This window comes from Dermacentor albipictus, chromosome 2 (assembly GCF_038994185.2).
Source record: "Dermacentor albipictus isolate Rhodes 1998 colony chromosome 2, USDA_Dalb.pri_finalv2, whole genome shotgun sequence".
Classification (NCBI taxonomy): Eukaryota; Metazoa; Arthropoda; class Arachnida; order Ixodida; family Ixodidae; genus Dermacentor; species Dermacentor albipictus.
In genome coordinates this window covers 33,418,774-33,490,862 of record NC_091822.1, presented here as the reverse complement: position 1 = coordinate 33,490,862, position 72,089 = coordinate 33,418,774, and the positions used below count along the sequence as shown (strand labels likewise).

Genomic DNA, 72,089 nt, shown 5'->3' with positions numbered 1-72,089 from the left:
TGCGCCTGAGGCACGAAGAGTGCTGGTAACGTGGCGGCGTCTGGAGGGAGGCTATGGAAGCAGCGAAATGGCTGATGCGATCCTCTAACCTTGAAGCAGCAGAAGCGTCTGGGATCAGAGAGAAACAGTTACAGTTGGACTCATAGTCATTTTTATTCTACGCACCAAGGCGGTCGCGGGCCAATTCGTCTGCAGCAACTAGAATGAGATCGACGGATGCGAACAAGTGGTGATGGAACAACTCCTTGAGCAAGGTGCCCTGCGTGATGACGTCGCTCACGCCCAAAAGCCGCCACATGCTACTGGGCTGTTGTGAAGGCCGCGAGTCGCCGAGCTATTCACAGGTGAAAGGCGCTGCTACAGGCGCAAGTGGTTGAAACGCATTGTTCATTGCCGAGTCGTCTGCTTGTTCCTTTGGTAAGGTGTGTCGCCCAGCGGCTTGACATAAACTGCGGCCACTTCTTGAGCAACACCTAATGGCAGAGATGAGAATAGGTGATAGCATCGTGTAGTGTCTGGGATAATGCCATGAAAATGTAGCTGTGCCTTCAGGTAAGCAAACCACACTTGCCTAGTGTTTCGGCAAAACCACTGCACGTGGAGACGGACCATCACCACGTCCGCCTGGCTTGATCGTGTTGTGGGTAGCAAGTCGCCTGCTTCTGGAAGGTCAGCTAAGTTCGTGTTTGTGTCTGAAGTCACCACTGCGGGAACCACCTGAAAAGACATCTAACTCCGAAACCTAATTGCCAGCCGTGCCGTGTTCATGCGCACGCTACTAACCGTGCGGCGTTTTTCTCTGCTTAATTTTAACGCTTGCTTATGCTGCTGGCCTCGTTAAACCCAAGGAGGATGGTGCTACATGTCCTTACCACAGTAAAAGAAGTTAGCAAACGCTGATCGCTGAAAGCAGCCAACCGAGTAGGAAGGCAAAAGTGCGCTACAGATGGAACATAACATGGAAACAAAGAAGCAAGAGCTCCGATTTCACAATGTAGATTATTAACCAACTCATTAATATGAACAAATGCAGCTTTAATTAAGGATAGCTCTAATCTGTTAGGTTTGCGTTCTGTTGAGCCCTGTGTGTTGAATAGAAACTATTGCAGCCATCATCTTTATTTCAGAAATTCTCACTTCTCCTAAACATATCAAGACACGGAGAAAAGAGGTACTTATATATTCAGCTTTAGTGGCAAAGGGTACACCAGTGCTCATTCTTTTCTAAAATTACTGCTCGATATTACTGATCGCCCGCCACTACGGTGGATTAAAGGCTATGACGTTGCGCTGCTAAGCACTAGGTCGCGGGTTGGACAACTGGCCGTGGTGGCCGCATTCCGATTGGGGCAGAATGCAGAAACACCCGTGCGCTGTGCAAACGTTGCACGCTAAAGAAACACACGTGGCTGAAACTAATCTGGAGTCCCCCTCTACAGCGTGCCTCATCATAAAATTGTGGTTTTGGCATGCGAAACAGCAGAATGTAAGCATTTTTTATCTCCTATAATCGCTACGGGAGCATTTTCAGCAATCCTCCGCAAATGCTTAGACGCATTACGAAGCAACGTTGGATGTCAGACTGCCGTGTTTGTCTTTCTTCTCATTTTCCTTCGGGGCAAATGAGGTGTGCTTGTCCGAGCAATTAGAGGTGCAGCTAGACCTCACTGGTCGTGGTTTCGTTGACAGCCGGAAAAGAGAAATAAACACCGAATAGTACGGCTGCCAACTGGGAACGCACATGCTGCCACAATTTATCGTTTTTCCATATCTCTGGGAACACTTCCGAGAAGCCCTTTGTCTCAATGCCGATTCCGTTTATGTAGCACCTCAATTGGGCGCACGAGATTTGTTTGCGTTCATTTGCCGCATTTCCGGAGGAATGATGGGTGAACGACGGCGGCAGATGGTGGCGCAGCCATGCGGCAGTGTATCCTGGACGGCTTGTGCAGAGGGCAGCGTTACGGTCATAGAAGTCTTCATTGAAGCGATTCGGCAAACCAAAGAACTGGACTGACATACGTTAGCTAAGCAAGCATACAACCACCTGTGGGCACGTTTGAACGATATTGTCCTGATTTGGTACACGTGCAACAGTCACGAACTTATATGGCAGATGCAGCACATTTTTTTTCTTTATTACCGACATGGCAACATAGAACACAAGACATTTTAACAATACACAACAGTCACGGCAAAATCTCTGCCATTGGTTGGGGGTCATAGGGCTAAAAATGCTTCAAATTCGTAGGCTCAGTCATCACACTGAGCCATGATGGTTTTCCTTTTTGCAAATTATACATTTCCTTAATATGACAAATGCTTCCAATGAAGTATTCTCTAACAGGCTGGGCATTTATTTCGGCTTGTCTCACGGCCATTCTAGTTTTCCATAAACTATGTAAGAACACCAGCATGAACATGTCATAGGGTACTTTGTCTTCATTTAGAGTCGGCAAGAAATGAATCCCCTATGGTGTAATCGGCAAGTCCCTCTTTAGCGTTCTCTGTAAGATGTCCCAATGGAACACACCATCCCAGCAGTCAAGAAAAATGTGTTCAACTGTTTCGGGTTTCCGGCATAAACAGTTTACGCTCCAAGGCACGGAAAGCCCTTCTTCATCTAGCCATGGTTTCACATGTAAAGTATTGGTGTGGAGCTGGAAAAAAAGGACTTTACCGACGCGCATACTGGCATTCATTTGACTGTTTTTAGTACGTCCTTTTCAGGTCCAATGCAGAACATCAAGCGATACAATGGCGCCGGCAACATTGTGTCTAGCAGGTCCTTATATAAGCGCTTTCATGGTACCCTACTTAAGTATTCCATGGAAAACCAAACCTTTAACAGCTGAAAAGCCCAGACAGCCTTTTTTTAGGAAACCACGCACTCTGCCTTGACTGCGCCGATGTGACGATACAATGAATTCAGGTGTAGCCTCGCTCAGCCTTGTTTGAAACATAGTTAATAAATATGGGTCATTTTGGTCCCGTAAGTAAACAAACCTCGACACAATCTGCCTATTGAACAAATGTGCCCGACCTAATCCTCCACTTTTCACTCAACGAAATATATTATTGCGACTGGTGCGCTCCCAGCTTCAACCCCATACAAACACTGCGAGTGCTCTGTGTAAGCGTTGTATGTTAGCCCTTGACATGCACAACGCTTGGGGCACGTAAGAAATTTTCTCAACGGCAAACAGGTTGCGCACTGTCGCACGAGCAAACATAGAGTAATAGCCACCTCCCCATTTAATTGTACACTCACGAACCTTTTCAATTTCGGCATTCCAGTAATCAACGGCGTCACGGTAATGCTCAAGCTGCGCCCCCAGGTACTTTGCCAGCGTGACTGTCCAGCGGATATTTGCAAACGTACTCGGATGGTCTTCGCAGTTGCCGATCCATACCCCTAGGGATTGATCAAAGTAAATACCACTGCCTGTCATTGGTCAGTACGATAAAGCCTCTGCAAGCGCGATATCGATGCTTTCTTTATTCCGACAAAACAACGCGATTTCATCCGCGTATGCCAGCACTTTCACTTCCGTGGACTGCTCTCTGAAACCCGATATTCTATTGTCATTCTTGATTTTCCTGCAAAGCGGCTCTAGGTGAATTTCAAATAAAAGAGGCAGCATGTATCACAAGAAGCCAACAAACACTGGCACCAAGGACGACATAGGGGCAATTACTTGTGCTTAATAATTGAAAGAAAGAAATCATAAAATATCGGAAATGAAAGTAGTTGAAAAAAATACAACTTCCCGCAGGTGAGGAATGAACCCACAACCGTCGAATTTCGTGCGCGATGCTCAACCAATTGACATACAGTGGCACCGTTTTCCCATCCACCTTCTTTGGTATTTATGTTTCATAGTAGAATTCTGGGAGAACCCTGGGAACCCTGGGAGTGATGTGGAACAACATTTTTGCCACAGGCATAAAGGATGTTCACATGCAGCACAGGCACATGTGAGTAGCACACGCAGAACATGTAGGGAAAACTACTTCTGCAGCTTAATAGCAGCGCTGCGCATAATTAGTCGCTTTAACATAATGTTTCGCAGCGCGTTCGACGTTATGTTTTCGGTATAGTGAAACCTATCATCGGAAGCTCGTCGAGGAAGCGGACATGGACATTCAGCTCTGAGCGAAGGACATCCGGCAGTAAAATTAGTCAAACAATGAGCGAGAAATTGCGGCAGCACCCACCTCACAATGATTGTCGAGAATGCGATTATCATTGAAGCAATGTGGGGACACGCCCTATTCTTGAAGACATTTATTTAAAATCCAGCATGGTCATTCTTATGTTTCCGACGCGTGGGCTATAAGCGACAAACACGGACTCTTCGATCGGCCCACTTTGCAATGACACTCGCTCGCTAGGTTGGGCTCATGACCTTGATGTCATGATGAATGACGACGACGCTTTAACGGCAATTGAGTGACGAACTCGGAATGACGTTGATGGAAGACGAAAGTGGTAGCGCGAAGACGGCATTAGGAGAGTTGTGTGACGATTCCTTATTTGCGATTTTAGTGCAATGGTGACAGCACAAAGACGACAGCACGAAGACGACAGCATGAAGAGAAAGCCATGAGGACGAGTGTATGACCACAATGGCGTGACGATAACGGTATAGCGAGAATCCGATGAAGAAACTAGAATGACGATGATGGCCTCATGGCGACTGTGAAGGCATCACGACAGCGGCATTACTACGAATGCATGAGGACGACTGTATAACTGCGGTGTGTTGACGACAGTACTACGGCAACGGATGAATGATTATAGTTGATTGACCACACCATTATTACAATAGAATCACCAATAAAGAATTGAGCCGATAGAACGACGAAGGTAGTCTGACAATCATGGCGTAACGACAGGGTGATAGCGATATGGAAATGGTGATGGTGAGACGAGAGTGTGAGAACAAGGGAACGAATACAATGGGGTGGTGATGGTGGCATGACGAGTGTTGGATAACGAATCTCGAATAGTGCCGATGGAAGGACCACGATGACACTACTGCGAATGCATCACGGTAATGCTACGATGTTGATGACATGAAAATGAGGGCATGATCATGACTGAATGAGACAGTATGATTACCGCGGCCTGAAGACCAATCTTTAATTTTTAGGACTGGACAACGTCCTAAAATGTTAGACAGACAGACAGACAGACAGACAGACAGACAGACAGACAGACAGACAGACAGACAGACAGACAGACAGACAGGCAGGCAGACAGGTGGATAGATAGATAGATAGATAGATAGATAGATAGATAGATAGATAGATAGATAGATAGATAGATAGATAGATAGATAGATAGATAGATAGATAGATAGATAGATAGATAGATAGATAGATAGATAGATAGATAGATAGATAGATGAAAAGTGCCTGAAGGATCATAAGAATGCTGAACGCATTACCAGCAAGATTTCGTTCCCTGGTAACGTATTGCTCCTTTCTTTCAAAATTCGACAATTCCTTATTCACGTCTGCGGAGGTTCACAAAAAGGTGTTATCAAAATCTAGAGTATTTACGTGGTGAATATTGTGCGTCCGAAACTCGAATTATTTGTGTGGTTTCTAGTTAACCTTGTTGAAGTCCCGACTCAAAGCTGCTGAGGGAAAAGAGGTGGAGTCATCTTGCGAAAATAATTTAATAGAAGTGTGGCCGCTGCACATGATGTGTGCCTCAAATGCGTTAGGCTATTGTAGGCGTGTTGCGAGAGCAGGTACAGGCAATGTTCAAGCTCACAAACGCGATTTAACGAGTGCTATGCGCGATGACTGTTAAGAAACATCAGCCAATCGATATTCAGATTTTCAGGGAAGGAAGCCGGTGTGAGAGGACAAACTACATAAGTTTACATAACTTGCACATTTCATCTGGCTCTCATGTTTGGTAGCATTATATCTTATCTTGCAAGAACGCTATAGTTTTATTAACTTTAAATGTTTACTTTGGCTCCTCTGCAGGACAATGCTGGAAAGACGCTGGAAAGATGGCAGCCGACCTGAAGAGGTATTGTTCTGTATAGGTAATGCAGTCCCATTGATAGGCAACACAGAATACTACACACAAAAACATGAAATCGTCGCAGCTGTCGTCAAGCCAGAGGAAACTCAGAATTGATATATCCTCTCCATTTTAAACTTGTGACTGATACTACAGCTAGGTTTGCCTCAGGCTGGATTTAAGCCGTCGAGGCCAAGTACCTTGGTGCCTCCACGTAGCTTGCGTAGTAGGAGGTGATTTTAATGAAGCAGACGAGGTCTGGGAATAAAGTCAGGCTACGAAGACAGGGATAAGTTTGCGATGCATGTGCGATTACAGAATTCGGCACCAATTCCTAAACTGTGGCAGTATTAATAAGACGCGTAACTAGATTCCTCTCTTTGTCACTATGACAAAGATCAAGCTCATAGAGAACATGATAGTGGCGAGTTTCTAGCAATGTTTGGGGCCATGAGTTCATTACCATTACAAACACATGAGCTTCTGACCCCAATGCGGCTCAGAGGAGAGCCTTACAGCTATTGCTCAAGATTTTTTTCAGCATCATACAAGCATAACCAATGTCAGGAAGGAAGTATTTTAATGATTGGAAAATGTAGAGAGGTCGGCCGGATAATGGAGCATCTGGCCTGCTACTCTCCGTAAGGGAGGGGGAAGAGGGGAAGAAAAGGGGTCACAATGATGGATGATAATGGGAGGAACGAGGTGAATGACACATTACACAACTGGTATCACAGGCGTGAGTCCAGGCCCGTGTCACCTAGGAAACGTGAAAGTGCACGCATTGTCTCTGTCGTCTGCCAGCTCTGTGGCCACGCGCCTAGCAAGAGGTCCTCCGACAGTGGTCCATTGTGGAAATGTCTCAATGTATCTGCCAATGTCAGTCTTTCTCGCGCATACTCAGGGTACACCACGAGCACATGTTCTATAGACTCTACAGCGCCACACACTGAACAGTCCGGGGAGTCTGTCCGTCCAATAATGTGCAAATATTTGCGCGTGAAGGCGACGCCTAATCGCAGTCTGTGTATCAGGCATGTATGAGGGCGTGGAATTCCACGCAGAGTAGGAAATTTCATATCGGGATCCAGGCTTTTAAGGCGGACGTTACGAGCGTCTGGCTGGGCCCAGTATGTTCTCGTCGCACTCCTCATTAATTCCGACAGGAGGCATGTGATGTCCGGTCTGGAGAATGGCACTACAGTTCGCATGCCATTGCTGAGGGCGCGCCTTGCTGCAGCATCGGCCATCTCATTACCGTTGAGCCCACAGTGTCCCGGGATCCATTGGAACACTATGCGGTGGTGTTTTTCTTGAGCATATGAAAGTAGCTCGGTGATCTGCAGGGCCAGAACCTGATATGCGGTGTGGCGCAGGAAGCATCCCAAAATTTGCAGCGCGGGTTTTGAGTCCGTGAAAATGCACCACTCTTGAGGTCTTTCCCCGCAGATGTGGCGAATCGCTTCTCGAATAGCCACAAGCTCTGCAGCGGTTGATGTTGAATTATGGTCTAGTATGAAACCTCGAGTCATCTGTTGGGCTGGTATCACCACAGCGGCTGTCGATGCCTTAGGTGACACGGAGCCGTCTGTGTACACATGAACATATGTCGGGTATTCTGACCAGATGTACGCGAGAGCAAGTTGTTGTAGTCCACTGACGGGAACCAATGATTTCTTTAGAATGCCGGGGACATGTACACATACGGAAGGTTGAACCATCACCCATGGTGGTTTGACGGGGTGGTATGGAAGGGCATAGCCTGATGTTATGTGGGGTAGATGGCAACGGAGTGCACTTGTGAAACTGCTGTCCGGTCGCTCATGTAGAACAGACGTCAAAGGATGACAATGGTGTCGCGTCAGTAAGCGTAAATACACACGAAGTGGTTCGTGGGACAGGTATATCGGTAGTGGGCATACGTGGGCTTCCTCAATTGCGCCTTTGTTGGAGGCACGCCGTGGCAGCCCGAGGCATATTTTGAGTGCCTGCGCTTGGACGCTCTCTAATGTCCGTAAGCAGGAAATGCTCAAGTTTGAGAGTATCGGAAGGCTGTATCGAATGTAGCCCACGAAAAGAGACTGATAGAGTCTTAGTAATGAGCCTTCCGTGGGGCCCCATTTCATGCCTGTTGCGAAGCGAAGAACATGGCAAAATAGATTAAGTTTTTGCTTCAACATATTAACATGCCTCGTCCATGACAAATCGCGGTCGATGATAATGCCCAAGAATCTGTGGTGGGAGACATAAGGTATTATGACACCGTTAATGGAGATCGGGTAGCGGCAGACGGATTTGCGCGTGAATGCAACCACAGCACATTTTTCGGCAGCTAAGCGCAAACCCTGACGCCGTATGTATCGTGAAGTAGATGACACAGCCCGTTGTAATTTCGCACGTAGTTGTGGACGTGTTGTACCAGAAGCCCAGATGCAGATGTCATCTGCATATGCACTGATGTGGATGTGAGGTGGAAGCTCGCTCACCAGGCCAATCAGTGCCACATTAAATAATGTTGGGCTGAGAACTCCTCCCTGAGGAACTCCACGGCATACCTGATGACGGTTAGTGTCTCCGTCAGGCGTGGACATGTAAACGAAACGGCCGCTGAGGTAGCTCACAATCCACAGGTAGAGCCGGCCGCCAATACCTAAGTCATCTAGGGCATCGAGAATGGCTTCATGAAGGATGTTGTCGTAGGCCCCTTTGATGTCTAAGAAAACAGCGGCGACGAGTCGGCGTTGACGTTTTTCATGTTCTACTGTCGTAACGAGGTCAATGACGCTGTCAATTGAAGAACGACCCCGCCGAAAACCGGTCATCATGTTCGGATAGAGATCATTTTTTTCCAGAAACCATTCGAGCCTCGCCAGGACCATTCGTTCCATAACTTTGCCAACACAGCTGGCTAATGCAACTGGGCGGTATGAGGTAAGCTCATAAGGAGTCTTTCCAGGCTTCAAGAGAGCAACCAGGCGGCTTATCTTCCACTGCTGCGGAACAATACCGGAGACCCATGTGTCGTTGTAATAATTGAGCAGTGCAGTGCGACCAGCCCTGCCAAGGTGAGACAGAGACGAGTACGAGATCCCGTCAGGGCCAGGAGCAGATGAATGCCGACACGACGCAAGAGCAGCCTCTAATTCGGGCATTGTAAAGAGCAAGTCGTAGTGGTCACTTGAGGAAGGTGGCGCAAAAACTTCGAATTGGATAGAGGCTTGTTGAGTTGTGCCCACAATCATTTTGCAGAAGTGTCCGCTACCTCTACATCATTGCGGCGTTGGTAAAGGGCCAGAGCACTGAAAGGGTACCTTTCTTGTGGGGGAAAACGTAGGCTCCTGACTACATGCCAAATACGTGACAGCGGCTTGCGAGGATCCAGTGATGAGCAGAACTTTCTCCAGCGCTTCCTTCCTAATTTCTCGAGATGGCGCTTTATTTGTCGTTGAGCTCGGCGACAAAGGGCGAGATCGTACGTGGATTTCGTCCTTCTATATTTCCTTTCAGCGCGCCGTCGGACTGCGCGCAACCTCTCGAATTCCACGTCGATAGGAGACCCCGATGAAGGTGCACATATGGTCCGCGTGGCCTCACCGAGGGCGGACGTGATCAAGTCTTCTATTTGCGTTGGCGACTCTAGATTCGCACAGGAATTCTCCACGAATGTCTTAAATGTGGGCCAGTCCGTGCACCGCACATGAGACGAAGTGGTAGGTGCGAACCACTTGACGCAGATATACGTTGGTATGTGATCACTGCCATGTGTTTCCACATCACTGAACCAGCTAATAGAAGACTGTAGTCGTGAGGAAACAAACGTCAGGTCCAAGCAGCTACTGTAGGACGTGCCCCGCAGAAACGTAGGAGAGCCATCATTAATATTGACGAAATCATGTGAGTGCATAAAGTCGGACAAGGCTTTGCCTCGGTTATTCATTACTGTACTTCCCCATTGGGGGTGATGAGCATTGAAGTCGCCCACAATAATATGGGGAGCTGTGCAACTCTGGATTGCTGAGGACAGATACGAGAAATCAATGTGATCTCTGGGTGGAATGTAGCCGCCGAGTATCGAGAAGACCCGCCCTTTAAGCGTTAACGTCAAGCAAATGTAGTGGTTCGTGTTATGGTGCTGGAGGACAAGGCGGTAGTGTGGAATATCTCGGCGTATGCACACTAATACCTTGCTGGTTTCATCAGCTTCTCGAGACCACAGCAAGACATATCCAGAAAGGCGGAAAGCAGAAGGCATGTTGGGCTAACATGCCTTCTGAGGCATGTTAGCCCAAGAGGCTAACAGCTTCGCTGTAAAAACAAAAGAACGAATGAAATGCTTAAGATTGGTATAAGCTATTGCTATGCTTAAGACAGAGCACCTACCGCACTCAAGAGCTCTGTGTTACAGTGAAGAACAAAGTGTGGTACGGGAAATTTAGCGTGACAGAGAAGAATGTAATTGATAGTACCGACATTAGCTGCTTCTTCTTTTCACAGTGCAACTGTATGCAAACAAGGGCAAGAACTATGGAACATGTTTCAATGAAGTGTAATAGCCTTCAGCATCAATTGAGTGAAGCAAGGGCCGAGATCCGAAAACACATTTGGATTTAGCAACTATTATGGGTAGATTAATATGCGAATGGTGTAGACAAGAAAAAGGGCATTGTATAATTTGCTGGTTAGGATAGGTTAAACCTGTCAATGAATGAAATTGTGGTATATTTTCTCTTAAGACGAGGCGAAGAATGACACCGTGGACAGTACCACTCACTATATACATATTAAATTTTGTTATTCTTCAACATGCTTGTGGTACATGATGTTATCCGTCCTCCAAGAGTTTCTTTATTTACATGTTTTTCTATGTTGAGGCGGGGAGGATCCAGGTGCGCTAAATACGCCCAGTACATTCGAAACCAATACTGAATAATGCCGATAGTGGTAAATCCTTATAGCGCGTATTTTACTAGAAAGTCGCATGTGTAACGCAGTAAAGATGGTGTCGGCGTTTAATGGTGCAAGAGCCAGCGATGGCCATACAATGCCACGATTAATGGCAAAGAATTCTGTAATATGTATGGAATAGTCAAATCGAGTTGGAAATGTAGATGGGATGGGGCTGTAAAGAAGCCCAAAAATGGTTTGGTGTAAAGTGTGTAAAATAGATAAGCATCAAAATAGTAATAATGACTCATAATAAAAAATGCACAAAAGTTTTAGTATTAGGAAGTGGTATAAAAGGATGCATATGAGCACTACTGCCTCAACAGGACTCTTGACGTAAACGAACAGCTGTGAGGCACATGCTGTAAAAACTTATATCAGTGCAGCTACAGCCTCAATAGCGAGGCTGTGATACACAGGACCCTACCAAATGATTTCTAAGATGCTAACTTCATGTAAAAAGCTAAAAAGTGTTTCCAGGTAAAAAGCGGTTTCTTGCTAAGAAAAAATTGTGCTGAGTGAAGTGGAAGATTATGAAGATACACAAAATGGAAGTACTTTTTCAGCTCAGTTTCTAGTTTCCTGCACTGAACGAGGACGTGGAGAACTGTAAGGCGGTCACCACACCTTGAACATAAGGAAGGGCCACTTCCAGTAAGTAGGTAAGACTGCGTGCCGGTGGTGTCACCTATTCTTAGTCGTCAAAGAATCACTTCCTCGTATTCTGTGATTTTCTCCGATATCCAGTGCGCTAATTTGGGTCAGATCAAGTGCAACTTTTTTTTTATACTTGAGTATCTCTCTGTTTCGGCCAGTGACTCTTAAGCTTGTGGTGAAAGTGTGCTTTAAGGTCCGTGGTTGGAAATGGTATGTATTGTTTCTTGGTGTCGCTAAAAGCTACTCAGGTAACTGGTATGGTATCTCGTCAGCAGCGTCATTGCCTTTTATGCCACTGGGGCCAGGCACCCAGCAAAAGATCACTTGTTTATTCGTACAAGCAGAACATAGCAAAGCATATAGTTCCTTAAAAACATTTCTTCTTCCGTTTTCGTAAACTCATTAGGGCTCTGACTGTTTATAGCGATTGTACTTATGGGGACTGTTCATAGGGGACCATGTTTATGTATTCAATGAGTCCATAAACGCAATAGTCCTAGTGAGAATTGTTTGTTTAATACGCTTACCTGCAGAGAGGATCGCGTTTGCGTCTTCCATAAAAATACTTGTGTATGTTTTCAATGTAGCAGATATCAAATAGGATGGTGCTAGAGCTACGTAAGCAACACCAGGATGAGCCTTCGAAGCATCTCTATAAAATTCCGCACAAGAATACTTTTTCTTAAGCTCAAGAAAATGTGAGTGCATTGTAGCGTTCCTAACTAGAACGGCAACAGAAATGACATAATCTAAGTGAGACGGGTGTCGTCCGCCATTTTATTTCAACTTCTTCCTTCTCACTTCTCCCCTAGCACCTTCCTTCGTCTTCTTTCATGCGTCCAGCGCAGACCGCTTCACTCTTCCGGATTTCTTTTAATTACACCTCCTGGGGTAATACTTGAATACGTTTCCAATAGCGGCGCACTCCGTTTGGCCCGAGGCTCCGGCGTACCAGACATTCTTCAATATTCCATGCTGGCATGCAGTCTTAATAACTTGAAATGGTCCGCAATATTTTGAATTTGAGGGCACAGCTCCTTTCCTTACAAGGACATAGTCTCCAGGCTGTATGTCCAGTATCTCGCTACTGTGCCTTTTATCAAAGTTTCGCTTCATGCGGCGCTTGTAGATCTCCTGTTCTTTGGCAGTTTTCCTTACTTCCGCAAGTTCGAGGTTCTCTAGGAGACCTAGCTCACGATCTGCAGGAATTATGGGCGCTGTACCTGAAGTTACAAAATGAGGGCTGCAGCCTAAACTCGTGGTGTATGATCTGTTGTGATGCTTCACAGCGGCCTCGAGACAGCACTTCCAGCCACCGGCAAAGTCTGGATACATCTTTAGATACTGTTTGATGTCTCGTATGGCACGTTCCGCTAGGCCGTTTGCTGCCGGGTGGTATGGAGAAGAATACTTTATCATGATGCCGTGCTCCTGGGCCCACTTTGATAATTTGGCACTCCGAAAAGCCGGCCCGTTGTCGCAGACGAGCGTCTTTGTGTGTTTAAAGCACTCAGCTTTGAGGAGGTCTATTACGCTGTTTGCGTCTTCTTTGACAGCTTTAGCCGCAATCGTCCGTGTGCACTCATCTATGGAGAGCAAGAAAGCTTGCGTTCGCTTGACTCCTTCCCCCTTCTTTTTGAGCTCCGCGAAGTCCAAATGAATTACTTCGAACGGGATGCTTGAATATTCAGGGTTTGTCATAACGTCTGTCGATTGCTTGAATTTAACTTTGTTCACCTGGCAGAGGTGGCATGTGCGGATGTAATGGCTGATGTCGTTTTTCATGCCCGGCCATGTGAATCTCATGAGCAATTTCTTATAAGTGCGCCAGAAGCCATCATGTCCACCCGATTCAGGGGTGTTGTGGTATAGATGAAGAATCCTTGGAATCATAGTTGGTGGTACGTGATACCTTCCATTGATAAACTGGAGCTCTTCTGTACCTTCCCATAGCTTAATATGATTGATTGTATCTGGATTATTGCTTGATTCCTGTACAAGTAATCTTGATAGTGCGTCAGCGTCAGTGAGGAGTGGGCCAGGACGGTGCGAAATTACGAAATCAAATTGTTGCAGATAGTTCACCCATCTAGCAATGCGGCCTCTTGGCTGGGCCATGCTCAGAAGTTGAGTCAATGCTTGATGGTCCGTGAAAAGTATGAATTTGGCACCTTCCAGGTAAGTACGAAAGTACTGCACAGCTTTTAAGACGGCCAGAGCTTCCTTTTCTGTGGTACAGTAATTGATTTCGGCGGGTTTCAGGGTATAGCTGTAGTACCCCACGACGTAGTGTTTGGTTTGATCAGCTTGTTTGGATGGCTTCTGGTATAGAACTGCACCGGTAGCATAATGTGATGCGTCCGTGTTCAGCACGAAAGGCAAGGAAAAATCCGGTATTCGCAAGATGGGGTCCGACGATATTAGTTTTACAAGCTCACGATAGACAGCTTCGCACTTCTCGTCCCAATGAAAAGGCACGTCTTTCTGAGTTAAACGTGTGAGGCACCTTGTTCTCAGTGCGTAGTCTTTGATAAACGCCCGGAAGTGTCCTGCAAGGCCAAGAAAAACGCGCAGGGAGTGCACATCATAAGGCTTCACCAGCTTGGAGATTCTCTCTACCGATTCTTGCTTGGTGCTTTTAGTCTGTCTATCAAACACCCTGCCAAGAAATACTACGGTATCTTTAAAGAACGCACTTTTCTTGAAGTTGACTTTGAGTTGGGCAAGACTGAGGGCATGAAGAACTTTTGAAAGATGACTACGGTGTTCGTCCTTTGTCTTTGAGTAGATGATGATGTCGTCGATGTACACATTGCAAACTGTGCCCAGGTAAGGTTTCAGAATGTCCGTCATAATCTTCTGAAACCACGCAGGGGAGTTTTTCCAACCAAATGGTAGGCGGTTGTACTCAAACAAGTCAAATGGGGTTATGAACGCGGTGTACTTCTTCGTTTCTTCACTTAGTGGAATCTGCCAAAAGCCCTTGCAGAGATCTATTCGTGAAAACCAATGGCAACCACCGGTTTCGTCAATGATGTCGTCGATTCTCGGCATTGGATAAGGTATCAATTCAGTTTGACGATTGAGAGCCCGGTAGTCTGTGCAGAGGCGGAATGTCCCGTCTTCTTTAGGTGCAATAGTGATAGGAGAAGCAAATGGGGATACAGAAGGCCGGATGATACCTGCGTCTAACATTTCTTGCAACTCCTTTTTCAGCCACACCTTTTTATCTCTGGACATATTATAGGGGGTTCTACGAACCACTGTTTTATCTGCGAGCTCGAAAGGAACGACATGGGATTTCATTGCTGGAGGGTAGCTTCCTATGCATATAAGCTCTGGGTACTTAGTCTTGATGTCTTCGTGGTGAAAAATTAGCCTTGATACACTAGGTTCTTCACCAGGGTCTTCTGTTCTTATCGTGTCTTCGGCCATTACCTTGTCATCCCAATAGAGGTTCATCTTAAGTTTTTTCATGTCTGGACGGGACAAAAGAAAATCGTAGGTGACATTGGGAATGGCCAATACGTCACTGGTAATAGCATTTCCTTGAAATTCAATAGCCAGGGTTACCCATTCGCTATGCATGGTCACTGACCCATCGTAGGCTTGGACACGCAATGTTCTACCAGCGTGCAGACGACTGGCATCCACTCGAGTCTTGTTGATAATAGATACCGAAGCTCCACTGTCAACGAGAGCCTTCACTTCAATGCCATCTACCTTAATGGGGGCGTACAATAAGCTTGACGACACCAAATATACTGTCTCACTGAAGCTCTTTTTCTGGGGCTTGTGATGCACGGTAGACAGATTATGTGGAAGGAGGTTGCCGTGAACTGCGGTAATTGGTTCTTCACCATCCTCACAGTCATGATTTACGCTTCCCAGAGATTTGTTTATGAAGCTGTGTTCACATTCAGTTGGCGGCAACGACTCTAGATTGGAATCAAGTTGCTCTGTTGTACCATCTTGCTGTCTTCTCGATGTAATTCTTGGCACTGAGGTCTGTAGAAAGTTCAGAAGGTCATCAAACGTTCTTGGACCTTTGAGCTGGACATGACTACGGATCTCGATACACAACCCTTGCGTTATCAAAGCTACAACAGCAGAAGACGACAGCTTCGGTTCTGCAGAATACAACAGGCGACGCTTCTCAAGACAGTACTCAAGCAGAGAGCCACCTGTATAACTGAACCGCAGTGCCGCATCCCATCTTTCTACTGCGTTGCCTTCGAAAGCCCCTAAAAAGTTGCTTTTCCACAGTTCCCAACATGTTGTTCTATAATCCATGAGTTGCACGTCATACCATTTTCTGGCTATACCGCCCAAATAGCGGCGCATATGTAAAATCTTTGTGTCGTCGGAGTGCCACAGATTCTTGTCACAGGCGTACTCGAAAAAACACAGCCAGTAGTGTGCATTTTGCGATTTTCCTTCAAAAACATCTGGTTCAACAATACTTCGTGCTGACTGCTCTCGACTAAGCGCTTGGACGAAAGTTCTCATTATTTCGATCTGTTGTATAATGTTCCTTTGCAGTTCCATAACACTCAAGTCTAGGCTCACCTTCCCGGCAGGCGTTTCCTCTTTGAGGGTGCCACGTCGTATGGGTTCCAGAACGAGTTCGCTCAGTGTCTGCAGTTGTAGATTCACTGTCACCGATCCTGTTTGCACGAGGGCTTGGCGGCTGATTGCAGCTTGTTGCAGTACCACGTTGATCAGCGCGGTAGAACTAACTTCAAGAGGAAGGTCCGTCGCTGGCTCACCGTGCACTTGGTATCGGGTGAACGCAACAGACTCTGATGACGCCTGGTCGACGAAAAACGTCACCCGCATCGCTGGTCTTCGAAAACTGTCGGCTGCGCCAAAATGTAGCGTTCCTAACTAGAACGGCAACAGAAATGACATAATCTAAGTGAGACGGGTGTCGTCCGCCATTTTATTTCAACTTCTTCCTTCTCACTTCTCCCCTAGCACCTTCCTTCGTCTTCTTTCATGCGTCCAGCGCAGACCGCTTCATGCATAAGTGCCTCACGTGCTTGTTATGACATTTCTAAGAAAGAGATGTCACACTGGATAGTCTGCCGCTCCCAACGCGGCAGAAGCCGAGTAGGAGCTACTAGGACATTCTCTAAAAGAGGTACGCCTGCTTCTTCATACAGTGCTTCCAACTGGATGGACAAAGGAGACCTAGTGGCGGCGAGGTTACAGAACCGCCTGGCCTTGGAGAAGTCGTAAATAATTGAATGGCACGAATGGTCTACAGCTGATTTTACCTTCAAGGCTTGCGAAAAGCTTAAACCTGTCTATTCGAAGTACAGATGCCATTCCTTATATTCAACGTCTAGTCTTTGCGCAGGACTTGTCCCAAAGGCGCCTGTAGCAATGCGGATGCCTTAGTGGTGGATACAATCTAATGTTTTCAAATCACTGGGCATAGCAGAATTGCAGACTAGGGCTCCGTAGTCAAGATGATATAACACTGTACTTGTACTAGCTTACAAGGCTCTTCCTATAGCTTCCAAAGGATGTGCTTGACAATAGTTTTGGCAGATTCATAGCCTTGATGTACTTTGCCTTTAGATACTTCAGGTGTGGGACAAACGTTAACTTGCTATCTAAAAGGATCCCTAAAATGTTGTATTCATGGCTCACAGATAGCCGTTCTCGATTGAGATCTACTACGGGGTCCGGTAGTACACTTCTCCTGGTAGAGAACAGAACGCATGCACTTTTTGAGTGTTGAGTTAAAACCGTTTTCGTCTGCCCACATAGAAAATTTATTTAAGCAAAACTGTACTTGTCACTCGCAGATACTTTGATTACATGATTTGTACCCTATCCCTATGTCATCCAGATGTACAGAATAAAACAGTACGTGGCATAAATGTGATGTGAGCCATTTTGAAAATAAAAACAGTGCAGCTCAGCACGCCACCTTGTGGAGCACCAGCTCCTTGCGTAAAAAGACGAGGCAGAGCGTTAGCAACTCCAACGCTGAACGTGGGATGGGAGGGGTAACTCTGAATCACATTCAGCAAGTTGCTTCGGAGTCCCATTTGGGAGAGATCACGGAGGATTCTAAAGCGCCAAGTTGTGCCGTATACCTTCTCCACATCTAAAAAAACTGTCATGAAAAACTCTGTGGACAAAGGCACCTCGGATATTTGTCTCGATGCGGACAAGAAGATCTGTTGTGGATATATCTTCCCTAAAACGACACTTTAGGAAGTCAAGTATTTTGTTGCCTGCAAGAAAATGAATGAGACGCCGGTTAGTCATTTGCTTACATAATTTGCATCGATAACTTGTAAGAGTTATAGGCCTATAACTACTGGGTGAGGAAGAATCCTTGCCCTGTTTGAGAAAAAGAGTTACGACTGCTTCTTTCCAGGTGGACGGAATATAGCCGCTAGAGAATATGGAGTTAGTGTGACAGTAGTGTTCTGTGGGTTTCAGGGTGTAAGTGTGTGATCATTTGATACGTTATGTTGTCACTTCTTGGAGCGGACTTATTACAACAATTCACTTTGGCCTGGAACTCCACCATTCTAAATGGACAATTGTATAGTTAATTGGGTGACCCTTTTCGACCCAGATGCAGTCGCTTTACTTGTTGCTAGTATTTTAGAAATGCATCTATGTAATGTGGTGTACTGGAATTGTGCTCGAAATCTCCACCTGGACAATCTGCCTTGACCTCAAGAGTGTCTCCTCATGTGCTTACTTAAGGGTGAGGATCATTTTCGCGGCCTTTAATCTTCTTCACCTTGTTCCTGGCTTTTCGTTCGTCTGTATATGAAGTGATTCTACTTACGTATTTTCTCTAACTTTCCCGCCTAGCGCGGCGTCATGTCTTCTACCTTGTGACTTAATCGCCTTGAGATTAATTAGGTTCTGTGTGGTTGGGGACGTAGGAGAGTCCAAGCCCTGTCTTGCTTCTTTCGCGCTTCCTTACACTCATTCCACCATAGAATACGTCATTTAGAAGGCGACCAATTAGTTTGGGAATGTTTAGTGATGAAGCATCAATTTCAAACGCAAATATGCCACTGCATTGTCTTTACTAAGTGCATGAACATCATCCCAGGGCAGATGTGTTTGTTCACAAAACCGCATCCAGTCGGCTAAATCGACTTTCCACTGAAGAACGTGTGGAGAGCCCTCAGCTTGTTTTTAAGGCTTAGAACAAAGGGGAAGTGATCACTTCCGTAATGGTTCTTAATCGCAACCCACGCCAGATATGAAACAATTGTACTGGACATTATGCTTCGCACTATGGAACAAAATGTTTTGTGTGCAGTGTATCAGGCGCGTGAGTGACAGTGCGCCTGTTGCGGACATGCGCACTGCGATCGGCTCATTATAACATGGTCGGCTATAAAAGCAACACTTCGCCATAAACCTGCGTTCTTCTTCTTCTGGCTATCTTGTGGTTGTCCCGTCCTTCGTGGCACGGATTCATGGGGTCAGAAGTGGCTACGACGCTCTAGCATCGGCAGCGGTGGAATAGGAGCACGGCATGGCTGCAGGCGTCTGGTACGGAATGTCTCGAAATCGTGGCAACGTTTGGAGCAAAATTTTGAGCTGTTCCTGCAAGCATCGGAAGTGGACGACAAGCGAACAAGTGAGGCTTCGAAACCTGCACTCCTGCTGAGTATCGCGGGTGACGAGGCGCCCCATGTATTATACACTTTCAAGTTCGAGACGAACGAGAGCAAGGATGACTACAAGACCTTAATACAAATGTTCGACGCCTACTGCACAGAGCTAACCAACGAAGTGCATGAAACATACCTGGTTAGCGTGAGGACCCAAGCGGAAGAACGACCGTTCGAAAAATTTCTACGTGTCTTAAAGAAACAAGCCTCGCAGTGCAAGTTTGGAGCATCGTACGAGTCACTGGTAAGGGACTAAATTGTCTTTGGTACCAACAACGCTAAGCTACAGGAAAATATGCTTCGTGAGAAAATGGTGACGTTACTGGGGGGGGGGGGGCGAAAAATGTGCAAAATTGCAGAGTCAGTAGCACAACAGAATGAGGTGTGGCGCAAAGCAGGCGGCTGCGTTGATGCCATTTCAAGGCGCACAACTGAGAGCAAGGTCGGCGGGAAGCAATTGCAGTGCAGGCCGTGTAACCGCAAGTACAGACCGAGGCAGTGCCCTACCCGCCGTGGTTGCTCAGTGGCTATGGTGTTAGGCTGCTGAGCACGAGGTCGCGGGATCGAATCCCGGCCACGGCTGCCGCATTTCGATGGGGGCGAAATGCGAAAACACCCGTGTGCTTAGATTTAGGCGCACGTTAAAGAACCCCAGGTGGTCAAAGTTTCCGGAGTCCTCCACTACGGCGTGCCTCATAATGAGAAAGTGGTTTTGGCACGTAAAACCCCAAATATTATTATTATTACCGAAGCAGTGCCCAGCATTTGGGGAAAAATGCTATGTGTGCCAAGGTGTCAATCGCTTTGCTATATGCTGTAGGAAGTGGACTGAACACCATGCTAGAGAGTGGAAGAACGTAACACAATACTTGGCCACAATTCCCGTGCTTGGTATCTCTGATGCTCAAAAGGAAACCAAGATTTCGTGCGACGCTTCACGGGACGGTGTAGGAGCTGCTATTCTGCAACGTCAGAGCGATGAATGGAAACCCGTAGCATGCACATCACGTGTTCTAGCACAGGCAGAGCAGAGATACGCTCACATTCAAAAATAGGCTCTTAGCATTTGCTTCGGATTTGCATTCTCGAACTTTTCAGAGGTCTAGCAACTCTAGGACACTACCTTAAGGAGCACAATTGATGCACTGAGCGCTATCTTTGCAAGATGTGGTATCCCGTTTGAATTTTGCACGAACAATGGACCTCAATTTTCGAGTCATAACTTCGCCATGTTTGCACCAAACTGATTTTACACATGCAACTTCTAGTCCTCATTACCCGCAGTCAAATGGCTTGGTGGAAAGAGGTTTACAGATTGTCAAACACACGTTGACGAAATCACAGGAGTCCGGGGACGACTTCTCTGGAAAGGACGACTGGCTTATCGCTCAGCTCCACTCGAGGACGGCCGACCCCCAGGTGAACTATTGCAAGGGAGGCGCCTTCGAGCTAAGCTTCCCGACTTCCATAAAGTAGCCTGAACCGAGGTGAAGAAGCACTGCAAGCAGGCACAAGCCACACATTTGCCGAGGCTTTCTCTAGGGGACGTAGTAAGACTGCGAGGAACGAGAACGTGGCCACGGATAGCGAGTGTAAGAGGCACGCAAGCTTCAAGGCCCTACCAGCTGGTAACTGAAGATGGGCGAGTTCTGTGGCGCAACCGCAGCCACTTCATACAAACAGACGAGCCGTATGCTGAAACGAGCGGCGAAGACGGTGACGGCACAACCGAAGCGAGCACGCCAGTCGACAACCCTCAGGTAACTCAATGCATTCTTCGGCTGGGTCAACATCGCACGAATGACTTTGGGACACAACAGTAGACAGCCAACACAGAAGTAAAGTCAACACCGGATTCTTTGCAGACCCCAGCTCTTAGAAGATCGTCCTAGAACAGTAGGCCCTCGCAACGTCTTCACTTTGACGAGGCATTTATTCAAATTGCGTACTAATCTGTTAATACAGTGTGTTTTGTTTGTTCACGCGAAAGGATGTATCAGGTGCGTGCATGACAGTGCGCCTGTTCCTGACATGCACGCTGCGGTCGGCGCATTATCATTTGGCCGGCTATAAAAGTAACACTTCCCAATAAGCTTGCGTTCTTGTTCTGGTTATCTTGCTGTGGTCACGTCCTTCGCGTTATGGATTCATGTACGGTTGCAGAAGGTTGGTTCTTTCTTGTTAAGCAAGTAGCTACTTGAACAGAAAAGGATGTTCCTATTCTATTCTTTCTCTCGCATAAAAATGAGAGTTTACCTTCAAACTGATATGTGTGTTTAATCTCCGACAACTATGTATGGTGCCGGAGGTTTATCAATGTAACTGAGCATGTGTTGGTGGGCTAGTTGGTTAAGCATGATTACAAAAACGGCGCCGAATAAAACAACACACGAAGAAGGGAAACACGAGACAGCACGTAGGCGCGCCTACGTGCTGTCTCGTGTTTCCCTTCTTCGTGTGTTGTTTTATTCGGCGCCGTTTTTGTAATCTTGTTATCAATGTAGTTTTAAAAGTCGGTTTTGTTAGGTTGACATTTAGGAGGGATGTAAACACAGCTGATATTGTATAATTTGCCAAACAACACCCCTCGGACAGCAGTTGCCTCTGTGGGTGTACGAAGTTTTAATTCCTGGCAGCCAGCACCACTGTCGACAATGTTAGCCACACCACCGGATGACATGACACTGTGACGGCGGTCTCCCAAAAAATGGCATATGGTCGGAGAAAATGTCTCTGCATAGGCCTTAAACGTGTCTCTGGAACACACAACACCGTAAGGTTATACTTCTATAGAAATTATTTGATGTCATCGAGATTGTGAAGGAGACCTCGGAGATTTCAGTATAATATTCGTTAATCCATGTTGAATGTGGTTTTTGTGATTTGTGTTTAGCAAAAAGGAGTTAGCTCACAGAGCTCTTTCTGAGCGCCGCGATGCGAGCTTTGTCTATTTTTAGAGTTTTTTGTGATATTCGCGCAGCTCTTTTGGCGCTACGGGCGCCGTCTGAATGGGTGTTCTGTACGTCACCTATTCCTAGGCACTTGACAGCCCTTCTTTCGAGCGGTTTTTTAGAGGCCACACTTTGGGAGACGAGACCGGGAAGTCAGCAACCCGGTAGTCGATGACCCTTTCTTTCGGGACGGTAGAGCAGTGCTAGCTGCAGGCAGCAAGGGCGCGGATGGCGTCACATCTGGCTCACTGTGTGCGGACCGGAGAGTCGCCGGAGGCCGCTGTGGCACTGCCCCTGACGCGTCACTTCGGCAAAACTGATTTTATGCAGGTAGGGCACCCGCCTGTATGGTTTTCTGAATGATATATTTTTCTTTTGCTTTATTGATAGAATTTAGCTTTCTTGTTTCAAGGATGAGCACGACCGCGAGTATGCAGCATGCTTCCTCATCACAGTTCATAGAGTGGAAATAGTTTTGACATGATTCAGAGAGGTGCTCATTGGCACCGCATTTCGCACACGTCTGACGGCTTTGGCACTTGTGTGAACTATGGCCAAATCGCGGGCACTTAAAGCATCGCAGAGTGTTTGGGAGAAGCGGCCTGCTCCGGATCTCCACATATCCTGCCTCGATAGTGTCGGGCAGGATGCTTGAGCCAAATGTAAGGATTAGGTGTTTCGTATCAATTTCTTTTACATCACGCCTCATTTTATTTCGCTTAACATTGATCACACACTGATCATTCCAACCTTCTAGCAATTCGTGTTCACAACAGCATCGGAGGCAACGCGGTGGTAGTATTCATGGTACGGTGTGCGGTCACTGGTACTGAAAAACCCCCAAAGGACACAAGATTGGGCAGCTTTTCTTGATTTTTCTGATCGCAGAGCCCCGGAAGTACATCAATGCTTGCCATTTTTGATGCTTTGTAACCGTGGCCGAAAACTTCAGTCAAACTTCTTCAGTCAAAACTCCTCAACGTCGTTTCAGGTTTACCAAAGCAGATTTCATAAAGGCAAGGAAAGTTCGGTGTTCGATTGCCAAAAACAGAAAGGCTTTTTCAATGCGCCCTCGTTTCTGAGGGCATTAAGGAAGTGGGTGCAGGAAGTTGCCATAAACCTACGTAATAAATTCGGCAGTGGCGCCATCCACCCGCTACGGAGCCCAACAAGTGACGCTGCAGGACCTTGAAAAAGTATGTCCTGCATACGCCTATTTTGGTGCGAGAGACTACTAGACTACGGAGATCTGTATGAGACTACTGTAGCCAAATATGGTGTACCTAAGGTTGGCTAGCCACACAAGGTTGGCCCTTGCTGCATAGAAAATTGGAAGTTAAAAAACTAAGGAAAAGACAGAAAAGATCCAAAGTGAAGGAGAACAACGAAGATTGGAGAGAAGGGTAGCAAAAACGAACTAGCAATTTCACCCGGGTGGGTCACTCTGGGGAACCAGTTTAGGTAAAGCGCATGACAAGAAGGTGTGTTGCCACCTCCGACGGGCCGTAGAGGTCCAAACAGCCGGTGCAGGCTCAACCCCCGGGATACCCTTTTTCCCGTAAATGGGTAAGCTGCGCACAGTAAGACACGTGAGCGTGGAATTCTCGCGTGCTCGGGTACGTGGTGTCACAACACAAGAAACGCCTGCCGACGCAGACGCATCTGCGATGGTGAAGCTGTAAAAAAAAGGACGCACACTCAGGTTGCGTTCAGTTCTCGAATGGGGTATACTATTATAGAGTTTGGTTCTCCGCCTACGTTATGTGAGCTTGCGACTTTAGGCAGAGTAGCTGGGTACTTTGTCGCTGAAACATTGAGGCAGAAAGTACGCGCCTGTACCTTAACTCTGAACATAAGCAAGCACAAAATTAATAAGCTGCACACTATCACGGTACAGGAGGCCGTCACTGGTGTATGCTGACCAACCTAATGCTTGGGAGAAGTTCTCGCATGGGCTAGCTGGCAAAATATCACTGATGGCCGATATGCCCGAAGGAGCCGATCGCATTCCCTATTCTTCTTTCTTTATGCGCCTCGCAGTGACTCCATGACTTGTGGTAGAATACTACCCATGCATTCCAAGGAAGGGAGCTGTGAGGGGGGGGGGGGGGTAGCAATATTGAGGTAAGCTGATGTGATTTCCAGTTTTCCTGTGGCGAGGTGGGGTGTTGACGAATTGAAACTGGAATGAAGTCCGTGTGAAACATCCTGCTCATTAAACGTCACGCACACTTGGCGCGATCAGCCGGTATATGTACGTCGTCAACCTCTCGGTGGATAGCACGCCAGAACTCTAGAAAAAGAAGGAATACCTTGGAGAGAAACGTGATGTTTACTAGTACTATCTAATACTCTGCAACTTTCTCAGTAGCACCTAAGTCGAAGGACACAGTAGTAAGCAAGTCAATAGTCATAAAACAAATGTTCCCTAGAACATATGGGGAGTGAAATAACCAGAATCGAGCAATTATATATGTGCGAATCTCTAAATGATAAGCGGTTTTGAATCACAATTTAACAACAGCAAGATAGGCTACAGCTTCACATTTTTAAGTGTTTACTCTTTGAACATAAGTACGCACAAAATTAATATTCCTCAACGTTGCACACTGGGAAGAAAGTTTCTAATATTTTTCTTTTATTTCTTTTTCTTCTATTAAGGCGCTATAGTGTGTATACAGGTTGCTCTCCCGCGGACTCAAGTTAACCCAATCGAGCGCCGTTTTCCGATCACTGGAGCATTTTGTCCGTACTTTTATTTGACTGCATCCCGTACGCCGCGGTATGCGTGTGCTCTCTGCTCCGCTTACACACGAGAGGTGACAGGTATTCAACCGAACGCGCATTGTGCGGCATCAATGGGCAGCGCCGACCACCGCTTCTTTGTTGTCCCTCCCGGACGACATCAGGAGAGGCGCGTCGTTGGCGTGCCATCGCTGCCAATAAGCAGTTCGATTCAAGAACGCGTGAAAGCAACATGTGCCCTTTGTGCTCCTTACTCAGTAGCCCAAACGAGCCACTTCTTGTGAGTCCACTGAGCTGCCTCCCGCGATACTAAGACGTGCGAGTCCACAGGCTTGCCGAATTCGCTGCCCCTTGCCAGCCACGGGCCCCTTCTCCTCCTTCGGCTAAGCCCCCGTCGTGTTCTCCTTGCTGATTGTCGCCGAGACGTCACGGAGCCTAATGAAGGCACGATTGAAGGGTTCTGCCGAATCGGGGAACAAACAACGGAGCTTTGAACCGGCCAGGCATGACAGATGGCGACCCACGTTCGCGACACCACTCTGTCGGTGACTTGTCCGAGCCGAGTGCCGTAAGCGCGGGTGTAGGCCGTGGCACCACGTGACCGCTTATAAAGAGTGTGAATAAGAGCGGAAGGCTCAATCAGTGTGGGTGGTGGTGTGGCCAGCGCGGGCAGTGGAGTTCCGTCGAGAATAGAGGTAAGTATAAGGGCGTGCATTATTAACAAGGAGACGTCGCTTGTGGGACTTTCCTTTTTTGACAGGTATACATTTAAGAAAATACTTCATGCACAAAATGATATCAAAATTACGTTTTCGCCAAAACATTTTTTGGTTTGCGAACGACACACTTTAACGTGTGGTAATCAGAATCACCTCAATGCCGATGCAAGTGGCAAGTAACGCTGGCGAACTAAGTCACCTTTTCATCTATGACAGGTGGAGGTTAAGAAAGTCGGTTAGGGTAATTTTCGAATTGTAGTTTTGTAAACGCCAATTTCAACACTTGTACCTAGTGATTCTGAAGTGTCTGATGCAATGTCAAATGCTGATGTGTGGCACTCAGCATAATTCTGCTACGTGAATCATGCTGCACAAACCGAACGTCATTCATATGATAACTCGCAATGATGTTCAAGAACATTGCTTATTACAATCCTGTATGACGCATTTGTATTCTTAATTCCATGTCTTTCACGCAGACGAACACCCGGTGAACGGCCGTTTGGCACAGGCAACGAAATGCGTCGCCCCCTGCCATTAGTCGTGATTGCCATTCTCTTCACGATGACATTAAGCATTAGAGTAAGTTCTATGATTTTGTTACATGCATGAGGTATTTGTTTTTGTTTGTTGAAACCATTGACCGGGTATATATATATATATATATATATATATATATATATATATATATTAGGACACAAGGAACGAACACGGGCGGCTGGACGGTAGCACCCGCAGACCGAGACCGAAAGTGTGAACAGTGAATGAATGCACTATAAGAGGCAACACTTGGAGCTTCACCTTAAAGAAACGATCCAAGATGAACGTGAAGGAACGAATGGCAAATCATCGGCTTCCGCACAGCAACATTGCACGGATTACTGCCGACAGTTCTCCAACCACATTTCTGCACTGTGCATATATGAATTGTTAAATAGGCCAGGCATAGTGAGTATGCAGGGATTACTACTGATGCCATTACGCACGAGTGACGTGCTCGTAAAGTTCATTTAATGCAACCACGATTCCGTCACATGCCCGTTGAGTACCAGTGGAGCCACGTTTGCTTGGATACGGTAGAATCACTTCGTCATGATTTACCATATCGCATTTACCCACACGCCACCGCCTGCATGAATGTGCACGTTTCTTTCCTGCAAGCTCGCGCCACCTAGTGTCATATTTGAAAGTTAGCATTCCCCCTTCCGATAAGTCTGCGCTGCAAGACGTGTTGTGAAATGTACCGAAACCATCCAAGAGTTGGCTACCTTCCATCAGATACTCATTCCCTTGTCCACGTGGACAAATTGACGTGGCCTACATTTTGCGGAGCCCTACAGTAGCATATTCAGGATAACCAAATTCTAAGCGTGTCCGCAATGTATCTATGTCAAAAGGCCGCCGAGCGCGGTAGTCTCGGCTTCTATCTGATAAGATATCGACGTCAGTGAAGTAACTCGCTGATGGTTATGTAAATAATCATTTGTGTGATCTACTTGTCTATACGCACGTAATCTAATAACAAGTCAAGCGAATCAAACTTCCACAATTATTCATATCTAGAGATTCTTTTACATGCGCTGTTGAAGTGCGCATTTTCCATCTCAAACTTCGCCTGTTTGACGCATTTGATGCGATACGTTTGAAAGTTGATACGACAAGCTTCTGTTGCATTCATGTAAATGTAGCAAGTGTGCGAAGGCTGCAGATTTGCTGTTGCTGCATCTTCAGTGGATGCTTTCTTTAGACCTCGCTCGCATCTTCGTGAAGGAAATGTTGCTCAATTCAGCCGCTAGCCGTTCAGGCGTTGTGCCTTTCTGTCCATAAGTGCCGTGTAATTTCGTGTGAGTCCCGAAATTTTCCTTTCCTGATTTTTGAAAACGTGAGCCAGCACGAAGTATCGCAGCTTGGAAACGTCAAATGCTTAAGATATCGCAGCGAGAAATATCACCGTAACGAACCAGCAGCTTCGCTCGGCTCCACTGCTGCAAAGCAGAACTGTTGAAATGGTGAACCGACCGACCTTATCCCATTTAATGCTTTTTCATCGACATCAACAAGCAGGTTGAAGTGCAAAGTGAAAAAAACGAACCCACTTAGACACGCCCTGAAAAAATAGTGCGAAAATTTGGATAACGAAATCGGTCAGCACGGTAAAATTTAGGTGTAGTCTGGAACATATGGCGGTGTGTGTTCTTGAATAGACTGTGGAAGGCTCATCTCAAGCGACTGAAAATATTTGATGCGTTTGTCCGTGTTTTAATAGAACTTCAGCTTCTCTGTAACCGGGTTCAATACTCTTTGCAAAATACCGGTTTAACGGAAGCGCTTACGTTACCAACCCCGCCAGTGGCGCCTAATTCTAGCAGATGTATCACCCAGGAAGGACACACAGATGTCATTGCAGTGATCTGTTATATATAGCTTAGCTGGTGGTCTAAATTGTCAATATCAACATCATGATGAAAATTTACTCCTGTTTAAAAAATATTATTGAGCCAGTGCCCTCTTCAACACAAAGTCTGTTCCGACTCTTTGTTGCGGGACAAATTGTCACAGGACGTCACTACGGGCTTTTCTACTGCGATTTACCACTGCGCTAATCAGGTAATCCGCAAACAATGGGAAGTTTAGGGACGAGCTCAAACTACAGTACAAGTGATTACAAGGCTGTTTACAATTACATAAAAATTGATCCTATATTACTATGGCATAATTTATCAGCTCCGTGAAGCCAGTTTTCCTTGTCAACTCAGGAAGAATCGCGGGAAAATCAACTGATGCCGAGTGCATGACAGGTTGCTCTCTTGAAGCTCTCAATTGCGGCAGTGCAAAGCCAAACGCGCTCTGCCTTTACAAACAAAAATGCACTTTCTTCTGTGGAAATGTGCGATATTAAAGAGCTATATATATTACATTCCATAGAAGACAGCATTCTCATGAATATAGAATGACTTTAGTAATATAAAATCCCACTTATTCCACTTTCCATCACCCATCTGCAATGCTAGTCAAGGCTATATGTGGAATACATACGCTTCACCGCACTATCTAAAAGCTTCGTTCACTATTTATAATCTCGAATCTCCAGTGACCTGCCTCCAAGCAACTGCTCAAGAAAAAGCACCATTATTTTTGGTTACTGATGTCTATAACAGACGCTCCGAAAGCAAGCACATCATTAACCTTACGTAGCGTTTGTTTCATGTTTGTTATGCCATTTTTTATTGTTAGTTAAATACATTGCATCATTCGCATGCACGCCGCTCTAATCAACAAGGGGTGCTCGGCGAGGTTGGCTTAAAATACAGACTGAAACAACAACAGCAAAATATACTCGTGGAGATGGAGGGCTTGAGCGCTTTCTCATACATGCTGTGGAGCTTCGACAAGAGTCCATCGTGGAAGTCCTTGGTTAAGTGTTTTGTCGGCGTACTCATAGCTGTTCCTGCCGAACAACCTTCCCTGTATTCGGAGACCTAAGGAAGGCACACGTTATCACTTTTCGGGTTGGTTCTTAAGCGCTGCGCCAGCCTACTGGCGCATGAATAATATTGTGCTGCTTAGCTCGAGGTCACGGGTTCAATTGCAGCTACGGCAGCCATTTTCCAATGAAAGCGGAATGCAAAAACGCTCGTGTGCTTTGATTTGTATACGCGGTAAAGAATCCCCGGTGGTCAGAATTATTCCGGACGAGCAAATGCCCATATAAAGTTAGCGTCAATTCCAACACAGGCCGTCGGGATGAATGCACTTATAATACTTTATTACGGTTTCGCATTCGCCTGACTTTGTATCCGCGGGAAATATTGAAATAAGTGTGTCCAACAAGGCATGCGATGTATAGAGGGTAATTTTTATTTATTTATTTATTTACTTACTTATTACATAGCTGCATGGCCTATGCGGGCATTACAACAGAGGGGGATGGTTACATTTTGCAAGAAGAAACAAGTGATCACATATATAAAGCGCAATAAAAAGCAACACTGTTTTCAATTAACAACATCAGGCGAAAGATCATTCCATACTCTTATAGATCGAACAAAAAAACAATACCTAAAGACGTCAAGCCTAAAAGGAAACTCTAGAACTTCCAGTGCATGGTCGCGTCTCAACGAGGTATAAGTAGGCGACTTAATATGTCATTCTCTCTCAATGCCGGTTCTTTAATAATACACAGCGTGAAAAACTTTAAGCTGAGATTTTTTTGCTGGTCTTTTAATGCTTGCCATGATAACTTAATTTTACTTTCTGTCGTACCTTATTTTGACTATATTTAATAAAACAAGCCTAGCTGCTCTATACTGCACTCTTTCACGTTCTTCCTTGAGATCAGCCGTGTACACATCCCAGCAGATATAACCGGAATCAAATAAACTACGAACATATGTGAAATACAATTGCTCTTTTAGTTTATCCTGTAACTGACTGGAGTTACGGCGCTGCAATCCTAATTAACCTATTGCTTTATTATTCCTTTATTTTCCTTATTCTTTCATTTTTTTCTTTATTTTCTTTTTAGGTTTTATTCCATCTCGAGTCAGACGTCATTAACATTCCTAAATGTTTGTATGCGTGAAGCTTCTTTATTGCCATGTTACTCAAGGTATAAGTGTATGACTAAAATGTGCGCTTACTTGAAAAGCTGGCGTGAAAACATTTTTGAACATTTAGTGACATTTCCCACGTAATACACCATGTTCCTATAATGTCTAAATCAGTTGGCAATGATGAAATGTCAGTTGCGTTACCTGTGACTCTATAAATGACACAGTCATGCGCAAACATTCTAAATGAAGACATAAGGTCCCTTTCAATATTATTATTGAAGAGTAAAACTAAAGGGGACACAGAACTCATCCCTGAGGAGCACCCGAGGTCACTGAAACATATGCAGAAGAAAAACCATTGAGCACCACAGACTGCTGTCTTGCAAGAAGATATTCGGCCATACTCGACTCCTGAAACTACTTTGGCAGTGCGGCTTTTCGTAGAGCTAAATAAAGCAAACTCGGAGCGAGCATTTTTCAAATTAGGTGTTCCGTTTGCGACTCAGTAAATATTTAAAATGGTGACTATGAGCGTTGTGACGTACCCACGGCAAAATGTGTGTGCAAGCCCCCTTGTCCTCTGTATTATACTACGCAGTAACGCGCAGTAATATATTTCGCAAAGAGAGACCCTAGTTAGTGTGCGACCTGGACTCGTCTTTAAACCACAAAGCGCTGAAATGACAATTGTATGCTACCTTGTATGTGTGCCGCATGAATGACATCTTGAAATTTTTTTGCAAGCCCTTGTTTCATAAATGCGCCGATATTGGAAACTCAAGAGAAATAAAAAGTTTTCGAGAGTGTTACAACAAGGCCTCCACAGTGACATTGCAGGACGCGGCCATTGGCCAATATTTGTGAGTTAGTATATAGATTTAGCTTTCCTTATATAACTTTGGCGGCTATATATATTCTTCAGAAGCCTTTGCATGAACCGTGGGACAATATGGTAGAAGAGGCCACAGAAAGGAAGAAGGAGAATGGGCAGGGTATACACAAACTGGCTCCCCTGAGAAAAGTGCTACAAGCGAGTTCCTGGAGCAATAGTACGCACCACTATAACAAGGAACTACGTACATTGAAGAGTTATTCATCCCCAACCGCCACACCCCACATCACAATATTAACCATTACTAATGAACGCAATGGCTCAACTAGTTGCACACTCACGGTGTACAGCAGACAATTCAGCTGAGTTAAGTCACGAAGGAAAAGCCAATGCGATTGGTGGTTGAACTGAAATATGAAGCTCACTTTAAACAATTATAATCTACAGTCGTCAAAACAGCTTGGCATGACCAGAACGAAGGTCCTGAATTCTGAGCAGACATGCTTACCTCCTGGGCTTTGTTGTTTGGCTCGGGGACAGCTATAACGGAAGGAATTTTCGTCACTTTGGTCTGGGCTGTTCAAACTAACTGAAATCGCATTGTCTGAAGCCGGCTGTCGTCTGGGCTTTTCAAAGAACATGAAGCATTTCAATCAAGAACCTTCCTTTATTTTTTGTGTCAATTAGCTTTACGTTACGTAATTACCTCAATCTTGAAGTGCGTAAGCTGTGTGTAGGCAAAAATAAACTGTCCGTATGCCCCCCATGCTTCAAACTTAGCATACTACGTCAAACACGTTTGAGGCACTGGAAAAAAAAAGAAAGAGAGAGATGTCCACTGGTGTGAGCAAAAAAAAAAGAATGTAATGCAGCACCATTCACACCTCATACGGAGCTAGATTTATTCGTCACTCTACTTCCTTTAGATTTTACCTTGTGCCTTGTGTGCGTGCTTACTAATGCCAAAGCCAAAGAAAAATAAAAGAAAACGCTTTTTCATAAATACCAGGCGAGCCGTGTGAATGGGGCGCAGCGGACGTTCAGGGCCCATGGCTTCTTGAACTGACGCCAGCTTCCGCCTTGGGTCAAGACGTCGCATGCTCTTTTGATAAATGAAGTTTATGACAGCTACTACATGCAAACTGCGTTTGTTTCAGCTAGCCGCCACTAGCTGCCGAAATCACTGATGTCGCTAGTGTGCTAGGCTTGCATAGATATGCGAACACAATTATGGGTGTATTTATAAAAAACATCTTTTTGATTGTGTGATAATAATGTGCGTTAGAACTACAAGTCATAGGGAAAAAGAGTGCTTTCTGATGAAAGTATATTGGTGACTGCAGGACATACTCTTGACTTGCACCAGACGAAAGAAACAAGCCTAAGGCCTGCCGAAATTTTAAATCATCGCAAAGAAAGTGCCAATAAATTGTGCATTTTCCTGAGGATATAAACGTCACATGCGGTCAGTGCGATTCTAAGATGGGAAAAGGTGCCCAAACGTTGAAAAAAAGCTTATTTTCAATCAAGGGGGCGTCAAAGAAGCCGCGTTTCACGAGTTTTAGATTTATTTACTGTCCAAGAACGTCCTAAGGAGGTTTTTCATAAGAAAAGCCGATTTACCTGAAAAATTGGAAGGCCTGTCAACTATTGTTGACGTTGCAAGAAAAACAGCGGCATAATGCGTCGAACTTCTCTCAACGATGACTGATATGCTTCGTAACATATTCGTTTGCAGTTGTCGGTTGCCGACGACATGATGAGCGGCCGCAGCGGGCCGCTTGAGAGGGTAAGAAACTGAACCTTCAACTCCTCTAATCACCAACAGTTCGCGCATGTGTCGGGGAGCACGTTTTATGCCTGGAACAGCAGTGCTTTCACAGATTGGTGGACGATTCAGCGGCCCATATTTGTTGAACAAGCCTTACACGAGGCAACTCCAAAGCATACATCATATTCTGCGGCGCACTCGTCGTACAAACAGATTTTCCCCCTCCCAGATTTATCTTGCTGATTTGCTTGCATAAAGTGAGTGAAAGAAGCAAGCGGGACAAATGAATATTTCGCGCTGAAAAGTGGCTTACCTTCATCGCATGCATATGCATCCCCACCACCTCCCCTCAACAAGCACACAGGCAGACATCCATTTTGAAGCGTGCATAAACGTTCATTCTCTACGTAACAAAGACGTGGGTTCTCTTCTGCTGTCAATTTCCTTCACTGGCAATGTAGGTACATCAATTTTTTGGCTAATTAAAATGTGCAGCCTTTTGAAAGCGGACATTTTCACACATTTTAGCTTCATATCCAGCAAATCTGCTTGATATGTAAAATGAGAGAAGCAGTACCTTCGCAAAGGGGAAAAAAGAAAATTAAAGAAATGAATTCTCATATTCTCAGGTATCTGTGCTTGTGTGAACGGTGCCTCAACTCAGCCTGCTTGGTGACTGCATTATTCAGCCTAATGAAAAATGACTGCGGAAATCAACGGGGAACTTTTAGAATGCCGAGCTCAATCCATTAAAAGACCGTCACCTGTTGCTCCTCAAGTTCTAGCGTTACTTGCTGAAAATATGCTAATCCAATATTCCTCTTTTTATGCATCATTTAATATGTCTTCATAACTACACGATTTCATTAGAGCACAGCGTTTGAAGTGAACGAAGCGCCTTAAATCAAGCAATTAGTTTTTCTTATCTTTGAGATTTTCTATAGACACGAAACAGTTGCTAAAGAAAAAGAAGTTTTAATACTGAAATCTTGTTTTTCATACTTCGGAACAATTTTCATTGTAGCAGAAAGAGCAAAGGGGTTCCAAAGGACAAATACATGTAAAATAATAAACTCATTTGCGCATTCTACTTTAATTACGGAATTTACGTTCACTAAATTCTTGTTGACCAACTTAAGCTGCATATAAACATAAGCCGTTCACACTAATTCGTTGGCACGATAGTAGTGCCAGGCAGAAGTTCCTCACCAGCTTTTGTGTTAAAATTTATTAAATCTTTGTCGGTGGCACTCAATACTTTATATGCCAATTTCCCCCCCTGCAGTCTGGACCGGAAGGACGTGGTCAGCCAGAGCCATTAGTAAGCAAGTATTTCATATGGTGTACTGTGCGTACTTCATGCCATTTAATCAGGCCCAATGATTGCAGCTCCTCCATCAGAAGGCTTAGTAGTAGAAACTACTCGCAGTTTACTTTGCGCGCCCAGTGTTAAGCCAGCAATCAAATGCTATTTATCGCAATGCCGACGTAGTAAGCTTAACACAAAGCTTTGGACATGGGTTTACGGCTCCCGTGATTTGGTCTCTAAAGTGATCTCCATTTGTGGACGGTGGCTCTACGCTGTCACGAGAAAGCGAGGCGACGCATGAAGGAGCACTGTACGCAACATGATCACTGAATATACCAGAAGATTTTTTTAAATTATGAGGTTTTACGTGCACATCCACGACCTGATTACGAGGCGCGCCGTAGTGGGGGACTCCGGAAATGTGGTTCATCTGGGGTTCTTTTACGTGCACCTAAACCTAAATACACGGGTGTTTTCTTATTTCGGCCCCATCGAAATGCGGCCGCCGTGGCCAGGATTCGATCCAGCAACTGCCTGCTTAGCAGCTTAACGCCATAGACACTAATCAACCACGGCGGGTATTAGAGTTGCAGGTTCAGTTGCAGGCAGCGGCAGCTACGTTCTGATGGAGGTGGTATGCAAGAACGCTCCCCTGTTATTATAGATACGTCGGACGCATGTTAATCCGACGCATGTGGTCAAGGTTAATCCGGAATCGTCCACCGCGGACACAAGTCCACGGGCACAAGTACAAACGCATACAGAGGATGCGTTTTTAACACTTTTTACAAAACGAAGCTAAATATTTGCTTTGATTAGAAATATATACTGCAGTGCAGGAGGGAGGGGACAAATATAGCTACATTTAATTTTGATTTTTTTTTCCTTTTTCTTAGGGCAGAGTTCATGTCTCGGGACGGATGAAACAGCGCAGTGGGAAGGTAGGTATATTCTTTCATACAAAATGCGTAACAAAGAAAGGGTCCGAACAGATGGGCATTAGAAGGTACTCGTACCTTATTAAGTGCGGCGGTCTTATGGATGACGTTTTAATGTTTGCTGCTAATTCCTAATACTAATCGCTGTTAATTTTTTTTGTAATATTTATTGGCTCGAGTCGGTTTTTAATGTATGCGGCGTCAAATGCAGAATATTTTCATCAATTTACGTTCGGAAATTGTAGCAGCTGCTAATCAGAGGAGTAGCCATACAGTGTTCGAGGAAATGAATGCTCCTGTTGGTTGTTTAGTGCCCAGCAAAACGGTATGTAGTGCCGCTTATTGCAGCAGGATTCCAGACTCTGGAACGAGATTCGAACTCGCGCGTGCACCTCACAGTCTGAGTCGGTCTACTTACACGTTTCTGATTTCGAATGGTAAGACCAGTTGTCTGACAGATCCCTGGGAAAGGGTGACATTCCTTTAACTTTTCTTCCTATTTTTATAGTAGAGGCTTGGCACCGCAGAATGAACGCCAATTCCTTCAAGCCACCAATGCACAACAATGTTTATTCCAATACACACATACACGATCATATGCATAGGATGGCACTGTCGTCAATGTCAGCGGTGATAAAACGAAACCAAAATATACCGTATTGACTCGTGTGCTCGTTTATCTTTAATGGGCGACCCCGTTTCACCACCTAACAAATGTTATCGCACAGCGCAGGACACGCCTGCATGTATCGGAAATTTCTGAAATGTTATCGATGGTTCCATCCACTGTCTGTCACCAAACCTTGTGTAATCTGATTGCATGTATGCGCGACGCGAATAGTGTAGAACATTGCGGAAGACACGCGGGTCCCCGTGACTACTCTGGAACATTCGACGACTGATCTATAAAAGTCGACGCGCTTGACCCGCTGATCAGATTTTCGATGATCGCCGAGTGTGTTCACCGCTATTGTTGTTCTTTGAGTGTAGCCTGCTTTTGAGGGCACCAATTCGCCGAATAAAACGCTAGTTTCGTTAATCACAGTTTTGCTGCCTTCTTCACCGTCACTGCTACGTGACAGTATATTCCATTTTTTACACAGACAGACTTAGTCAGAGCAGTAGATTATTAGGTTAGTACATTTAAATCGAGTTGTAGGTGCAGTTGGTTGCAACCACTAAAAACAACGTCCATCAAAGTGGTGTTTTTATTATGCGAATTTCAAACAAATGATAACGCTTGTTAGAAATCTTTGGTAAGCTGTTTTCGCTGTAGTCCGATGTCGCCAACTACCCGTGGTAGAAATAACAGTCTGGAGGCGGTCGCTTTCTTTGTGACTGGACCCTACGCGTTGGTTACGCTGCCGCACGAGAGCGACTTGCGGCTGGAATCACTACGGGCGCAGTGCCTTGTGAAGAGCGAGTGCTCTGCAGCCGGTGCAGATACAGTAACCTCTGGTGCATTGCAAGTGCGTGGTGGCACGGTCGACTACTTTTCAGCTGCCAGAGACGAATTACTGCTTGCCACTTCTGAGATCGGGCCTTATTCGGTAGGAGGGGACCTGTACTACCTAGCGCTACCGTTTATTCCAACCCATGTGTAAAGGGCAGCAGAGGTCGATGCCATCTTCGATAACTTCGAATCGTTTCACGTTTCAGCAGGCAGACAGTGGTCATGGTTTGCTGATCTCTTTTCCCTGCAGACTAAGTGCAAGGTCACCTTTAAATGTAATTGCAGGCCTCTTCAATTCGACAAGTTCACGAACAACCACTGTCGTTTTTCTTGCTGCCCCGCCATTGTCGGTGTAACCTTTAGCGTGTTGTTGCTTTGGTTAGCACGCTCGCGTATGGCGCACCTCCGAAGCAGGGTCAGCAAATAAAACAGCTGACAGGTGCGTGACCACACCAAGTCCAGTTCTTGGCAAATATCCATGCAGCAGAAACAGCCGGCACTTCCAATTGCTCCATGTGGGGCACAGCTGCTGCTGCTCGAGTGCAGCTGCTTGAACAAAACACCTAAAGAACTCGGTTGAACCCTACTACTTGACTGTTTACGCGCGCGCAGTATAGGTACAACTGTCGCAAGCCGATGCCGCGATCTTGCAGAATAACGTAAAGCCCGAGAGAAAGACAATTGTACTACGTTATCGCAATTAATAATTCCGGGTACACTTCCAGTGCTAACACTAACAGCAACATGCTTAGGGCAGTGCAAGTTGTGGTTTAGCTGCATACGTGCACTTCTAGACACTTAGAATAGAAACCAACCAGCATGATTGCAAATCGGCAGTTGTGCGGTGCACACTCAAGTGGACCGAGCCCTCCCATACCACGATTCTGCCATTGGTGATCTAGTAAGAGGATTGTCTGTAGATGACTGGTTATCTTAGTGCTTTTGTACGCTGCGTGGTTGATGCGTCATGTTTTGGTAGCTATTTCAACTTGCCTGTCCATGACCGGCCACCAAATCCTTTCTCGCAGCCCTTGCTTTAGTTCATACCTGATCAAGATGAGCCTCGTCAGCAGCAGCATTTACTTGAGGCGTAAGCGATGCGGTAACCACAAACTTTTCGCCAAAATCAAATCGATCACTGCTGGCAGTTCCTCACAGGCTTTGGAAAAGGGCTGGAGCTCGCCCGGATAAGCATTGTGTGGCGTCCTAGGCGATTGTATATGGCTCTGGTTTGTTGCACCGCTCTGCGTTCCGGCTGAACTTGTTCGAACTGTTCCGTGATAATGAAAGAAGGCATTTAGACAACTTGTAACAGTGTACCAGCGAAGTCTGTGATTCCTGCGAAGATGAAGTGGGCAGACGAGAAAGCGCGTCTGACACCCGATGTGTCTTTCATTTTTGATACACGGTCGTAGAATTGTACCGTAATACGTGATGTGTGTACATTGCAACCCTCAACGAATGCATTCCTCAGACTAGAGTTTAAAGCAATGTTACCAAGACTTGGTGCTCAGGAAGCAATGTGAAGGGGTGTCGCCGCAGGTAAATCTGCCAGAGCTGGCACGCCAAAATACACGTGGGTGTTTCACTATCCCCCATTGAGTGTCTCCTCTTCGTGAGTGAAAGCTTTCAACCCGCAAATGCGACAGCGTGCAGCTAATGACCGTACATCTGTTGGAGAAACGCTCCAAGAGCTTTGTTGACTGACGAAACGATGATTAGAAGGGGTGCGTCGAACATTTCCAGTGGGGCGCCGAACGCAACTGTTTCTTTGACTCTTTGAAACTGGCGTGTACTTCGTTATGCTACATGAACAGTTGCCTCTTCCTCTGAAGAACGCACATAGGTTTCACAATTTTAGCAGCGTTAGGAATGCACCTAGCGTAGTATTCGACGAATCCTAGGGATGAGCGAAGACTGTCAGTGGATGCCCAGGTGTTCTTGATGGAGGCAACCGTAAGCTGCAACGATACACATGCCTTCACTGTGATCCTGTGGTCCGCACGCTTACCTTTATGCTGGAAAAACACGAGAAGTTTTTCACATGACTGGGAAATTGGAATTGTGCAGAAAGTGGTTCACTACAGATGTCAATACTGGGCAAAATTTATTGCTTTAGGCTGTCATAATTGTGAACAGGCTGCCATCAGGGCCACAAGATTGAAAATACTTCTATCGCTTAACGTACTCGCTGAAGAGCTTTTCGTCAAACAACGCAGAACTAGGTGTAGGAGCCATGGTGTGCTGCTCATTGACACCAGTGTTGAAACCTGAAAGTTTATAGGGGAAGAATGAAAAAAAATAGGCCGCGAAACAATGTGAGAGTGCCTGCACTTCTACTCCACTAGAGTCGAGCAGACGAAAACACTTTCCGCATTTACTTGAGTGCTTGACGATACATTTCCGAAATTCCACCGGCTGGCCAAAGGTACTCTTTTCCGAGAATGCAATGTATGAGTAGTGACCCAACTGATCAATCGTTTAGATTTTCCGTGCGCATGATTTCTATGCTTTAAGGCAGGGATAAGCTCAGAGTAGAACTAGTGGGAACACTTACAGCATGTGGGTCTGTACTCGGGAATGCATGTGAGCACATTGTTCAAATCAAGTTCAGCAAACTTAGCCTCTTGTTCACCAGCATTGGCTTTGTCTGTAACCACTGAGCAATTAGTGGTAGACAAGTGGTATAACCAACATAATCACCACACTCTGAAGGAAAAAGAGGATTAATTTGTGCCACTGAACGAGTTCTACCTCAGCTGACACAAACTTACCCGAACGCACAAATGAAATGTCAGAACAAGAGACATGTATAACTTCAGCATTCGACATGCAAAGTCTAAGACGTTATCACAGCAGTTGGTGATCAAATTATTCTGCTGAAGGTAACAAAAGGCCAGGAAACCCCACCACGGGCTGCACTTGTACTGTATGGAGTGAGTGCAATGACAAAATGTAAGTTTGTTCCAACGAATTCTTGGGGTAATAAAAGCGCAAAGAGTGATTACTGTGTGCTAGCTATGGGATATATTACACATGAAGTAGAAATGATGAGCTCATGAAACAAGACAAAAGGAAATACTTTGTGGTACAGAGACAAATTTAGATAATTTCTCACAGCGCTTTGTGTGGATTTGTATGCAAATCGGCTCCTACAGTCTTTCTATGTGATTGCATTGAACACATCTCAGTGAACTGTAAACGGCAATCAGTAGTCCTTTGTGTTCAAAACCCACAGAACTGCCGAATACATTGCAGTGCTGCTGAAAAAAGTTTGAAGCAGAAATTTCATTGCAGACCCAATTTTGAGAAATAACAAGAATAGCAAAAGACAAAATGACATTGCAGAAAGCCTCACATCATTTTGTGGGAAATCCACCAGCGTTTCGATAAAAGGTGTAAAAATTACAGAATATTTTGTTTCTTTGGAGCTATCTTGGAAGCATGACGCATGTAGTCATGTAGCGCCTTACGAAACGGCTTCAGTATACATCCCATTGATCACACTGACAGCTAGTTCAGGAGTTTAAGGGCTTCATCATCGACGACTACAATGAAAGAATACGTAGGCCTATAATGCGTTAAATGTCGCCGAAAGGAGGGGACGGAGCTATTCCATGCCTTTCATTGCCGTGTCAGATCGGAAGAGGTTGTTTCTGCTCTCAACTTAGTAGGTAAAATAACCTCAGGTCGCTGTGGCTGTTGAGCAAGATATAACGTCGCAGTTTTCATAGCTCCGACCGATGCTGGGCCTTCGTTTGTTTAGTGTTTTTGCCTTTTCCTACTGACGGTCCAAAAGTAAGTGGGGAAATGCCCACCCATTGTTCCCCTGTGCATTGAAGTTCTTCAGGTGACGTTGAGGAAGAAGTAGTAGTAGTTAGTTGAATCCGATTTAATGGCACAAAAGCGGCTAAGGCTATGCTGCGCCAAACACGAGGTGTTTTAAAATACACTTTAGGAAAGAAAAACTTGTGATATAATCTATATATAATGCAAAAATCCAGAATCGTCCAGAAATTTACGCATATCGCCTAATGGGACTACGGGATCATCACCTAAAGCAAAGCAGGGTGTAAAGGCATGTGTAGTTGATATAGGTTGTGAAAAGGTTTCGTCTGGGTATTTCAATGTGTGAACATTTCAGTAATATATGCATACCTGTTAGTGGTTCTTGGAATTTCTGACATGTTGGTGTGTCTTCTTTCGCAAGTGAATAATTGTTTGTGAAGTTGTGTGCCCAATAGGAAGTCGGTATAAAACCACTTCGAAGAACCGCTCCTGATGATAACATGACTTTCACTCACCAACATTGGGTTTAGTGAGGCGTAGCTTGTTGTCGGTACAACGGTCCCAGTCGTGTTGCCATTTTGACGTTAAGGCTTTTCTAATCGCATGGATACTATCTTTATATGGAAGTGTTGTGTTTTTTATGTCTTTGTATGCTGCCATCGATGGACATCTATGAGCTGCTTCATTACCCGGTACCCCAACAGGGTTTGGAACCCAGCAGAAGCGAATTGACCTCCCGTATTTGTTAAGCGGCACCATGGTTAATGTCTCCTTTTCAGCATTTCACACTCAGATTTCAGATGTACAGCCTTTAGTGTGTTTAAGGAATCAGTGTATATAACTGAATTTTTGTGTTTATCAGTTATAATCTTTTTAACAACAACTCATATAGCGTGAACTTCGGCCGTTAAAACAGAAGCGTGCTGTGGTAAAAGTAGAAGTAGTAGCAAAGGCAGAAAGCCCTCCGGACTCGGCAGGCATTTTCCGAGGCGTGGCAGTTGCTCGTGGCGTCAGTTCGTCACGCAGGCACCGAACCTCTGCTCGAAGGGAGGCCAAGATTTGGCTCTGTGGCTCCATGCCACGGGAATGATCATTTCGAAGCTGCTTATTGCACTCTCGCAGTGGGGAAAATTCTTCTCTGAGGAATAACGTTTCTTCTAGCAAGCCAAGGAAGAGGTGGCAGAGAAGGGCCTTCTGGCCAGAAAGTTCACCCGGACCCGCCATGATTGCTCAGTGGCTATGGTGTTGGGCTGCAGAGCATGAGGTCGGGGGATCGAATCCCGGCCATGGCGGCCGCTATGCTAGAATAGCAGCTTGGGCTTGTTGGTTTTCCCTCCTGCTAGTAACAGCGCAAAATGTAGACAAGGGACGAGACAAGAAGACACCCCAAGCGCTGACTTTCAACGTTGTTGAAAGTCAGGGCTTGTGGTGTCTTCTTGTCTCGTCCCTTGTCTACATTTTGCGCTGTTACTAGCAGGCCGCTATGCGATGGAGGCGAAATGCGAAAACACCCGTATGCTTAGATTTAGGTGCACGTTAAAGAACCCCAGGTGGTCGAAATTTCCGGCGTTCTCCGCTAGGGCGTGCCTCATAATCAGAAAGTGATTTTCGCACGTAAAACCCCATAATAAAATTATTTTTTTAACGTCACCCGGCAGGGCCCTAAAGGAGAAGTGAGGAACACTTTCAGAAGTAGAAGACTGTAGACAGCACGTCACCTGGTTGTAGTCACTAGGCTTAACATTTGGTGCGCAAATTCACGCAAATTGCATGAAAAGTAGGGTGATCCGGACTGAAAAGTTCCAGTTAGTCATCCGGCCAGGTTATAGACTTCGCATGCGCACATTTTTCACAGCTTTCACAAGGAAATAATGGCTGTTTACTAAAAAGAAGGTACAAGCAGTGCAAGCATGCGCCTTTACGGGTCGCCATTCTTATAACTACAATAATAATATTAAATAGGCAGTAAGTAAGTCAATTGTCTATTATAATGCCCAGAAACAGCTACGGCGCAGATATACTCGTGTAGCTAAAAAGTAGTGCGCAAGACAAAATGTACGAAAACCTATGTGGTTGACAAAACAATCCGATTTTAAGAAACAAATCGCTAACCGTAAAACGAGGAAGCAGATAAAATGGAGTTCATCATACAACATGATAATCTACATTTATGCAAAGCACAGGAAATTAAATGTGAGATGGTTTGGCGGTGCAGAAAAAATATCCTGCCACGTTGAAATGAAAGAATCAACTACTTCACTTTTCCAACGCACCTTGGAGGACTTCGTCGTCATCGGTGTGTCGACATATCGGCAATGCGAGAAGGTCAATAGATGCAAAATACTTACTATATGTTTTTGAGGTGTACCCACGGGGCAGTCTTGAATGCAAGAAGGCCGACCAGAAAATGTGGAATTTAACCGGCACTGAAAATTGCCCATGATTAAGAAGCTTTGGGCATAGTACAATGCCTAGGAGCATCCTTATAGGGCAACAAGAGGTCTGACCTAATACGTCTTGGGTTTAGAAGTGGCAGTTGGGGTATATTTAGGAGGGTTGGATTGTGGTCTCCACAACAGCACAGCCAGTGCTTGCAAATAGATATCACTTTATTTTGGACGCCTTCAGCGAGGCCAGGGGCGCTACGATGCAAATGCATTCCATGCTTTTGTAATCCAGTTCTGCAATCAGTCCTCCACGATTGGGCAAAAATTTTCGGGCGGCCCCCACTTCACCTGTCTGTCACGGGACGTCACGAAAACCGCGAGAACGTCTCATGTGATATTACATATGTGTCCACACTAAATATACATGATTAAACCAAAGGAAAAATAATTATTTCTGATTCGACACCTTTCTCGCCAGTTGCTGTCTACTCTTGGTCAAATGTTTTTTGGCTGCAGCATTCACCTTTCCGTCACGCGACGTCACAAAACCACGAAAACGCAACTCTATGAACTGGCCTGTACGTGTTCAAGACGCAATATTATACCGAACCAAACTGATATTTTTTCCCTCAGTTCTTTCTCAATGCGAAAGGATTAGAACCTGGCTGAACGCCGGTCACTGTGGCGCTGTCTACTCGTAAGTGCAGGGGAGCATCGATTTATTTGCATAGAACAGAAATTTTTGCGCGCCAGTGTAACCTTATCAAGCCCATTCGGCACGTATACAGCACTTGGCCAACTATTCTTTACTGAGGATACGCTCTGGTAGCATTTTTAGTTTTGCATTGCCCGCCGCCACGACTTTCGACCAGCCACTTTCCTCATCTGGTCATCTACTTGCACTCTGCTGGCTCGGTTCCATTGCGACCCTCTCCAATTGAGCGCGCTCTTCGCTTCTGTCAGTCAATTCGATAAGTAAATCTGCTCAATGCAGGCTATGGTATTCCTTTTGAAGGCGAAAAAGTTACCTCCTATAAACGAGAAGTGCGTTGGATTGCGCTTTTAAGACAACGGTACGGATTAACACCCGATGGTTGAGTCAGTGGCTGCGTAAATTTGACGACAGGAGATTGGAATAAAAACAGATTCCAAAAGTATTGCGTTATAGGACTTTTGAAGTGGATTTGCACGTTCCGTCCCGAACTTCATAGGCATAGTCTACTAGTAGAATGCACACGGCAGAATACAACTTCCGAAAGATAAACAAGGGAGTGGAAGTCAAGCGACATATGAGGAACGATACTAAGAGCGCGAACGCTACGTTGTTTCGCATATTTAGCGTGATCCGCATATTTAGCGTGTATTCGTGCGCGTGAAATACACACCAATATCTTTCATTTCATCAACCCTGGGCAGTGGAGCATCTCGAAGGGTGTAAGAAGTCTGCACTTGCTGTGTTTTCCGGATGTAACTCAATGACATAGTTTCGGAAGCATTTAGGAGTATGTTAGTGTTTCTGCACCAGTTGAAAAGTGAAAAAAAAATTTCTTTCTGCAGATCAATACAGTACTGAACAAAGTTGACAGTATCAAAAATCTTAAATAGAAAAAACGTCATCAGCGACTTTAGGTCGTCAGAAGGAATGAAGAGTGTCGATTAGCTGAGCAAATGTTATGAACAATAGGCATAGGAGAGGGTGAAGAATAGATTTTTGTGTAACTCCGCTCGTGACTGCCTAGGTAATAGACCTCTGTCTTTTACGTATGCGAGAAATCTCTATCTAGACTGTCGTCTTCATAGACCTCGGTCTATTAATGCCAAGGAAGCATGATATTATGCTTAGGTAATTTGTTACTACAGCAGTGATAAAAGAAGGTGTGTCCGCGTACTTGAGCTTTGTTAGAATGATATCGTGGCAAACTACGTCAAATTCTTAACTTATATCAGAGTAGAGAACGTATAATCAACCCCAGTTTTCCACAGTGGAGTTTAAAAATCTAGAGACCACTGCGTATGCAAAAAAAAAAGAATTAACGTCTTCTGAAATTGTATGAAAGCATGGCGCTGGTCAAGCAGGCGCACATGGGCAGCACACTTGGTTTCAGACTTTATGCCTAAGCTGAGAAGAAAAAATAAATTTAGCGGCAACTCTGGTCCTTAAGCTTTTGCATGAGACTGGGTATAAGCATGGGTATTAGCATGGGTCATAAACGTGACCAAGTCCATTGTTCTGAAGCGCCCCGCTACAAAGGCGTGCTGATCATCTGCTCTGAGCACTAATAGCGAGCAGGGAATGCACTACATATTCAAACACTTTAGATGCAGCGCAGAGGATAGATATAGGCCGGTAGTTAGTAAGTGCCCTTCTAGCACATAATTTGTGCACAGGCACTACCTGCGCTACCTTCCAAGCACTAGGAAACGTACTATTGAAGGCGCTTATGAGGGCAGGGCCAAGTATGGTTTTGGGTGTCTTAAACAATGCGGAGGGATACCATCCGCACCACAAAGAAGGGAAGATTCGAGGAACTTCATACTCTGGAAAGCAAGATATTCATTGAGTGATATCGTGTACACCGTGCCAGACTGAGAAGGAAGGGTACTTGAGGGAGAACCATCTCTTACACCAAATAGGGAAACGAACTCTTCTGCAAAAGCATCGGCAGTTCGACACAACATTGCCCTTTTAATCAACAGCACATATGTTTCCGACACTTTTCTTAGAAGGATGACAACCTTCGTACCTCCAGACATACTTTGAAATACGTGTCGCACTAGTTTCAACATGTTAAATGTAGTTGTACTGGTCATTCTTATAATAACATCTGCAACGACACCGACAACGCCTAAATTCAATTTCTCACTTGTCTAGGCCTGTTTCCCCCTCTTTTCTGCGTGCACGAGCTTTCAGTTATAGTGTCCTTTTCAATTCCTTAGAAAACCATTAAGCTGACCAGGAGTTTTTGAGCGGTGTTGTTGGTATAAACATTTCACTTAAATCATCAGTCGCTCTCGCCAGCAAATTAGCCTGTTCATCAGTATCACTTGTTCCATCTACGAATGACCAATCAGCGTTTTCAAGATAATGATAGAAGCCAACGTAGCCTCCAAGGGAAGACTTGAAGCTGCGCTTGGTGCTGTTAGCTCAACGAATGCAGGACGTATTGCTAGCAGGGTTTTAAAAAACAATCATAGAAGGGCGGAAATCACTGGGAGCAGCCAGATGAATTTTGCAGCGCATCAAGGCAATAGTGGCAAGATTCGTTAGACATAAATCTAGCTCACTGCGCCTCCAGTTCTGAGTGAAGTTTGGCTGCTGCATGGAAGTAATTATTACTGTTATGAGGCTCTGCAGGAGCGAACGATGATGAGAGAACTGACAAAGATGACGATCACCGGTAGTCGTGCGCACGAGCTCCATCTTGTATGCCTGTCTTCTGCCTGTTGTATATATCTAGTAAATATATTGTCAAACGTATTTTCTCCCCGTGACATTTTGGTGGTGAATGCGGCTATTTCAAGACGGATATACGCCGCGGACGCTCCTTGGCGGCATTTACAATACCAGAGCACAGCAGGGACGAGAATGCTTCGAGAAGGTCACCTACCGTGCCCCAACCGTCCGCCTTAGCCACCCCTTATCCTCCATGCTCACTGTCAACCCTCTTCCCAAGAACATACACCCTGGGCATCACGTCGTCCGCCGCTCTGCCCACGCCTCCGCCCTATGGCGCCAGCACGGCACACAGTCCGGCACTGTGTATGTCCATGTGGCCCCATACAATTTCCACCCCACCTACGGCCTTGCCACCACTTCCCATAAACTTTCTCCTCTCACCGTTGCTACTATACCTGCCCCCATCCCCACTGTCGCAGTGGAAGCAGCTATTGCGCTCGCCATTGCGACTACCCCGGCCAGCTTCGTATTCAGCGACTCCCAAGCTGCAGTCTACAGCTTTGCGAAGGGCCGCATCTCTTCCTCTGCGCTCAGCATCCTTAAGCGTTCCCCTCCCCCTTCTCGTCGTATCCAATTCCCCTGGGTTCCGCCTAACGCGGGGCACCCTGGCAACGAGGCGATGAATTCCATCGCTCACGACATGGCAAATGGAGCTGGCCCTCTCTACTCCGGGATGGGCATGCCTGGTCCCTCCTCACCTTTCATGACATCACCCTTCATTACCGCAACGCTCGCCGGTCGCTCCGTCCCCCTCCCAAATATCTGTCTAATCTGCAACAGAGCAGGTGGCGCCAGTTACAGGCACACACTTTCTTCTCTCCGGACCAACTTGCCCTTATTCACCCCGGTGCCTTCTCATCCGAATGCATGCTCTGCAGACACCCACGAGCAGACTATGCTCATATCCTGTATTCATGCCCGAAACATTCTCCCCCTGCCTCTTGGCATGTATCTAGTCCCCAGCTGTGGGAGGCTGCTTTGGCCAGCTCGGAACCAGTTGTCCAGCTACGGCTAACGATCTGGGCAGCGGAAGTCGCTGCCAGGCATAATCTAGAGGCCACGACTAGCAGCCTGAAGGCCACCCACGGATCGGCGGCATATAATTTTTTTTCACTTTTGGCATTCACTAAATAAAGGTCGCACCACCGCCGCCACCGCGAGCCGCCCCGTCATCTTTACACAACCGCGTAACCCAGGTATATTTTCCAGCTATGACAACACCGACGTCGAAGGTCGGCTTCAACTGTACCGACGGGTGAGCACTAGCAACATCTGGGGCCCGACTCTGATGCTAGCGAACATCATAGTTTACCGGGTGGGCATGACACAACTGTGGTTTATGAACCACCAACGGGAACTTACGAGCTGGGAGGCATGTAAGCAAAAGCTCATCGATCAGTTTGGCAAGCCCGTCTGATGCCGTCGTGCTGAGCAGAAAGAACTTGCTAGCCGAGCTAAGACTTGCACCGAGTCCTATGTGACGTACATCCAGGACCTGCTCGCGCTTTGTCGCAAAGTCGACGAAACGATGCCGGAAACTGAAAAGGTTGCGCATATCCTCAAAGGCGTCGCGGATGACGCGTTTACACTTCTGGTTTTTAAAAACTCATCTACAGTGAAAGACGTCATAAAGAAGCAAAAGGTCGCCGCATTACTCCGAACTTCGCACGTCTTCCGAACATGGCTGCGACATCTACCTGCGAGGACCTCCGTCTCCCACCCGTTTCACCCGTTCCTGCTGCACCCGACAATATTGTGCGCATCATCCGGCACGAGACTGAAGCTGCCTCCTCAGTTCCCATTCAGGTGTGTAATGCCGACGAGTCCCACACAACCATTTCCCTTATCCAAACCATGGTGCGTCAAGAACTAACAAACGCAGAATTACAGACGCTTTGCCCAGTGAACGGACCTGACTACCGCCCGCCTTCCGCACCTGGGTTATGCAGACGCCCAACCGTTCGTCTTCGCTATCAGCATTATTCCGCAGAACAGCGCACTTCCGATGACAGGCCGATCTGCTTCTGTTGTGGACGCGTTGGACACATTTCGCGTCATTGGCGCAGTGTTTGGAACTCGCAGCCTTGGCCGAGCTATCGAAACATTCGACGTCCAAGTGGTAGTTCCCGAGTGCCGGTACACAATGACGACGACAGCGCTCCGCCATCATCACCAGCACGATTAAACTGCTCCCCTTCCCCTTCACGACACCTGCCCCGCTCATATCTGCGTCGTCGCTCTTCTTCTACATACTTCCACCACTCTTCGGAAAAGTGACGGGCGCAGCTTTGAGAGGTGAGCCTGCCACGACAACCCTACCCGAAATTTACCTACTCACACTACCTCGACATCACAGCCTCATCAACGTAGACGTGGACGGTATACCTGACACAGCACTCATTGACACCGGCGCCCACATATCGTTCATGAACTCAAAACTCCGTATCCGTTTGGAAAAAATTCTTACACCTGCTCCGATCGCTGTACACGAGTAGCCGAGTGCGACTCCGGCTGTTGCTGGGTTGTGTACCGCCCGTGTCGCTGTTGCCGGACGCCACACTTCAGTTTTGTTTTATGCCTTGGATGAGTGCCCACATGCGATCATCTTAGGACTTTACTTTCTCTCGGCACATTCGGCGCCTATTGACTGCTCTGCAGAAGTTATCCAGCTTGCCTTACCTCATGCCATTGAGACTTCTGATACTGCGCCGAGTCCGCTGTGTTCCACCGATTGCATTTGTCTACCAATCTAGCCGTGACTTACATGGACGTCTCTCCAGATCGCCCTGTGGACGACGGTGATTACATCGTGTTGCCCAGCGCTACCGTTCCCTGTTCGCAGAATGCCATGTTCGCACACTTGATCATCTGTTTAAAGGGAATGCCGCATGTCTCCATACTGTGAATTTTTGACTCTGCCCTTAAGTAATACCCCAGGGTATCTCTCTTGCAACCCTGGCTCCAGGTTCCGACTATCATGTTTTCCACTTAACTGAGCCTGCTGCACAGCCTCCTGCTTCTATTGATTCGAACCCCACGATGCTAGATAACGTAACGAAGATGATCGCCACTGACTTTCCTGTCGTACACGTACACGCGCGTTGGGGCCTGTTCATGTCATATCAGGATATTTTTGATCTCTATGACCGGCCACTGGGAAAAACAACCGTTGTCAAGCATCGGATTCACTCCGGCGATGCCAAACCGTACACCGACGTGCCCATGGTGTCTCCTCCGCTGAGCACCAACTTAAACAAAAGGAAGTTGACAGAATGCTCGCCCATGATATAATCGAACCTTCTTCAAGCCCATGGCATCTCCTGTCATGCTCGTTAGAAAGAACGACAACAGCTGGCGCTTCTGTATCGACTAGCAGAATCTTAACCAAGTAACAAAAAAGACGTGTATCCCTTTCCTCGGATACGGGACACCCTTGACTATCTAAGTGGTCCATGTATTTTTATTGGATGGATTGACATTCGTTCCGGGAATTGGCAGATTGCAGTTCTCGACATGGATCGTGAAAAGGCGCGGTTTGTTACACCTGATGGGATCTATCAGTTTAAGGTAATTCCATTCGGCCTATGCAATGTTCCCGCCATATTCGAACGAATGATGGACGCCAACCTTCATGGCTTCAAGTGGTAAATCTGCGTGTGCTACCTCGATGATGCCATTGTCTTTTTGACGATTTTTGACGCACACATCAAACAACTCTCAACAGTTCTTTCGGTGTTCCCCAAGGCGAAGCTTCAGCTCAATTTGAAGAAATGTCACTTTGTCCGCCGGCAACTTACTGTGTTCGGACAAAGCATCGACTTTTCCGGTGTTCGTGCCAATCAGGAGAAACTTCACGTGGTCAACGATTTCCCTGTTCCCACCTGCGCAACCGACGTTCAATGCTTTGTAGGCCTCTGGTCCTACTTCTGCAGGTTCATGCAAACTTTGGCTGACATCGCACGCCCTCTAACGGAATTTCTTAAGAAATACGCGAATTTTGTCTGGGGTCCTGCCCAAGCTAGGGCGTTCGCTGAGCTGACGACGCGACTCACGTCACCACCGATTCTCGGCCACTTTGACGTGTCCGCCTGAACGGAGGTTCGCACCGATGCCAGCCGCCACGGTATCGGCGCTGTTTTGGCACACCGACACAACGGTATCAAAAGTCTCACTGCGTACGTTAGCCGCCTTCTGCCACCAGCCGAATGCAATTACTCGATCACCGAACGTGAATGCCTCGCCCACGTTTAGGCAGTAAGTAGATTTCGCCCCTACCTCTACGGACGGCCTTTCATCTCCACGCCCTTCGTTGGCGGTCCTCCTTAAAAGATCCAGCTAGACGTCTCGGTCAGTGGGCTCTACGGATCCAAGAGTACGCTTAGACAGTGGTGTATAGGACACGCCACCTCCACTAGGACGCTGATTAATTGTCACATCACCCAATAGACCCACCAGACCAGCCTGAGACCGGCGAGTCAACTTGCGTCGTCTCGGTTACCGCGCTTGGTTACTTCACCGATGAGCAACGACGCGACCCTTACCTGAGAGACATAAATTCTCAGCCTGATGGACCTGCCAACTTCACCCCCTTCGAGCAAGGTTGGGCTCCAAGATGGCATATTGTACCGTCACAAAATCCACCCTGATGGCCCTACTCGTCGTTCCCAAGGATATGCATGATCCTGTGCTTGTCCAGTTACATGGTGACCCAACCACTGGTCATCTGGGGGTCTCAAAGACATATGACCGTTTTCGGCGTCGTTTCTTGTGGGCCGGTATTTACCGTTCCGTTTGCTGTTACGTCGCCTCCTGCAAATCTTCTCAGCACCACAAAAACCGGCAGCCTTACTAGCTGGCCGTCTTTAGCTCATGGAAATACCATCTTCGCCATTGTTTCGAATTATTCTTGATATCATTGGCCATTTTCCGGTATCGCTTAGTAGGAACAAGTGGATAGCAGTTGCTACGGACGGACGGTAGGCGACAGCGCGGACTCTCCCTACCAGTTATGCAACCGCCATCGCTGGCTTCCTTCATGACGCAGTGATACTTCACTACGGCGCTCCTCGAAAACTCCTTACCGACCGGGGCCACTACTTTCTTTCACAGGTTGTCCAGGACATCTTGCACATATGCGCTACAAAGCACAAGTTTACAGTGGCGTATCACCTTCAGACCAACGGCCTTACAGAGCCGTTCAATAGAACTATCCCAGAAATGCTCGCTATGTACGTCTCCACCAACCACCGTGGTCCAGATGCCGCTCTGCCGTTCGTCACATTCACCTACAATACGTCCCGCCATGATTCTGCTCGTCTTTCTTTGTTTTTTTTTTCATTTTATGGACGAGACCCTACACTACCGTTTGACACGATCCTCCCAGCCGTTCTCAATACGTCAGAATATGCGCGAGATGTCCTATCTAGAGCGACTGAGGCACGTGAGATTGCAGGCCTGCGTCTTATCGCTTCACAAGAAAAGCAACGACACATCTACGACACTCGTCACCACGATGCCCACTTTAATCCTAGTGACATCGAGCTTCTTAGGAAGCAAGCATGGTGATATCGCCTTTGTGAGAAGCTGATTTCACCCTACTCATACCGATACCGTGTCTTGCGTCAATTGACAGTCGTGATCTACGAGTTACAAGCTTTCGATACCTCCATAACGAGATCCTCCTCTGATATCATTCATGTCGCTCGACTGAAGCGATACCACTAAAACCTACCAAGCGCCAGGACAGTGCCATCGTCGCCGGGGATCATGCTACGAGGCGCTGCCGGAGTGAACGGTGATGAGATGACTGAAGAAGACGCCAATCGCCGATATTCACCCGCCCGGGCTCCATTTTGTATGCCTGTCTTCTGCCCGTTGTATATATCTCGTAAATATATTGTCACGCATCTTTTCTCCCCATACCAATATAAAGTCAAATAAGGACTGGCATTTTTGAGAGATGGAAAATGAATTCTGGCAGACGGAATTATTAGTCCATGAAATTACGGGTACATTAAAGTCACTAATAGTAATATTAACGATAACGATAGTACAATTTTCACGTCGCCTAAGCGTCACCTTTAGGAGTGGAACGTGATAGCAGTCAATAATCCCTGAGTGCTTCTGATGCATCCAGGCAACTGCAGCTTATGTAGCCGTAATGTTTAACGCAAACCGCTGGCGACGAACGCTCTAGACGAAGGTGAGTTCTGTGGTTCTTTTTTTTTTTTTTGAGGAACTGAGAGGGCCGTGCCGCTACTACTAAGACAGACCTCAAACGGCAGCTGGAAAACGCTATCGCTTTAAAAGGAGTAGGTGTTTCAGTTTTCTTGTAGCAGAATTATGTTTTATCATATATTCAAATTACAATCCGACGCTACCATGCCTGTAGGTTGTGTGTAAGTCGTACTTTACGATTTATCTGCGTATTGTACCTTGAGAAATTTAATTAGTTTACTAACTTCGTTGCGCCACATAGAGCGCCTGCATAGATGGATATGCGTAGTTCCAAATTCTTTTTGCCGAAGTGATGTCTGACGCTGAGTGATGTCCTCACGCCCACGCTGGATTTCCTGCGAAACGGGGCCCTTAGCGCAATCGCACTAATATGCACATATTCTAGAGGTCAGAAACTATGCATACCGCGGGCATATACGTCTTGGGCCTACATCAGTTTAAATACATGGAATCTGCTGTAGATATGTAGGGTGAGGCTGACGATATTCTCTTACACGCGTATAGCTCAGACCTCGTTGCACTTGACATACTGTCGCGCGTACAATTACTTATTACTGTTATTTTTTGTTTAGTGCGTAGTTGTGAACTACAAATAACTACAACTACATGAAACCAAATGAACTACAAATAGAAACCGCACATCTCTACTAGCTAGTGCAATACCTCCGGTCGAAACAAGAGTACTTTCGGTTACCTTCACACAAGATAATACATACGCGAAGGGTTGTGCTTTGGCATATAGGGGCTGTATGCCTTGTTTATTCCATGTACTGGCAACAAATTTATTGTAAACATTTCTTGTTTTCTTTGTTTTTGCACTAGGGGCGGAGCGGTGGTGTCGACGACATGTGAACCATCATTTACAAACAAGTCGTTGGAATAAAATTGCGCCAGCCCATAAGAAGCGTTGGTATTTTCATGGAGTGACGGTAGTAGTGCATTCATTTCAAAGATAAATTTTATAATTACAGTTGCGACCTTAAAATGTACTTTGGTGACTGCAGCACGGAAAGCGAACCGAATGAAAATTTATGTGAAATGAGCTGCTTATCTTAAGGTTTGCGATAAATATTTTGGAAGCTGTATGTGAGGCGAAGGGAGTCCTCCAGCAAATTCTGTCCTAGACACTAGCTTTATTTGTATAATGTGTTCCGAAAAGGCCCATAGTTTATCTTCGTCTCGTTTTGGCAAGTTAATGACATCTGAAGGTATACTGTATGATGTGGCAGAGCCGCCAACTATGCACAGATAGATTGATTTTATTACTAAATTTTTATTGTCTGCGTTTGTGACCCGCGTGTCAGTCACCCCAGTGGTCTAGTCACAAGCCACACCATCCCGGCGCCATCAGAACCTAAGTGTATTACGAGCTGAATTGTGTGTGAGGCGCGTTTCGTTTGCAGAGAAACGACAGTAAAGGCGAGGCTTGTATTTTATCCTCTCGTGTTAACTTTGCGTGAGAGAGTAATTTCTTTTTTTTTGTGGTGAATAGTCATGGTGAATAAAGTGGTACAGTGACGAATGGCTTCGTAGATTGCAACTGCATCTTGTAAGCAGTGGTTTTGGCGTACAAACACAGTTTTAGGAAGAGGCTATGGGGACCAGAAAATTGTGTTTTCGAAATTTCTATTCGCTTTCTAGAGAAACCACTTCCCGTCTAGACCGTTCAGAGGTGGGCTTCTATAGCGCTACAAAATACAACGTTCTTGTAAAACGGTAGACAGTTTTTTATCATGAAAGTGGCTTTCCCTCTTCGCCCTTAATCAATGATGCTAGTGGCGCACGACATACGTTACGACAGGTAACGGCCTGGCATAAATGGCGAAGGATAACATGGTAAGTGCCGCTCGGAAGGATTTGTTAAATTGTACTGGCCGCACTGCCAGCTGTAAATTATGTTGCACATGAAAATCGTACCGAAATGGTTGATAGGAAGACAGTATAGTTGATGATTATTCACGAACTCCAGAAATTGAGGACTGATATTCTGATTACGTAGCCAGTAGTTACCTAATTAAAGAAAAAGAAAACAAACAGCGCAAGCATTTCTTGTCAGTGCTTCCTTCACATCATTCTCTTTGAAACTGGGCAGCACCAATTGCCACCAAGCTCCTTAACTCCATAGTTCAGCTGTGTCGTGCCGTTTAATCGTTAATCTGCAGAATATAAGTTTAGTACAAGCGTTAAAATGGGAAAGTGGTATAGATAGTGACAATTGTGCTCAAATATTGCTGCTACAGTTGCTTATAAAACAATAAAACACATACCTTATAACGCATGAAACTGCGAGGGGTTTGCTTTCGCCCGCAATGTCTGCAAGCAGGTCTGCTAACGTGGTGCCAAGGGCAGTAGAATGCGAGTTTCAATAAGAATGATGGACGTTCTCGGAATTGCACGTGGACAGTGCAATTATTTGCAAAGTGGTCACGTTTTTTTATACTACCCATGCTATCGTCTTGCAATCATTGTTTTGCTATGTCTTGTACGTTTTGACAGCGGACGCGCGCACGAGCGTGCGTGTGACAAGACGGAACCAAACATTAATAAAACTAAGCAGTAGAGCCGCCACTGGCCAGGTATTTTGCCTTTCGCTAACGAACAAATGCATGTGGTTACATCACTGTCATCATGTTTTGTTATTTCTCAAACATAGTCATCCTCATGTAACTGAGGCAGCAGCAATATGAATTTGCTGATAGGGGCATATATATCCTATAGTTTATGGCCTCAAGATAGTTCTTCATTATGTTTTAAAAAGATATCTAGGTATAAGAGCCGGCTCATTAACAATCACGTCTTCACCATACTCCATCTCTACTAAATGCTTAGACAGCGCGTGTCGGTGCTAAACTCATATGTATGTAAGCTGTTTTTACTATGTAAGCTGTTCTTCCAAAAAAACACTTAGCGTGTACAAAAACTAGTGTCCCTCTGCATTCCTCTGCTTCTGAAGCCCGTAATTGCCACTTCGATATCATACATATGAAAATATTTTGACGGGTGGTGATCCGGCGGTCTGTACATAGACGATGACGATGACGATGGTGTGGCTATCTGCTTTGCACGCAATAGCCGTACGAATGTTGCAGCGGTGTTCGCTTTGCCTTGTAAATATATCATTTGTTTATAGATTCTCCCTGTAGTACGGAGTCAGCACGCTACAACACCGTGAATTGGATCATCGCAGTAGACGGCACCTTGCTACCACGACAATGGCCATCTAAGCAACCGAGTGTGATCAAGGCCTGGCACCGGTCATTTCTTGCACCCTCGTGACCCCGAGACATTCAGTGGCACAAGCGCCGAAGGCTTCGCTAAGTGACTTGCTATGTAAGAGTACGTCAGCAACAAGAACACGTGGAATCCGATGATAACGCTTGCGAATATATTTTTCTAATTGGCGCGACTGTGGTTCAATACGCGTGAGGCAGACTTGACAAATCGGCTGGTCTGTAAGCAGAAATTACGCGATCTATTTGGTAAACCTATCGGACGACAACTAGTCGCCAAGAAAATACTCTCAGTTCATACCCAGACCTCCACAAAGCAGTAGATCTCCTATATTCAGAACGTGTTGGCTCTGTGCTGCAACGTCCATGAGGACATGCCAGAAGCGGACAATATCGGACAAATGCTGAAAGGCACAGCCAATGACGCCTTGTATCTTCCACTGCCTAAGTATCGCTCTATAGTGGAGTCGGTCATCGTAGAATATCATCGTTTACAGTAGGGACAAACCAGCTGATCACTAACCGCTTCGAGCAACTTTCCAATTCTGCTGCTGGGTCATCGCCCGAAGGCGACGATGCTGTGGCTAGTGCATGGACAATAGGCAGCTTTAGTTGGGTGTCCGCAACCTCCAACGTAAGCAGCGCGCGAGGCCGTGTGTACTTAGCAAAGCACGTGCGCATAAAACGGCCATAGTTTGCCGGACGCAAAAGTTGAGAAGGGGTTTGCTGACTTGGATGCGCAGGCGCCGGTAGTGTGCCAATCAGCGCCGCCATATGGCACTTTCTGAAACTGTGTAGCCAATATCAGCTGCCGCAAAGTCCAACCACAAGCCGGAGCCACATCTTCGGCAAGAGCCATATCGTAAAATGCGCTCTCGTGTACGCGCGAGGACATGCGACAACGTCTCGCAGAGCACACAGCGAACGCTACGCACCTTTAGAAAAGCTGCGGCAGCACGCAAGAGACCGTGCGTGCTCCTGCGTACTGCGCATGCGTGCTGTCGTCTTCGTGGGTTTTCTGCGCACTCAAAACTGTTGCGGATGCAAAACTAAAACTGTCTAATGACACGACGTCCTTATGCTATTTGGTGGACACGCGTTAGCCTTACCATTTCTACAGCGTTGAGGTCGTTTTCTCGTAATTAATTCTTATTATCTTATTATTATCTTATTCTTATTATCTTATTATCTTATTATCGCGGGCAGACACACTATCTGTGTCTGCCCGCGATACAGTGCTGAGAGACAAGTGATGTGCAGAGTGCTGGACCAGTTGGACAATCGTCCACTTTCAGAACTAAAAGCTTTAGGCCAATGCTCCGAAAGAACATCTGCGTTGAAGGCTTTACTCGCGCTAGTAAGGTTCTTGCGGTCCACGGGGCTTCACGACAGACTCTAAGAATGCCGCCCCCTACCGCTCTGTCGTGTACGCGCTTTGTTCGTGCTTGTCTCCCTTTCTTTCTATCTCCCCCTTGTACTCTGTTTCTCTTTTTATCCCTCTTAACCCTTCCCCCTGCGCAGGGTAGCCAACCGGAACTACCTCTGGTTAACCTCCCTGCCTTTCTCTACATTATTTTCTCTCTCTCTCTCTCTCTCTCTCTCTTGCACGCAAATGCTCGCCGTAAGAATATGAGCTCAAATGCTGGCATTCGTGGACATGTTATTGTGCAGAAGTGTGGATATTTCTGTGTTTTATTCTGTACTTTTCACAGGCCAGTCTTCATCTTGGATAGCTAAAATTTCGCCTACATGTTTGAATGATTCGCACAGACGAAAAAAATTAGGACAGACCTAATCTCTGGATGACTGGCTCTGGCAATGACTGTCGCTACGTCAACGTAGCAACACACAGTGTCACTAAATTATGTTTGTTTAATATTTCTAGCGCTCATGCGAAGCTACTTCATTTGGCTACATGCAGCATACATTGTCCGCATGTACCGGCCAAGTTCGCTGTGACACTCACTTACCAAGATCGGCCATGAACGTGTGATACCATGACGACAACGCAGTGAATATGATGGGTTGACAACGATAGAACGCTATTAAAATTAAACTAAAATATGGGGTTTAAAGTGCCAAAACCACTTTCTGGTTATGAGGCACGCCATAGTGGAGGACTCAGAAAATTTTGACCACCTAGGTTTCTTTAACGTGCACCTAAATCTAAGCACACCATCGAAATGCGGCCGCCGCGGCCGGGATTCGATCCGGCGATGTCGTGCTCTGCAGCCCAACACCATAGCCACTGAGCAGCCACGGCGGGTAAAGAACGCCATCAATGGAACGATGAAGATATTATGCAAGTGACAGGAATGGCGCTAACGAGATTGCCATTCTGAATAGAGACGATGCATAACCTTCGTATGTATAGGACCATGCGACGACGACTTGTGCGTGATGGCAATGGGATTTGGTTGAATGTATCATGAAAAATGGGTGACGACGAAGACATGACAAAGGGAGTATGACGACAATCGAATGAGGAAGCTTGAATTACACGACGGCAGTACCAGATCTGCGTGACGACGACTCTATAACGACGAATAATGAGCTACCGTCGATTGGTCAACGAAGCAGGTATTTACGATGACAGAACGATGACAAGGAGATAGCATTATGAAGTAATGACTACGGTAAATCGACAGGGTGACGACGACAGCACGACGAAAACGGCATGGCGACGACTGTGTCCATGACGGCATGAAGACAGCCGGATGACAAAGAATGACGACGGTGAATGACCGCCGTGTCACCACGGCGTCGGTATTACAAGGACTGCATGATGACAACTGTATGGCGACGATGCAATGACGACGATGACATTTCTAGGGTATGAGAGCAACGTAATTGTGACTTCTGTATGAAGACATCTTGACGATGGCGGCATGACGTGAGTGGAATGACGAATATTGAATGACCACGACGGCACAAAACGACGGCAAGACGACAGCGATATCTGCACGCATGCATGATATGACTACGCATGCAGAGCTGTCTGACTCCGATGCACTGATGATGGCGGCATGGTAGTGGCGGCGTGATTGCGATTGAAGGATGACTGCATGATTGCGATAGAATGAAAGAAGGATTGTCATTGATGGAGGGATGAAGCCAGTATGACAATGAGGGCATGTCGACAATAGGATAATGTTACTGAAGTAATGACGATGGTAAACCAAGGCGCGGTGACCCTGGCAACAAGACAATGGTTTGAGGACGACAGCGTGACTACGCTGGCATGATGGTGACGGCATGACAAATGTTGGATGACGAAGCTAGAATTACGACGTTTGAACGACTGCGACAGTACGAGAGTGGTATGACAAGGAATGCATACGACGACGCAGAGATGGCGATAACTTCACAACAGTATGACGACAATGCCGATAGTGTGACGTAAACGGCATGACGACAGTAAGCTGGAATGACGACGACGGAACGACCACTGCGGCGTCACGACGGTAGTGTGACGTCGAATGCATGACGACTGTATGGCGATGACGACGTAATGATGATGGCATGACAAGCGTCGGACAAAGCTGGAATGATGACGAAGGAATGACCCCGATGGTATCATGATGGTGAGCATCTACTTGGTGTCTCAAGCAACTAGACAACTAGGTCCACTGTGTCGGTGTAGAAGGCGTGATGACACCAGGACGAGTGCGAGATCACAAAAGTAGAATGACGATAATGAAACGTCCAAGAAGGCATCACGTCCACGAGTGCAAATCTTCGTCACGTGTAACAATGGCTGAATCTGGTAGACGACTTGATCCACTTTTTGGGCTAAGAGCCCAGATCGATAGACAAATACACGGAAAGATGTATAGACAGATGGAATGAAAACGCCTGAACTAGGCGAAGAATACTAATCATAATGAAAGGGGCTGGTGACAGCGGTATGAGACATGAGCTATAGTTCAACTCAATCGATTTGGTAGCACTCACACGAAAGCAATCGGCTAATTAGTTTCCAGAACTCCAAGCACATGTGCTAATTTTGGTATCTACGGCCAGCAAAAGGACCTGGAACTAGTCCATAAGCACTAACATGTGATCAGTTATATAAATTACCAATTAGCCCAAGGGCAAGTTGTTTTGGAATGACCACTAAAGAATGCAATGCGCTATTATTGGTAACGACTTGCCTCCTAGCCGACAGGCATACTCCACCTTTAATGATGGTATACCGTACGCGGCATTGCACATTCTTACGTTGCAATTGTGGGCTAGTTGGTTAATAACGATTGCATTTGGCAGAGGACTTCACAACAAGCACGAAACACAGAATGAACAGCGCAGAAGGAACAGCACCTAATGTATTGCTAGTGTTTGTTCACTCTTTGTTACGTCCTTGTTTCGCAGTGTTCTGCCATATGTCAGCATTCTCTTTGATTACACAACTATGCTTTTAGACTTGAATAGAACAGTACTGATAATGTAAACAGCTCGAGAAAATCTTATTGTTTCGCCGGTAGCGTGACGTTCTTTTTCCTTTGAAGACATTCGAATTTCAAGCGACATCTTTTATAAAAACATCATATACATCATCACCCTGGATACGCCAACTTGAGGGCGAAGGCCTCCCCCATACTTCTTCAACTACTCCTGTCATGTGCTAATTGTGGCAATGCTGTCCCTGCAAACTTCTTAATCTCATCCGTCCACCTAACTTTCTGTGCGAACGGCTACGCTTCCCTTCTCTTGGAATCCAGTCCTTAACCCTTAATGACCATCGGTTATCCTCCCTCCTCATTGCATGCCCTGCCCATTCTCACTTATTTTGCTTGATTTCAACTAAGATGTCACTAACTCATGTTCGTTCACGCTATCTGCTCTCTTGTTATCCCTTAACGTTACACCCATCATTCTTATTTCCATAGCGCATTGCGTCGTCTTCAATTTAAGTAGAACCACTTTTTAAGCTTCCAGATTTCTGCCCCATAGGTCAGCACTGGTGAGACACAGCTGTTATACACTTTTCTCTTGAGGGATGATGGCAACCTGCTGCTCAATATCTGGCAATGCCTGCCAAACGCACCCCAGCCCATTCTTATTCTTCTGATTATTTCAGTCTCATGAGCCGGATCCGCGGCCACTACCGGCGCAAAGTAGATGTATTCCCTTACAACTTTCAGTGCCTCGTTACCTATAGTAAACTGCTGTTCTCTTCCGAGACTGGTAAACATTATTGTAGTGCTTTGCAGAATAATCTTTAGACCCACCCTTCTGCTTTGCCTGTCCAGGTCAGAGAGCATGCATTGCATTTGGGGTCCTGAGGTACAAAGCAAGGCAATATCCTTAGCGAATCAGAAGTTACTAAAGTATTCTCTATTAACTCTTATCCCCAATTCTTCCCAATCCAAGTCCCTAAACACCCCTTTTAAACATGCTGTGAATAGCATTGGAGAAATCTTATCTGCCTGCCGGACGCCTTTCTTTATTGGAATTTTGTTGCTTTCTTCATGGAGGACTTCGGTGGCTGTGGAGCCACTATAGATATCTTTCAGTATTCTTACATACGGTTCGTCTACACCCTGAATGCCTAATGCCTCCATGGCTGCTGAGGTTTTGACTGAATTAAACGTTTTCTTGGAATCAACGAATGTTGTATATAAGGGTTGGTTATTATTATTATTTATTTTATATATCATTAACAGTACAGGAGGAGGTCCCGGAGTTACAAGAACTGTCAGGGGGACCTCCTATTAGTAATTTAACATTGCATGTATTATACATTATGGCAACATAGCAGCGACAGACATCAGAAAACACGAAGGTAAATAAAAGATAAACAAATACAAAAAGTTGCTTACAATAATTGATGTTCAAAGCACAAGCAAATGAAACCGATACAGCGTATGAATAAATGAATATGTAGTATTTGACACGTTATGGAAACATAGGAATGACACATGTCAAAGAACACGGGGTTAATGCAACAGATAATTGGAAACAAATATATAATTACAATTTACAATTCGTTACAATTACAATTCGTTTAACGCTAGAACGTTATCTAGTGAGGCGAGTGTAGCAGTGCTATTGGAGGAATTAGAGGGCAGTAAATAGGATATAATTGGGCTCAGTGAAGTTAGGAGGCCAAAAGAAGAATATACAGTGCTGAATAGCGGGCACGTCCTGTGCTACCGGGGCTTAGCGGAGAGAAGGGAACTGGGAGTCGGATTCCTGGTTAATAAGAATATAGCTGGTAACATACAGGAATTCTATAGTATTAACGAGAGGGTGGCAGGTCTTGCTGTGAAACTTAATACCAGGTAGAAAATGAAGGTTGTACAGGTCTACGCCCCTACATCCAGTCATGATGACCAGGAAGTCGAAAGCGTCTATGAGGACGTAGAATCGGCGATGGGTAGAGTGAAAAAAAATACACTATACTAATGGGCGACTTTAATGCCAAGGTAGGCAAGAAGCAAGCTGGAGGCAAGGCAGTGGGGGAATATCACGCATAGGCACTAGGAATAGCTGGGGAGAGTTATTAGTAGAGTTTGCGCAACAGAATAACATGCGGATAATGAATACCTTCTTCCGCAAGCGGGATAGCCGAATGTGGACGTGTAGGAGCCCCAACGGCGAGACTAGAAATGAAATAGACTTCATACTCTGCGCTAACCCTTGCATCATAAAAGATGTGGACGTGCTCGGCAAGATGCGCTGCAGTGACCACAGAATGGTAAGAACTCGAATTAGCCTAGACCTGAGGAGGGAACGGAAGCAACTGGCACATAAAAAGCCGATCAATGAGTTAGCGGTAAGACGGAAAATAGAGGAATTCCAGATCAAGCTACAGAACAGGTATTCGGCTTTAACACAGGAAGAGGACCTTAGTGTTGAAGCAATCAACGACAATCTTGTGGGCATCATTAAGGAGTGTGCAATGGAAGTTGGTGATAACTCCGTTAGGCAGAATACCAGTAAACTCTCGCAGGAGACGGAATATCTGATGAAGAAACGCCAATGTATGAAAGCCTCTAACCCTACAGCTAGAATAAAACTGGCAGAACTTTCGAAGTTAATCAACAAGCGTAAGACCGCTGACATAAGGAAGTATAATATGGACAGAATTGAACATGCTCTCAGAAACGGAGGAAGCCTAAAAGCAGTGAAGAAGAAACTGGCAATTGGCAAGAATCAGATGTATGCGTTAAGAGACAAAGCCTGCAATATCATTACTAATATGGATGAGATAGTTCAAATGGCTGAGGAGTTCTATAGAGATTTATACATTACCAGTGGCACCCACGACGATAATGGAAGAGAAAATAGTCTCGAGTAATTCGCAATCCCACAGATAACGCCGGAAGAAGTAAAGAAAGCCTTCGGAAAAATGAAAAGGGGGAAGGCACATGGGGAGGATCAGGTAATAGCAGATTTTTTGATGGATGGTGGACAGATTGTTCTACAGAAACTCGTCACCCTGTATACGCAATGTCTCATGACCTCGAGCGTGCCGGAATCTTGGAAGAACGCTAGCATATTCGTAATCCATAAGAAAGGGGACACCAAAGACTTGAATAATTATAGACTGATCAGCTTACTGTCAGTTGCCTACAAACTATTTACTAAAGTAATCGCAAATAGAATCAGGAACGCCTTAGACTTCTGTCAACCAAAGTACCAGGCAGGATTCCGTAAAAGCTACTCAACAATAGACCATATTAACACTATCAATCAGGTGATAAAGAAATGTGCGGAATATAACCAACCCTTATGTATAGCTTTCATTGATAACGAGAAAGTGCTTGATTCTGTCGAAACCTCAGCAGTCATGGAGGCATTACGGAACCAGGGTGTAGACGAGCCGTATGTAAAAATACTGAAAGATATCTACAGCGGCTCCACAGCCACCGTAGTCCTCCATAAAGAAAGCAACAAAATCCCAATAAAGAAAGGCGTCAGGCAGGGAGATACGACTTCTCCAATGTTATTCACAGCGTGTTTACAGGAGGTATTCAGAGACCTGGATTGGGACGAATTGGGGATAAAAGTTAATGGAGAATACCTTAGTAACTTGTGATTCGCTGATGATATTGCCTTGCTTAGTAACTCAGGGGACCGATTGCAATGCATGCTCACTGACCTGGAGAGGCAAAGCAGAAGAGTCGGTCTAAAAATTAATCTGCAGAAAACTAAAGTAATGTTTAACACTCTCGGAAGAGAACAGCAATTCACAATAGGTAGCGAGGCACTGAAAGTGGTAAGGGAATGCATCTACTTAGGGCAGGTAGTGATGGTGGATCCGGATCATGAAACGGAAATAATCAGAAGAATAAGAATGGGCTGGGGTGTGTTTGGCAGGCATTCTCAGATCATGAACAGCAGGTTGCCATTATCCCTCATGAGAAAAGTGTATAATAGCTGTGTCTTACCAGAACCCACCTACGGGGCAGAAACCTGGAGGCTTACGAAAAGGGTTCTACTCAAATTGAGGACGACGCAACGAGCTATGGAAAGAAGAATAATAGGTTTAACGTTAAGTGATAAGAAAAGAGCAGATTGGGTGAGGGAACAAACGTGAGGTAATGACATCTTAGTTGAAATCAAGAAAAAGAAATGGGCATGGGCAGGACATGTAATGAGGAGGGAAGATAACCGATAGTCATTAAGGGTTACGGACTGGATTCCAAGGGAAGGGAAGCGTAGCAGCGGGTGGCGGAAAGTTACGTGGGCGGATGAGATTAAGAAGTTTGCATGGACGACATGGCCACAATTAGTACATGAGCGGGGTTGTTGGAGAAGTATGGGAGAGGCCTTTGCCCTGCAGTGGGCGCAACCAGGCTGATGATTATGATGATATGCTTATAATACGCGAAGTAGAACTTTTATATAGACTATGCGACAAAAAATTTAAAATGCCTAAGAAAGGAGAAAAAAAGAAGACAATGGAAGATATAGAATAACAAATAAATAAAAGCTCTGGATACAATAGGTAAGTACAGAATCATTGAAAACTGAAAAATAGATTTGTACACAATATATACTTGTAGTAATGAATAAGTAGCCAGTAGTGTCGTTAGTTAATACTTCTTCGTATCTCTCCTGAATGTTAATGTTGTGCGGCAGGCTTTAATATGGGGTGGTAGTTGGTTCCAGTATTTAATTGCCGTAAAAAGGGAAGTAAACATTCCATAATTAGTGTTTATTCGAGGGAGTAAAAAATTGTTGTATTCTAGAAAGGTCCCACCGACACAAATCAGCGGAGGAAACGGAAACAATACCGTTAACTTACCAAGCACTACTACAACACTATCGGCTTGAACGCAGGGTGTACCCCCCACCACAACCCAAACTAACAAGAAACGAAGGCACCGACTACAGGCGACTCCAGAGCAATACCTTTACCCACGGAATCTTGCTGCATCATTCCCACCCGACGCTATACAGCTACACCTGTCCACACTGCAACGTGCCTGACACCCTGGCGCACCTCCTCCTGCAATGCAAGAACACCCGAGCAAGCATCACAGCGACACAACTAATAGCAGCAGACGCAGATCCAAACCGCCTCGCTGAAACGCGAGAGGCTGCGATCTCCAAGTCGGACCTGGTCGACCAGCGCGAACTAGTCACCCGGGCCCGGAGGGCGATCCAAGCCAGATGGTTCCTGGAATAAGGGACCCTCCCACGTACCTCGACTGACAAGTCACGACTTCAAATAAAAGTTTCATTCTCTCTCTCTCTAGAGGAAAATCTTGTATTGGTAATGTTGGTATGGGCAGAGTTATCAAACGCAGGTAAAATTATTTCATGATTCAGTGTGCGGTATATTAGTACAACCAATTTGAGCTGGAGCATAAAACGCAATGGTCGTATTTTTAAAGAAGCGAAAATTGGTACTGCATGTGACATGTAACTAGAGAAATTATTGATCCTCAAGGCTTGATTTTGTGAATGAAATACATGTATTATGTGCGATCAATATGTGTTTCCCAAACTGAGATGCAGTATTGCAAGTGACAATGAAGAAACGCGTAATAAAGTGAAGTTCTAACGTTTTGTGGAAAATACCAGCGCGTTATTATTCGAAAGGCAATTTTTGTTGAGACCATGTAATCATGCAAGTTAAACTTCAATTGGGGGTCAAGTTTGACGCCAAGGAAGACAACTTCATGTGCAGGTGAGAGAAGATGACTTTGTAAGACAAGCGGTGGTGCGGGCGCGATGACGCGTTTATGTGTATGAAACAGCATAAGCTGAGTTTTGGAAGGGTTGATGTCAAGTTTGTTACTTGTGCACCACACAGATAAGTCGCTTAGGTCAGAATTTAGTCGCTTTATTACAGTATTTATGCATTTACTATTAGTAAACATAGTCGCGTCGTGAGCATATAGAATAGATGAAGTACTGGTTAAACAGTGAGGAAGATCATTATTGTACACGAGGAAAAGTAAAGGACCTAAAAGTGAGCCTTCTGGGACACCCTGAGTGACTGATTTAGTACGTGAAAGTGAACCTCCGAAATTTACAACTTGGGTTCTGTTAGTCAAATAACTGCGGATGAGGGTAAGAGCTGGGCCACAAATGCCCAGAGCTTCTAACTAGTAAGAAAGGATGTTAGGACAGATGGTGTCAAACGCTTTACTGAAGTCAATGAAAACTGAACCAACAATATAGGAGTTGTTAAGGGCATGTTTTATTTTGTCAGTGAATGATGCTATAGCTGTTTCAGCCGAATAACCTTTACGAACAGCCGTGTTGTTCAGGCAAGAGAAGATTAAATTTGTGAAAGTAGTTTGTTAAGCGGGTTACAAGTAGTTTCTCAATGGCTTTGCTAAAAAAGATAGCATGCAGATTGGACGGTAGTTTAAATTAATTCTTTGTTACCTTTTTTTTAATGTACGAGTGATTTTACCGTGTTTAACTCGTCGAGGAAACGCCTGTTATGAACATGCAGTTAACAATGTGCGCGAGTACATCGGCGATATGAGATGATACTAATTAGATTTTATGAGGTTGTAAATTATCAAAGCCGGGACCTGTTCGTAAACTAGCGATTGAATCGGATACTTCTTTGGGTGATGTAGGGAACAAGTAAAATGAATAAGGGGTTTGCCTGAGTACTGGCTGTGGTATACTGTCTAGTGAATGATCATGTGTAGGATAGAAAAAACTATTGAATTAATTTGCGATGTCAGTGGCTTCCGTCACTACCCTTGTTCCTGTATTAAGTTGGTTCAGTGCGTGGTTTGTTGAAGACAGATGAAGAAAGGACCTAATGGTATCCCATGTTTTGCGGGTGTTATTTGTGTGTTTAACAATCGTTTTCTCAAAGTAGGAACGCTTGGCTTCTTTCAAGAGTCTGGTAAGTGTGTCAGAATGAGGTATCTACCGCGACTTTAAAGTTACAATAAAAGGTTGGCGTTTTAATTTTTTATGGAGGTTATCACGTTTTTTAATACTTTTTAAGAGGGATCCTGTTATCCATGGGTTTCTAGTGGCGGAGAACCAGTGAGTATTTTGTGTTAGGCTAGTACACTCCGAGTACACGCTTTTAACTTTGCTGTTAAATTGTTCAAATGCCAGGATTGGGTCTGTTATAGAAAGAATCGGGTTCCAGTCGATTTCAGCAATTTGACTAATGAACGTAGTGGTGTGAAACTTCGCTGTTTTTATGTTTCGTTGGTACGCTGTGTTAATAGACTTTCATAGAACGAATATGGCATAGTGGTCTGTTATGGGAACAGTGACTACGCCAGCACACTGCTCTATGTGTAAGTTTGATTATACATGATCTAATAAAGAGTGAGATCCGGACGGAGGACATCTTGTGGGTACGGTTATTAATGAATCTAGGCCATATCCCGCATAGCAGTTGGTATAACTAGAGCAATGACTATCATTGGGGTTAGTAATATCTATGTTTATGTCACCAAGGATGACAACATTTTTGTTTTCGTTTGTAATGATGTTCAAGGTAGCATCTAGTTGAGAACAAAAGTTTGCAGAGCAAGATGATGGGGAACGGTACACTGATCCAATTATTGTGTGTCTACTGTTAGCTGAAAGAAAAGATTTATCGAATTCCGCAAATACAGATTCAACGTTAGGACAAGAGAAAGATAGATCATGGCGACGGTGATATGGATGGTTATCTTGGACAAGAATTGCTGATCCACCATACCGAACATCCTTACGGACACATACTTCCATTGTGTATCCGGGTATACCAAATTGCTTAATATCAGCGTTTGTCAACCACACTTCTGAGAGGCAAATGATAGCGAAAGGGTTATTTAGATTAGAAAATAAATCTATCATGTTATCATAGTTCTTTCAGAGGCTACGTATGTTGAAGTGTATCAGCGATTTATGGATGAGTCTGCTGTTATTTAGTGAACGTTTTAGTTCTTCTGAATAAAATTAAATTGTTTGGAATATTTCTTTGATTAGATATAAAAACGGAAGGCTGGGACAGCTACGAGCCGACTAGCGAAAGGTTGCGTGTGTTATAAATAACGTACACGCGGCCTCCTTCTGTCTTTCGTGCTTTGATGCGGCAGTTGTCCGTCCAGAGAAGTTTCCAGTTGTGCTGCTTCTTTAGTTCGAGGGCTTGAGAAAACAGACGTTTGTTGTCTTGTGTTAAGTGTTCGTTAATAAAGACCTTCGCCTCTGCATACGGAGGAGATACTCCGTACGTTTCTCTATCATCTGTAAAACACTTATATATATTTATATATTGTCCGGCCCTTGGGCCCTCTCTGCAGCGCCCACGGGGGAAGCCTTTGAAACGCGCGCCACAACAGAACTCGTCGCATGGAGCATGCGCACCGATCGTGTTATCGTAAGAACTCGCGCAGGGACTGCCGGGAAGGGAGCTGCCCGATAAGAAGGCAGCGGAGACTGCACTCGTGGCTTTTTTCCGGGGCGTGGGCCTGGGGAGGCGCTAGTGGGGCGTGGCCCGTCTAGGTTTCTTTCCGAGCGTGCTGCAGAGCAGGGGGAAAGCGTTTTTGCATTGTGTGCGCGGGAAGAGTGCTCTTGTTGTTCGCTTGTGGAACTGTATTTGCGTGCCTGGTTCGGTGCTTGCTTGCTTTCTGCGCTTTATGCATTGTGTTACCGACCGAAAGATTGTGTTGGTTGATAGTTTGTAACGGCCGTTCTTTCGTCGCTCTCTTTGGCTTGTATATTTTCTTGCCTCGCTCTTTTGCTGCTTGCTTCTTTGCTTTTGCTGCTTCTTGCTACTTTGCTTCTTTGCTGTTTGCTTCTTTTCTTCTTTGGCCGCGAGGCTGCGGTAATTGTTTGTTTCATATTATCGTAAATTAAAGCGGTTTTTGTTCTTTGCGCCACTGGTCCTCTGTCGTGCTGGTAGCGGCTCGCGGACCTCCTGAGCGAAGGCGAGGGGCCTTCAATATATATATATAAATAAATATATATGTATATATATAACATAGATATTATAAAAACATGAGACACCAAAAAAGTGGGTAACTTTCAGCGAGTCCTTATCAGTTTGAGCATGTCCTGAAAATATTGATTGTATCTACCCACACGGAAGAATCCTGTACACAGGACACAGCAGTTTATTTTAGGCTTCTGAATGAGAACGTCGAGGGATATTACATTGGGTCCCCGGAGATGTTGGTGTAGCGCGCAACGAAGTAGTGAACTTGCTGCCAAAATCAGCCCACAAAAATGAAGCAATTCTCCTCGTACCTTTATCGCCGATGAACATGCAACGTATATAAGAGGTACTAAACAAGGAAATGTGTATGTAAACCGGGTCTAATGAAAATATAAAAAAATCTGTTTTTGAGGATGTGGACCCCGAACTAAAATAGCATTTCAACCTTTAAAAAAATAGAAAGACACTACTTCATTGACTTCGCTTTGGGACAGCGTAAACAAAACTTTTTTTACATAGCACTGTACGGTTTACACCACTGGCTCTATCCTGTGGCACCGAGGATGGGGATGTTCGTTATCTACTCCTCGAGTGCCCCGGACGCATGACGCAAGGCAGCTAAAACAAGAGCTACACTCCTTTTATCGACACCAGTCTTCCTCACTCGAAAAATTGTCGCACCTGTGGCCATGGAAAATACCACATTGAACAGCACTGAACGCACTCGAACATTTTATTGAAGACAGCGATCCTTAACAAGCATGACTGGCCTTTACCTTGTGTTCCTCTGTGTTCGTGTGTGTATAAGACAGTGTCATAGATTTTCGGTACTGGGACGTTGTCTTTCGTTTCCTTAGTGCGTGTATATTTTATATTGCTGTTTCTGCTATGCAAAAAGAAGTAGCCGTCACCGTTATATGATGTCGACATCTCGATCTGTGGTTTCAATTTTCATAAAAAATACAGGGGGCACAGTGTACCGAAATATAGGGGCACGCACTAGGCGAAATGTGAGTTTGATCACACCTTGCATGCCATGTGCCACCCGCCGTGGTTGCTCAGTGGCTATGGAGTTGGGCTGCTGAGCACAAGGTCGCGGGATCTGATCCCTGCCACGGCGGCGGCATTTCGATGGAGGCGAAATGCGAAAACACCCGTGGTGCTTAGATTTAGGTGCACGTTAAAGAACCCCAGGTGGTCGAAGTCTCCGAAGTCCTCCATTACGGCGTGCCTCCTAATCACAAAGTGGTTTTGGCACGTGAAACCCCTAATTTAACTCTTCTTTGCCATGTGCCCTGGAGATGTGTGTAGCCGTTCACAAATTTTTATTGCCCAAATGTCGCCAAGCTGATGCTCACAGATGATGCGGCGCAAAACACCATTTGCAGAACGTGTCAGCTTCGATAACAAACAATATTCGGCATTACAAACACAACTGAAGTTGACGAAATACACCAGGGCGCGATCAGTACACAAAACGATCTTATAAAAACAAGAAGAAGCATTCTCGTTCAGGTAACTTGTTCGGATTATTCACATACGCAATCTAAAACTAATACCACCGTTACCAATATCCCACAATATTAAGCACACTTCTCTCTGTGTACACAAATGCACTGTATCACAGTGCAAATGTTTCCTAAGCACAACATAAACCAGTCAAAACACCCTTTGAATTGCTTAAGCGATATTTAGAATGGGCTCAGAACGAATCTAATGCTGCTTGTGCGTCATCATATACAGTCCTTTATTCTTGGATAGCGGGAATTCTAATTTTCGATTGTGTAACAAACGAAATACATTTATTTGGGGTCGCTTACTGTTTGAGTGACGCACATATGAAGTAATAAAGTCGAAAGAAATAGCGCCTGCCATTATTACCGACGTCGGTGCCGCTTTTAAGCGCTTATCCATAGGGGCATCACTCTATTCTTAATGAAGTGGCCATGTGATGTAAATTAACATCTGTGGCATATGCAGAAGTAAGTGTTCTCCGAAGCTGTTTCTTAACTTTGACACTCTGACAAGCCGGGCCTCCTTTTACGAGGTCAATGTGTCGTGAGATGGCGCTGGGCGCTTCTTGGTTGCGTCACGCATTGATTCAGATTCAACTAATGGTTGGCGATTCTGAAATGGTGGTTATCCTGGCCATTACACAGTTCGGGCCTTTTATGGAGACGTTACATCATCTTCATTGGTAGATTCTCCGGCAAGAGCTATTGTCAAACGACGAAGGCCTTGCCTCCTCTTCTCGATAATCAATAGCATCACTCATACCAATTAGGCGAGGCATAATGGTCTCACCCTCAGATGCTCGGCTTCCGCGAAGTGTTATTCTAGGTTTCGACGAATACATTCCCAAGGTGACCGTAGCGGTGAGAGCTACCGTAGCTTGCTGCCCTAAATTGCAGCCGGGTGCGACGTGCCTAGTTACACCGTAAACAAAGTGATAGTCGGCCATGAACCAAGATAAAGCACTGGTTCCCATATTTGGCTAGCAGTTGAGGTAGTCTACCGGAAGAAACTTCTTTCTTCAATCTGCCGACCATGGCTAGGATTAGTCTTTTGCCTCTCCATCATGCCGAGACACGCCACATCTCTCGCGTGATTCATTTGGCTGTGTCATGTGGTTATGGTGCTTTTTATTTATTTATTTATTTATTTATTTATTTATTTATTTATTTATTATACATCAAAGCCCCTAAGATGGGGCATTACATGAGGATTGGGCTTATTTTACCAAACCAGTGATTCGAGAACAGCCTTGAAGTGATGTGCATTGCAGTGGCGCGCGACGTCGGCAGGCAGACCGTTCCAGTCCATTGCGGTTTCAATGCTGCGTCACTTTTCCGTGTGTGCGGAAATAAGAGAAGCTTTATCTTCATTATTTTTACATTCCGGGCCTATAATGAGGAAGTTGAGGCCCTCCTGCAACAATGCGTTTTTGTCGACAAGTTTTTCCTTCGCGAGGCAGCTAACGCATGTGCCTAACCGCAAATGATTCGCCTCGTATTCGCCAGCTGTGAGGATGTAAAGTAGAT

At 45.5% G+C, this 72,089-nt stretch overlaps 1 long non-coding RNA gene across 1 annotated transcript; it reads left to right on the top strand.

Annotated features, from left to right (window-relative positions):
- Positions 1-25,543: 25,543 nt before the first annotated feature.
- Positions 25,544-53,375, top strand: LOC139055908 (uncharacterized). The gene is made up of 6 exons (XR_011511997.1): positions 25,544-25,702; positions 26,206-26,308; positions 32,850-32,900; positions 34,168-34,203; positions 35,088-35,132; positions 53,275-53,375. It is a non-coding gene; the product is annotated as an uncharacterized lncRNA (long non-coding RNA).
- The last annotated feature ends 18,714 nt before the right edge of the window (positions 53,376-72,089 follow it).